Source organism: Callorhinus ursinus, unplaced genomic scaffold (assembly GCF_003265705.2).
Source record: "Callorhinus ursinus isolate GAN/ISIS: 27379988/994484 unplaced genomic scaffold, GSC_fseal_2.0 scaffold6, whole genome shotgun sequence".
In the NCBI taxonomy this organism is placed as follows: Eukaryota; Metazoa; Chordata; class Mammalia; order Carnivora; family Otariidae; genus Callorhinus; species Callorhinus ursinus.
The window spans coordinates 30,344,257-30,416,345 of NW_027397068.1; the positions used below are offsets into that span (position 1 = coordinate 30,344,257).

General features: G+C 41.0%; 1 protein-coding gene across 1 annotated transcript; it reads left to right on the top strand.

The window, feature by feature from the left end:
• The first annotated feature begins 5,266 nt into the window (after positions 1–5,266).
• RPF2 (ribosome production factor 2 homolog) lies at positions 5,267–42,820 on the top strand. The gene is made up of 10 exons (XM_025864146.2): positions 5,267–5,388; positions 7,378–7,510; positions 10,464–10,501; positions 15,986–16,025; positions 20,289–20,370; positions 21,388–21,464; positions 27,304–27,403; positions 33,425–33,527; positions 41,591–41,735; positions 42,500–42,820. Exons 1-10 carry the CDS (start codon positions 5,366–5,368, stop codon positions 42,677–42,679), a joined length of 921 nt encoding a protein of 306 aa, XP_025719931.1. The 5' UTR covers positions 5,267–5,365; the 3' UTR covers positions 42,680–42,820.
• Positions 42,821–72,089: the final 29,269 nt, after the last annotated feature.

Below are 72,089 nucleotides of genomic sequence, written 5' to 3' on the forward strand. Positions count from 1 at the left end.
CCTTCCTCCATATTCAAAACCAGCAATATAACATCTTCAAATCTCTCTCTCACCTGCTTCTGTAATCACATCTCTGATTCTTACATTCCTGTGTCCCTCTTAAAAGGTCTTTTGTAACTCAAAAGTTTCCTTGTAACTAGATTGGGCTCATACAGAAAATCCAGGATAACCTTCCTATCTAAAGATCCTGAACTTAATTACATCTGCAAAACACCCTTTATATATAACATTCACAGGTTCTGGGGATTAGGATCTCAGCATTTTAGGGAGACATTATTCTGTCTGCTACACTGTCATTCTCACTTTGGTGCATAAATTGTCCCATCCCAGGAAACAAGTGAGGTAGCCTTATGATTTCCTTAGAATACTGCCTTGAGAAAATTTCCAGGTTACAGTGTAAGAAGGAGAAGCCCAGATGAATATCAGAAGTCTTTCTGAGATGAGGAGATGGAACTGGAACCCCTAGAAGACCAAGAGAGCTGGAACTTGCAAAGCAGAATATCAGAAAGGGAGTACAGAGAGAAAGCTTCAATGATCTACAGAGAATCCTCCTGGAGTCTTCAGTAGAATACTGATCACATCTATGCCAGAAAACCACTGGAGGCAGGGAAAAGAGCCATCTGAACAATCCCTGGGTTTGCAGTTCTCACCCAGTGTAGAAAAACCTCATATTTCATGGAGCATGGATAGAGTACTCAAAACGGTTTTGCCTCAGAGCATAATTAGCCTAAATAAGGCTTTTGCCTCACCTAACAAAACTTAAAAGCAAGACCTGAAAGGATCAAACTATTTCCAAGTAACTGCATCTCAGGCAACACCATATATATATATATATATATATAAAATTTTATTTTATTTATTTGGCAGAGAGAGACACAGCAAGAGAGGGAACACAAGCAAGGGGAGTGGGAGAGGGAGAAGCAGGCTTCCCGCTGAGCAGGGAGCCCGAAGGAGGGCTTGATCCCAGGACGCTGGGATCATGACCTGAGCCGAAGGCAGACGCTTAATAACTGAGCCACTTAGTTGCCCCAAGAATATATATTTTTAAAGATTTTATGTATTTCTTTATTAGAGAACTCATGAGTTAGGGGAGAGGCTGAGGGGGAGAGAGAGGGACAAGTAGACTTTGAGCTGAGTGTGGAACCCAATGTGGGCCTTGATCCCATGACCCTGAGATCATGACCTGAGCTGAAACCAAGAGTTGGACGCCCAACTGACTGAACCACCCAGGCACCCCAACACTGAAGAATCTTTTTAACATATCCAACATCCAACAAAGTAAAATTCACAATATCTGGCATTCAATAAAATATTATCAGAGACATTTCTCATTTCTGGTCTAGCACTGAGAAGCTGGAAGTTGCCACTCCAATTTAACAATAAATAAAAAGCTGAACTTTGAAGCAATAATGACTAAGAATTTCCCCAAATTAATTTCAGACACCAAACCACAGATCCCGTAAGCGCAGAGAACACCAACTAGGATAAATGCCCCAAAAAACCCCTAAACCTAGGGATACCATTTTCATACTACAGAAAATTAACAATAAATTTAAAATCCTGAAAGAAGTCAGATGGGGGAAAACCCCTTACCTATAGAGGAGCAAAGATAAGAATTACATCTGACTTCTCAATAACTGTGCAGTCAAGAAGACAGTTGGAATGAAATACTTTAAATGTTGAAAGAAAAAACCCACCAAGCTAGAATTCAGTACTCTGCAAAATTATCCTTTAAATGTGAGAGAGAGGGCGCCTGGGTGGCTCAGTTGGTTAAGCGACTGCCTTCGGCTCAGGTCATGCTCCTGGAGTCCCAGGATCGAGTCCCATGTCGGGCTCCCTGCTTAGCAGGGAGTCTGCTTCTCCCTCTGACCCTCCCCCTTCTCATGCACTCTCTCTCTCTCTCTCTCAAATAAAAAAAAAACTTAAAAAAATAAATGTGAGAGAGAAAGACTTTCAAAAACATAAAGACAAACAAAAATTGAGGGAATTTGCTGGGTGCCTGGGTGGCTCAGTCAGTTAAGTGTCTGCCTTCGGCTCAGGTCATGATCCCAGGGTTCTGGGATCAAGTCCCACATTGGGCTCCCAGCTCAGTGGGGTGTCTGCTTCTCTCTCTGTCTATGCCCCTCACCCCACTCATGCTCTCTCAAATAAATAAATAAAACCTTTAAAAAAAAATCAAGGGAATGTGTTGCCAGTAGACCTTCCTTGCAAGAAACGTTAGAAGTTATTTTTTTTAAAGATTTTATTTATTTACTTGAGAGAGCACATGAGAGGGGGGAGGGTCAGAGGGAGAAACAGACTCCCCGCTGAGCAGGGAGCCTGACGCGGGACTCGATCCTGGGACTCCAGGATCATGACCTGAGCCAAAGGCAGTCGCTTAACCAACTGAGCCACCCAGGCACCCAAAGTTAGAAGTTATTTAGAGAGAAGTAAAATGAGATGAGTCAGAAACTTGGATTTGCATAAAGAAAAGATGATTATCAGAGAAGGAATAAGTGAAGATAAAATAAAAATTTTATTTTTATTCTTAATTGATTTACCAGATAAATTTGTTCAAATAATAATATATTTGACTATGAATGCTTCTGTGTATATGGATTGCTATAGACAGAACGTGTCCCCCCAAAATTCTTGTGTTGAAATCCTAAGCCCCAATGTGATGGTATTGCAAGGTGGGGCCTTTGGGAGGTGATTAGGTCATGAGGGTGAAGCCTTCCTAGATAGTATTAGTGCCCTTATAAAAGAGACCCTAGAGCTCCTTTGTTCCTTGTTCCATGTGACAACACAGTGAAAAGATGGCTGTCTGTGAATCAGGAAATGGGCCCTCATCAGACACCAAATCTGCCGATGGCTTGATCCTAGACTTTCCAGCTATCATCCAGAACTGTGGCTGATACATTTCTGTTCCTTATAAGCCACGCAGTATACGATATTCTCTGATAACGCCTCAAATGGCCTAAGGCATGTGTGCTTATGTCTAAGTGAAGTGAATGACAGAAATGATACAAGGGACAGGAAGGAGGAATTAGGAGTATCTTTGTATTATAAGGTACCTGTGCACTCCATGAAGTAGTTATTTGAAATGGATGTGGATTAATTGTAAATGTATATTGCAAACTCTAGGGCAACCACTAAAAAGTGTATGTATGTATTTGTTTATTTATGGGAGAGATCAAGGTGGGGGAGCAGAGAGAGAGAATCTTAAGCAGGTTTCACACCCTTTGTAGAGCCCGACTCGGGGCTCAATCTCACCACCCTGAGATCATGACCTGAGCCAAAATCAAGAGTTGGATGCTTAGACAACTAAGCCACCCAGGTGCCCCTAAAAAGTTTATAAAGAAGTTTAGGGGCTCCAGGCTGGCTCAGTAGGTAGGTCATACGACTCTTGATCTCAGGGTGGTGAGTTTGAGTCCCACGTTGGGTGCAGAGATTACTTAAAATTAAATCTTTTTTCCTAAAAAGATTAAAAAAATTTATTTGTTATTTATTTGACAGAGAGAGAACACAAGCAGGGGGAGCGGCAGGCAGAGGAAGAGGGAGAAGCAGGCTCCCTGTTGAGCAAGGAGCTGGATGCGGGACTCAGTCCCAAGACCCTGAGATCATGACCTGAGCAGAAGACAGACACTTGACCGACTGAGCCACACAGGGGCCCCTGTGACATCTTAACTTTTTTTTTTAAAGATTTATTTATTTATTTGAGAGAGAAAGAATGAAAGACAGAGCATGAGAGGGAGGAGGATCAGAGGGAGAAGCAGACTCCCTGCTGAGCCTGATGCGGGACTCGATCCCGGGACTCCAGGATCATGACCCGAGCCGAAGGCAGTTGCTTAACCAACTGAGCCACCCAGGTGCCCCACATCTTAACTTTAGAACTGCAAAACTAATTTCAGACTTCAGACTCCTAGAACCCTAACATAACTTTGTGTTATTTACACCAGTAAATTTATGGTAATAGAATACAGAAATAGAATAGAAATACTGGTGCCAAACCCTCTTTCATTGCTAGTGGGAATGTAAAATGGTACAGGCAGAAACTAGTTTGGCAGTTCTTCAAAATGTCAAACATAGAGTTACCATATGATCCAGCAATTCTACTTCCTAGAGAATTGAAACTTCTACAAAAAAACTTGTATGTGAATGTTCAAACAAGCATAATTCATAATAGTAAAAAAGTGGAAAAAACCCAAATGTCCATAAATTTTTGAAGGAAAAAAAATGTGGCATATCCATACAATGGAATATTATTCAGTCCTAAAAAAGAAATGAATGTACTGATGAAGTACTGATACATGCTATACATTTGAATCTTAAACACGAACATGTATGAACATAGTGAAAGAAGCCAGACACGAAAGGGCACATACTGTATGATTCCATTTACATGTTATGTTCAGAATAGACGTATCTATAGTGACATAGATCATTGGTTGACAGGGATCGGCAAGAGGGGAAAATGGGTAGTGATGGCTACGGGGTTGAGAGGGTGGGTGTTTCCCTTTGGGGTGATAAAGATGTTCTGAAATTAGATAGTGGTGATAGTTTTACCTTTGCGAATATACTAAAAACCACTGACATGTACACTTTACAGGGGTAAAATTTATGGTATATGAAGTATATGGCAACTCAAAAATTGGGGGAAAAATAAGGATCAGCACTGTTATTTTCTTTCTTTTTTTTCATCTCTGCTGTTACCTCTGTCAGACATGCTTTCCCACGCCCTTTTCTTTTTTTTTTTTTAAAGATTTTATTTATTTATTTGGCAGCCACACAGCGAGAGAGGGAACACAAGCAGGGGGAGTGGGAGAGGGAGAAGCAGGCCTCCCGCCGAGCAAGGAGCCCGATGCGGGGCTCGATCCCAGGACCCCGGGACCATGACCTGAGCCGAAGGCAGGCGCCCAACGACTGAGCCACCCAGGCTCCCCAGCAGGGTTATTTTCTGCACACCTTTTATGAGCCACTGTGGTAGTTTTAAATTTTGCCTCACTGATCTTACAGTTCAGTCAATAGTGCACATTTCCCATTGACATTTTTAGCCACTACGTGAATACCTATCATGTCATCAACCTTTTTAGCATTTTGGGAGATTCCCAGAAGAATAACATCTGGTCCCTGAATATCTTATTCCGAGTGTACACACAGGCGTGTACATCATGCGGCTACAGGCGGTGTTACCTAGAGTGTTTATTTCCGGCTAAAAGACAATCTGTAACCAAGGGAACGCAGCACTAGCCCAAGCGTCCACGACCGGGCGGTCCCAGGAAGTGGCGTTACCCGCAAGTTCCGGTTCCGCCTGTTCCGGAACACTGGCCTATCTCGCGGAAGCGCGCCGTGCACGTGCGTTCCCGGGATTCGCGTTGCGGTAGCCATGGACGCTTTGGATCGAGTTGTGTAAGTGCGCTGGGTCCCTTCTCTGGGGGACGTTAGAGAGTGGGACTCCTGTGGTGGGAAGGAGTGAAAAAGTGTCTGCTCCGCCTGGCTGCCACTCGTTCCTCCCGCTCTTTGTCAGTTGGGCCTGCGGTGGGCCGATCTATCCAACTAGCCTGGGTCTCCCTCTGTTGGTGCCGCCCGCGGGGAGACGGAGAGCCTTCCTGCCCACTAGTGGGAGCTGCCAGGCGGTAGCACGGAGATGGCCGCTTTTATCTTGTCCAGTTAGAAACGTCCTGGGCTTCCCAAGAAGTGTGAGGGAATGAGTGGTCACCAGCACAAGGCCTCGGAATTTGACAGCTGTAGGTGACAGTTCGGGCGCGTTCTCAAAGCTTTGTGACTTTGGGCGATATAATACCCCTAAACCTCGGTTTACTTTGTAAAATAGCGTTCGTAATAATCGTACTTAGTAGAACTGTGAGGCTTATTGGCGAGAATGTATGTAAAGCCTTTTTGCTACAGCACGTAGACATGTTGATTAGCTTTTTCTTTCTCTTCTTGAGTTGATGTTTGTTTTAAATGCGTTCAGAAAATATTTATTGATCTCCTAAATAGTTCTACTCTTACTTCTTGAGATTTGCCTGGGTTAACATCCAACCAAAACAAGTTCTTTTTTTAGTCATTAATTCAGAGATTTTTGCGCATCTGCTATATATTCCTCCATGTATGGGGATGGCAAAGATGAGTAAGACTACGATCTGATTGGGGCACAAACAGATGATAAAATATATAAGATGTTATTTGCATTAGTTGCTGGCTAGTGAGAAGTAACAAACCACATGGAATGTAGAGTATAGAGCACTTTTATTTTTTTTAGTTTAGACGTACTAAATATTTCTTGATTTGATTTAACAAACGCATATCTTTATCAAACAGCAAATGACTGGAAGCTTTATATTGCTTGACATTTTTTCTGGAGGAGAATTTTTAAACTCTGCGTGATAAATTGAGTGTGTGTATATTCTGTTTTTCTTTTGCTGTCCAAAGTGTCCATAGGACTGAAAGGAGGATGGAGGGTCATAGTTACTTAAGAGAGGAGGAATTCTTTCAGTAGATGGCAGAGAACTGTTGGAAAAGCAAGATATAGTGGAAGCAGAAGTGAAGCCCGTTTTCTGAACAGAAATGTATAAAAACATTCTACTCCTGCTGTCACATCGTAAGATCAGAATAATGAATTTGTTTTCCCTTCATATTTTGCTGTGATTGGTCTAGATGAGTTTTTAAATCTCGCTCATTTTGAAGATTGCCTACTTGTAAGATGTGTGACCTTGGCTGCGTTACCTCCCTAGCCTCAGTTGCCTCATCTGTAAAATGAAGATAATAATTTTACCTGTGTTGTGGAATCTGGGTGAAGATAAACCTTAATAGAGTGACTCTATGAAGTTGTCAGTCATTATTATCCCCCATTGGTAGCAATAATATTTGACTTTCTCAGCTGTGATGTTGGAGTGGAATTGTGTATACTTCCTACTAGGCATTGTGGTCTTAAACCTGGATGAAAGAGAGGCATTTAGTAGCCTCTCTCTGTTTAGTAACTGCCCACAGATTGGTCACTAGTTGGTGTGCAATTCTTTGTGTTAGGGTAAGTACTATTTGCTTTATTTAGACTGAAGAAAAAATAATGGAGTAAAAATAGCAACAGTATATGCATTGAGTCTTTTTTTTTTAAATAAAGGTTTTGAAAAAAAGCGGTAATGAAAGAATGTTGGGGGTATAAAAAAATGAAAGCATTTTTAAAAAAAATCAAAAGCTAATTAACACTTCACAGTAATAACTGAATACCTTGTACTATTATCTCCCTAAAAAGTGAGATTTTGTTTAGTGGTAGAATCCTGACTGATAAATGTTCTGTAATATCTGTTGGTTTTTAAGAATTTGCATGTTAGTCAAGTCATGGTTTTGTACTCTGAGGAAAACGTTTTAAGTTGTTATGAATTGTGATTTTCTGAACAGAAAGCCCAAAACGAAAAGAGCCAAGAGATTCCTTGAGAAGAGAGAACCGAAACTCAGTGAAAATATTAAAAATGCTATGCTGATTAAAGGGGGAAATGCAAATTCCATGGTGACACAAGTACTTAAAGATGTGGTATGTATATATATACACTTAGTTTTTAATTTTTTTTTTTTAAGATTTTATTTATTTGACAGAGAAAGAGACGGTGAGAGAGGGAACACAAGCAGGGAGAACGGCAGGCAGAGGGAGAAGCAGGCTCCCCGCTGAGCAGGGAGCCCGACGCCGGGCTCGATCCCAGAACCCTGGGACCATGACCTGAGCCGAACGCAGATGCTCAACGACTGAGCCACCCAGGCACCCCTATTTTTTAATTTTTTAAAGATTTTTAAGTAATCTCTACACCCACCGTGGGGCTCGAACTTAACAACCCTGAGATCGCAAGTTGCATGCTCTTCCTACTGAACCAGCCAGGCGTCCCTGCACACTTATTTTTCAGATGGTATTGAAATTATTTTAGGAAACTTTCAGCATACTAGTTTAGGCTGCTGGAGAAATACATGGATAAGTTTGCCTTGCCTTAAGAACGGCTAGCCTTAGAGAAAGGCTCAAGTTGGAGGTTATTTGCCTTGGCAAGACACTAACCACTGGTTTTCCTTAAAGCAACTACTGTAGTTCCCTTAGTAAAATTCAGCTGGTTTCAATTACTAGAATTTGGTTTACTCGCATTTAAAGAACATATCTAGTTTATAAAGTGAAATAACTGCATATTACTGTCTATTCCTTCAGCAATACCAAGTACTGTGCTAGGTGCTGAGGATTAATAGTTATATAAGACACATCTATCCCTTCAGTGAGCTTAATGAGGGAGACCGGCAAGTAAGAAATTATAGCACTGTGAATTAAGTGCTGTGCTGGAGGCATGTACAGGGTAGGATGGGAGGCAGAGTTAAAATCCCATAAGGGTAGCCACACACAGTGGGCTTCCCAGAGAAGATACTTACACTTCGTTTCGAAGGAGGAGTTGGAGCAAGTAGGAGGAGAGGAAGAGGAGGAGAAAGTCTTCCAAGGCTGAGGGACATACCTGTGCAAAAAACGAACAAACAAAAAACAATAACAACAAAAGGGAATGTGAGGGAGCACGATGCATTTGGGGAACTGCAAGTAATTGGGGATGGCTGAAGGGAAAATGGGCTCCATGGAGCTAGAAGAACAGACAGGGATCAGATAACATGGAGTTTGAGCTTTGTTCTGAAAGCTCTAAGGAACCATTGAAAGATTGGAGGTGACAGATATGATCAGCTCCTTTAATCGGTTTGACCAGAGAAAATTGAGAGCAGGGCGCCTGGGTGGCTTAGTCGTTAAGCGTCTGCCTTCGGCTCAGGTCACGATCCCGGGGTCCTGGGATCGAGCCCCACATCGGGCTCCCTGCTCTGCGGGAAGCCTGCTTCTCCCTCTCCCACTCCCCCTGCTTGTGTTCCCTCTCTCACTGTGTCTCTCTCTGTCAAATAAATAAATAAAATCTTTAAGAAAAAAAAGAAAAAATTGAGAGCAAATGTGGGAAACTAATTCAGCCATTGCTGTCAGGCAGGTAATGAGTATCTGGAGTGTGGTATTGCCAGTGAAAATGAGAGATGATCGGAGAGACTAGATGTTGAGGGTAGAAGAGTTTGGGCATGGTGTCTGGGTTGGGTTCTTGATGAGTGATAATGCCAATTAGAGAATACACCAGGTGGAGCAGGTTTGGAGAGAGAAGTGGTATGTTCAGTTCAGGACCTGTAATGTAAGTGATGAAGATAAAAACTATGTTTTTTTCTACCTCTGTAGCCTGATGTTTAGCCCAGTGTGTGGCACATGGTAGATGCCCAGTAAATGTCTAATCAATGATTAGAAAGCATAGTCTATGGAGATACCTAGTTGGTGGTTGAATATTTAGGCCTTGAATACAGCCAATAGGTTCTTTGACTTAAATCAACCAAGTAATTGAATAGACTTTTAAACTTGACTAAACTTTCTGTGCTTGTTAAACACAATAGTTCAGATATCTGAATGTCTAATACATGTTCATCTTTCTGTCTCAGTGTCATTGTGTTGGTAGGATACTGGCCCTGTATTTAAGTAAGCTCTAAGAATAGCACACTATTACATGTTACTGCGGTAGTTAACATTCATATTTATGATTCTTGAGTTGTCACTGTGGTAATGGTGCGTTACACCAAGGCAGGGAAACATTTGGTCAAGAATTATTTAAAAGTTTTAGTATTGAAGGGGTTCCTGGCTGGCTCTGTCGGAAGAGCATGTGACTCTTGATCTTGGAGTTGAAAGTTTGAGTCCCACGTTGGCTGTTGAGATTACTAAAACAAATAAAAAAAGAAAAAAAAGTTTAGTACTTAAAAAGATAGGCTTTACTGCTGAATTTCCTTTGTTCATCAGCTCTGATTGTTGATGAATGATCATTTTTCGTTTCATTGTTTCCCTCACTTACCCATTTCCCTAATGCAAGGGAATGCCTTAGGTCTTTGTTATTCCTTATGGTAGAGCAGAACTGACCATACCGGTAATAAGTGATTATTAGTGAATGAGTGGAAAGAAGTAAGAAAAAAATGAAAAGAGGGTTGAATGACAGGAGTTTTTAAAGGGCTGTGTTTAAACTCCTGAGTAGTATTCTGATTGTCATCACCGGGACTCTTTCTCCGTTCTCTTATCTCCAGACAACGTTATTTCAACTCCGTCAGCCTTTTCTGATAGGATTTATTTTTTTGTTCTCGTCTGCTTTTCTTTCTACTCTCAAATAAATAGTTTGTCTGGAAAGAATGGAATAGGTAGAATGTAAAGAAATGAAAGGAATCATTTAAGTTGGATAGATTTTTGAAAGAGCATAGAAACTTTAGATTAAGGAAGTGCAGTCTAAGTTAGGTTATTAAGCTTATGTTGCAGGTTTATATAAGTGATTAAAAGGGAGCCAAGCAGAAGACATCAGAATAGGATTCAGGGACCAGTGTATAGTGACTGATACAATGCAATTTAATCTTTGCTTCCGCTTTTCAGAATGTAATTTGTTTTGAAAGCTATAAATTATGTTTTACAGTATGCACTGAAAAAACCGTATGGAGTTCTGTATAAAAAGTAAGTAATGACTTATTTTATTTTAACTTACGTTGTTCTGTTATAAAAGTAGCAAACAGTTACTTTATGGGAGATTTAGAAAAGTACTTTGTTTAAAAAACACGACGGTTCCTTACATATAGCTATTAGTATTTTTAAAATTTATTTCTTTCCAGTTTGTGTTTTCATTTGTATTGAATACTCACATAGTTGTAATCTTAGCATATATATATTATTTTGAAATAATGATGGGCATACAGAAAAGTTGCAGCAATTAGTAGATTTCTCATAACCTTCACCCAGCTTCTCTTAATGTTGCATCTTACATAGCCATAGTATAGTTATCAAAAGTAAGAAATTAACATTGGTACAATAATGTTAACTAAACTGTAGACTTGATTTGGTTGTACCAGTTTTTCCAGCCTTTTTCTCTTCCAGGATCCTACATTGCATTTAGTTGTCATGTCTCCTTACTCTGCCATTTGTGACAGTTCCCCCAGTCTTTCCTTTTTTGATGACTTTGACACTTTCAATGAATACTTGTTAATTATTTTGTAAAATGTCCGTCAGTTTGGATTTGTCTTAAGTTTCTCATGAACAGATTGAGCCTTATGCATTTTTGCATAAGTGGCAAGAATACCGCTAAAGTGATGTGCTTTTCTCCATAAATCATACCAGGGAGTACAGGATGTGTTACGTTGGTAGCATTAACCTCAGTTAAAGTGAGTCTGCTTGGTTTCTCCACGATAAATTTACTATTTTTCCCTTTGTAATTAATAAATGTTTGGAGGAAATACTTTGAGACTCTGCAAAGACTATGCAAATAATCCTCTTTCTCCTCACACTTTTTCTTATTCATTTTAGCATCCATGAATGGATCTTGTCTACAGAGGTGATTACTCTGGTGTTCTGATGGTGGTTTTCTATCTCCCTCATTCCTTCTACATTTATTAATTGGAATTTTGTAAGGAAAATCTCTCCCTTCTCCTCTGTTGAATTACTCATTTATATTACTGTGGACTTATGGATGTTTATTATATTCTTTGGAGTTATAATCCAATGCTATCATTATTTTGTTGCTCAAATTCTACCTTTGGCCATTGGGATCTTTTTCATGTTGGCACCTGTGCTTTTTCAACACGCTCCTTGTATTTGAGTACTTCCTTTCTGGTACCACACGATGCTCTACACTCATCTTTTATTTTTCCTTGCAACAGCCCCGGAATCAACCCCTTCTCTGTGGAGCCCTGTTCCCATATATTGGAGACTGATAATTTAGAAACAAAGATCTGGGCACTAAGTATACTAAGTATGCTCTGTTGCTATGGGAGTGTCATTGTCTCTAGATGCCCTCAGCAGACAGAGCTTGAAAATATGTGTTATGCATATTAACCTGTGCATACATGCACATCTAAATTTATATTTATGTATTTTAAAGACTGAGTTCATATCGATACTTCCTAAAAAATCATGCGTTCATACTAATACTTCCAATTCCAGCCCAATGCCACAGACTTCTTTCCAGCCTTTCTTCTTTCCTTGGAACTTTTTTCTTCTGACAGCAAGAAACCTGGCTTTCATTATTGATAATATACATATTTATTTATTTGTATAATTCTAGTACATACATAGTGTTAGAATTTCCAACCCTATAAACAACGGATTTACTGGAGTATAGAATGTGTGTATAGTTCTTTGTGTCTATAGCTTTAGAGTATTCAGTTCAAATACTGTTTCCCAATGGAACATAGGTTTTTTCTGCCTCTGTAATGTGATTGTGTTATTCCTTTAAACTACAATTGGGGTTGTTTATTACAGTTTGTATTCTGTTTTGGGTTTTTCTCCACATCCTGGTTGTTGTTTTAATTTACGTATGTAAAATTTACTCTTTGTGGTGTACAGTTTTATGGGTTTTGAAAAATGCATTGAACTATGTCTGCCACTACAGTTCATGATACAGAAACAGTTCCATCATCCTGAAAATTTCTTTGTGCAGTGTGCTCTTGTAGTCCATCCCTCCCCCACGCCTTTAACCATTGAACTGTTTTCCATCCTTATAGTTTTTCCTTTTTCCGAATGTCACATAAATGGAATCATACAACAGGCAGCCTTTGGAGTCTGTTTTCTTTCATTAACAAAATGTCTAAAAATTATCTGTGTTGTTGCCATACATTAAATTTTATATCAAGCCTTTTTCATTTATATTGTAAACATTTTTCTATTGATAGGTGATCCTTTAGGTATTATTTTCATTGCCAGTATAATGCTTATTAAATGGTTATACTAAAATTTTTCATTGTTAATCACCATACATTACATCATTAGTTTTTTTTTTTTTAAAGATTTTATTTATTTATTTGTGAGAGAGAGAATGAGAGACAGAGAGCATGAGAGGGAAGAGGGTCAGAGGGAGAAGCAGACCCCCTGCTGAGCAGGGAGCCCGATGTGGGACTCGATCCCAGGACTCCAGGATCATGACCTGAGCCGAAGGCAGTCGCTTAACCAACTGAGCCACCCAGGCGCCCCATCATTAGTTTTTGATGTAGTGTTCCTGCTTATACTAAAATTTACTTGTAACTTAATTTGGGGGAATTTAGGTTTTTCTGTTTTGCCATTCTTATAAATAATGCTAAAATGGCTATTTTTACACAAATGAGTTATTCTTTTGAATTAGTTCCTATGTGAGACTCCTAGATATGAGATTACTGGGTACAGCTTCATGCCCAATTGGGCAAATTAATTCTATTACTTTTTGAAAAGATTTTCCTTTTGACAGAGTGTAATATATAAGTTCCATGGGCCATTACCTACTTTTGGTTTATATTTTTAAGCTAAGAAGTGAAAAACATACTTTGTTTAATTTGCATTTTCTGTGTTTCCAACAGGTCATATTTGCTTATTGTGAATTACAGCTAGCTGTTAATCATAAATGCTGCAATAATTTTTCTTGGTTTGTTTGCCTTGCATCATTAAAAATAATACTCTTTTTTTACTGATTATAAAAATAATACATATTTCTCTTAGATAATCGGGATAATGGAATAAGTAATCACTCATAGCACTATGTACATTCTGACATATCTTTTTCCCTGTATATTTTCATTCTTTCTTTTTTTATTTGAGTATAGTTGACACACAATGTTACATTAGTTTCAAGTGTAAAACATAGTGATTTGATAAGTCTATACATTATGGTATGCTCACTAAAAGTGTAGCTATCATCTGTCACTATTTTTTTTAAAGATTTTATTTATTTATTTGACAGAGGGGGACACAGCGAGAGAGGGAACACAAGCAGGGGGAGTGGGAGAGGGAGAAGCAGGCTTCCCGCTGAGCAGGGAGCCCGATGCGGGGCTCGATCCCAGGACCCTGGGATCATGACCTGAGCGGAAGGCAGACGCTTAACGACTGAGCCACCCGGGCGCCCCTCATCTGTCACTATTATGATATTGACTAAATTCTTTATACTGTATCTTTTATTCCCATGACTTACTGATTCCATAACTGGGAGCCTGTATCTCCCACTCCCCTTCACCCATTTTCATATCTGAACAGATATTTTCATATCTGTACATTTATTTTATTCTTTTTTTAAAGATTTATTTACAGAGAGCACGTGTGTGAACGGGGGAGGGGCAGAGGGCGAGAGAGAGAGAGAATCCTCAAGCAGACTCCCCACTAATTACAGAGCCCAAGGTGGGGATTAATCCCAGGACCCTGAGATTATGACCTGAGCTGAAATCAAGAGTTGGCTGTTCAACCAACTGAGCCACCCGGGAGTCGCTATTTTATGCTTTAAGCAAAACTGAGATCATGTTCTGTATAGATTTTGCTTCATAAAAATCATGAACTATTTTATAGAAACTTCATTTACATAATTAGAAATCAGAAAGTATAAGTGAAAATATAAACACTCTTCCCAGAACAACCACCTCTCATTAGTTTCTTACATATTTTACCAGAATTTGTCTATGCATTTTTTTTTAAAGATTTTATTTATTTATTTGGCTGAGAGACACAGCGAGAGAGAGAACGCAAGCAGTGGGAGTGGCAGAGGGAGAAGCAGGCTCCTCACTGAGCAGGGAGCCCAATGCAGGGGCTTGATCCCAGGACCCTGGGATGGAGCCTGATGTGGGGCTCGATCCCAGGACCCTGGGATCATGACCTGAGCCAAAGGCAAATGCTTAACAACTGAGCCACCTAGGTGCCCCTCTATGCATGTTTAAGCAAAGAAAAATATTTATTTGTATTTCTTTCCTTTTTGCATGAAAGATAGCATGTTTTACCCACTGCTTCTCCAGCTCTACTACTAATTTTCCTGGTCCAATGCACCATTTTTTTCTTTCCCTTCTGGATTACTGCAATAGCTTCTTACTCTCTTCATTCTTGCCATACTACATTGCATTCTCACATAGTAGACAGACAGTCCTTTAAAAAGAAAATTTTAGGGGCGCCTGGGTGGCTCAGTCGGTTAAACATCTGCCTTCGGCTCAGGTCATGATCTCAGGGTCCTGGGATCGAGCCCCACATCGGGCTCCCTCCTCAGTGGGGAGTCTGCTTCTCCCTCTCCCTCTGCCTGCCGCTCTCCCTGCTTGTGCTCACTCTCTCTCTCTGTCAAATAAATAAATAAATCTTAAAAAATATATTAAAAAATAAAAGAAAAAGAAAATTTTAGGGGCACCTGGTTGGTTTAGTTGGTGAAGCAGCTGCCTTCAGCTCAGGTCATGATCCCAGGGTCCTGGGATCGAGCCCCACATTGGGCTCCTTGCTCAATGTGGAGTCTGCTTCTCCCTTGCCCCTCCCCCTGCTTGTGCTCTCTTTCTCTCTCAAATAAATAAATAAAATCTTTAAAAATAAATAAAAAGAAAATTTCAGTCTGATCTTATCACTCCTGCCTGAAACTCTTCAGTGCTTCCCATTACTTTATTAATATCTACATTCCTTACCTTGATCAACAAGGCCCTACATAATCTGGGCCATGTCTTCATCTTTGGCCTCATGCCCCACCGTTTTCCCTTTGCACACTAAGTTCAGTGACACTTGCCTTCTTTCCATTTCTTGAATAGTCTAAGCTTGTTTCCATCTCAGGATCTTTGCTTATTCTGTTCCTTCTTCCTAGAATACTCTTAGCCTCAAAACTTTTCAGTGACTTATTGCTTATCTATCAGATCTCAGCTCAAGTAGTCATTTTCTTCTCTTCATACTAATAGAATACCCTATTTTATTTTTGTCACTACAGTTACTTTTGAAATTTTTATTTTTTCACTAGAATGTAGTCTCCATGAAAGCAAGGGTCTGATTTGTTTTCCAGGATCCTTAGCTCTTAAAACAGTGCCTGGTACATAACAGGCACTAAATACATATTTGAATGAATGAATATCTCTCCAGCTTTACTTTTGATCATCTGAATATAAAATTGTCTTTATTTAATATATTACTTAATTGTTATGGGTGAATTGCTATTAAGATTATTAAAATTAAGGCCACCTTTTAAAATATTCTTAGGAAAAACATTACAAGACCATTTGAGGATCAGACATCATTGGTGAGTACAAGAATTTTATTTTATTTTTAAAAAATTTTTTATTGTTATGTTAATCACCCTACATTACATCATTAGTTCTTGATGTAGTGTTCCATGATTCATTGTTTGTGCATAACACCCAGTGCTCCACGCAGAATGTGAAGAATTTTTTTTTTTAAAGATTTTATTTATTTGACAGAGAGCGAGAGAGCACAAGCAGGGGGAGCAGCAGAGGGGAAGGGAGAAGCAGACTTCCCGCTGAGCAGGGAGCCCTACGTGGGGCTCGATCTCAGGACCCTAGGACCACAACCCAAGCTGAAGGCAGACACTCACTGACTGAGCCACCCAGGCACCCTGAATCTTTTTTTTTTTTTAAGTTTATTTATTTTAGAGAAAGCATGCATGTGCTGAGGGGAGGGGCAATGGAAGAGGCAGAGAGAATCTCAAGCAGACTCTGTGCTGAGTGTGGAACCCAACATGGGGCTTGATCCCAGGACCCTGAGATCACTACCTGAGCTGAAACTAAGAGTCGGTCGCTTAACTGACTTTGTCATCCAGGCACCCCAAGCATCTTTCTGATTTAAGAGAGCATGTAAATGATTATTCAGACTAATCACTGCTCCTTTAGTACTCCTAATTTGTGATGTTTCTGAACTAGAAATCATCCTATATGAGGGAATTTTAATGTAAATTGGAGGGGAAATAAGACTTTCACACTTTCAAAAATATGACTATAGATCTCATATTTTACTTTGACCAGTATTCACTGCTTGTAAGTATATCGACAGAATTTTTAAAAGTTGAATTATATTTTATGTGCATAATTAATAGATTATCAAAAGGAAGCTTGTTACAGGTCTGTTCTTATAAAGCAAGTTTGATTTTTAAAAATCTGACTTCTTTCTTTGGATATTTTTAGAACAAGGACTGCGACCTGAATTACTGCTAACAATTGTCAGTTGCTTTACTAAAATTCCTATTTGAGTGTATTGGCAACCAAACTAAATGAAAAAGGCTAGTGAATAAAATCAAAAGATAAAGGATGGTATATAATAAATGGTGAATGATGAATGGACTTTGGGTATGTGATGATACTGCTTTCTTTCTAAAGAAAACCTTAAAAGAATAAGTGGTTTAAACTAAATTGACTTAAAAAAAGTCAGAATGGGGGACACCTGGCTGGCTCAGTCAGAGCGTTTGACTCTTAATCTCTGGGTTATGAGTTCAAGCCCCACATGGGGCATAGAGCTTACTTAAATAAAAAAAAGATTAAAAGATATTGAAAAAAAGAATGGGATCATGTTCTCTTGAGGGGAACACCATTACTTGTTTTTCCTTTTAGTTAGTGAATTCATTTATTTTTTAAAGATTTATTTATTTTAGAGAGTGAAAGGGAACATGCACATGCATGCACATGAGCAGGGGGGAAGAGCAGAGGGAGAGGGAGAGGGAGAGAAACCTTAAGCAGACTCCCCACTCAGTGCGTGGATCCTGACATGGGGCTCGATCCCAGGACCCTCAGATCATGATCTGAGCTGAAATCAAGACTCAGATGTTTAACTGACTGAGCCATCCAGGCGCCCCTAGTTAGTGAATTTAAAAGAAAGAACTTTTGAATAGAATCTCATTAATTAATTAGAAGACTAAAATTGAACATCTTCTCCTAATGTAGCAACTGACTGCATTGAAAATTATAACATATTAAGAAAAATCAATATTCAGGGTTTAAAAAAATTTTTTTTTTTAAAGATTTTATTTATTTATTTGAGAGAGAGAGAGAGAAACAGCATGAGAGGGGAGAAGGTCAGAGGGAGAAGCAGGCTCCCCGCTGAGCCGGGAGCCTGATGTGGGACTCGATCCCAGGACCCTGGGATCATGACCTGAGCCGAAGGCAGTCGCTTAACCAACTGAGCCACCCAGGCGCCCTAAAAAATTTTTTTTAAAGATTTTATTTATTTGAGAGAGAGAGGGAGGGAGAGAGAGAGAGAGAGCATGAGCAGGGGGAGGGGCAGGTGGAGAAGCAGGCTCCCCACTGAGCAAGAAGCCTGATGTGGGGCTTGATCCCAGGATTCCGGGATCATGACCTGAGCTGAAGGCAGATGCTTAACCAACTGAGCCACGCAGGTGCCCTTTTAAAAAATTTTTTTAAAAAGATTCTATTTGAGAGGGAGAGAGAGAACGAGGAGTGGGGTGGGGAGAGGAGCTGAGGGAGAAGCAGGTTCCCCACTGAGCAGGGAGCCTGATGCGGAGCCCGACCCCAGGACCCTGGGACCGTGACCTGAGCCAAAGGCAGATGCTCAACCAACTGAGCCACCTAGGCATCCCAATATTCAGTTTTTTACAAAATTACTTTCATTATAGTCTTGGGTTTTTCACAGTCATTGTTGAAGAGATTATGAAATTGAAAATAAGGGCTCTAACCCAACATTGTCTCTTTCATATACTGCTTATCAAGGGCTTGCTTTGTTTTGGCACCATGGTGCTTTTAGTTGAGTGACCACTTTGTAGCAGTGTTGTGATGTAGAATCTGTAGCATTCTGTACTTTTTCTTTTTTAAAGATTTTGTTCATTTGATAGAGCACAAGCAAGGGGAGGGCGGCAGAGGGTGAGGGAGAACTCCCCGCTGGGCGGAGAGCCTGATGCAGGGCCCCATTCCAGGACCCTGAGCCCAAGGCAGATGCTTAACTGACTGAGCCACCAGGAGCCCCTCTGTACTTTTTTTTCAGTCTCGTTTTGATATGACAGTTTTTCTTACACTTGAAATTGTGACTTTCCTCTTTTTGATATCCCACCTCCAGAGATAGGAGATATTTCACTGGATGGAGAAAATCTCAGACTACTAAAGCTCACAATAGTTGTGGAAACAGTGGTCATGTTTGAAATGTGGTTGAATTCCTTCTCCTGACCATGTATCCCTCCAGTAGCACTTCTTTTTTTTTTTTTTTTTTTTTTCAGTAGCACATTTCTTATACTACAATTTTGGAACTGTGCTTTAGAACAAGAGTTGGCAAATATACCTCCTATGGGTCAAATCCCTGTTTCTGTGAGAACCATAAACTAAGAATGGTTTTTGTATTTTTAAAGGGTTTCTTTATAGAAGCATGTAAGAGGCCTAAAAATATTTACTATTTGGCCTTTTGCAGATAATTTGACTATGCTTGCTCTAGAATTATAACAAAAAGTGGACTTTTTATGGAGAAGAACAATAGAGATGAGTACTATATATATATGTGAAAGGTAGTTCATGAATAGCTTTGGGGTGTTAGTCATAGTAAGAGAATGTAAAAAGAAAAACATTTTAAGAAAGCATTTTCATTTATTTGGAATTTATTTGGACACTTAAGAAACTTTTTTTTTTTTTAAAGTAGTCTCCATACTCACACTCTGCTGAGCGCAGAGCTTGACACGAGATCATGACCTGAGCTGAAATCAAGAGTTGGAGGCTTAGGGGCTCCTGGGTGGCTCAGTTGGTTAAGCAGCTGCTGCCTTTGGCTCAGGTCATGATCTCGGAGTCCTGGGATTGAGCCCTGCGTTGGGCTTTGCTCTTAGCAGGGAGTCTGCTTCTCCCTCTCCTTCTGCCCCTGCCCTCTGCTTGTGCATGTGCTCTCACTCGCTCGCTCTCTCTCAAATAAATAAATAAATCTTAAAAAAACAACAGTTGTAGGCTTAACCGACTGAGCCACCCAGGTGCCCCTATTCATGTGTATTTTATTTATTTTATTTTTTTTAAGATTTTATTTATTTATTTGAGAGAGAGAATGAGAGAGAGAGAGAGCATGAGAGGGGGTTGGGTCAGAGGGAGAAGCAGACTCCCTACAGAGCAGGGAGCCCGATGCGGGACTCGATCCCGGGACTCGGGGATCATGACCTGAGCCGAAGGCGTCGCCCAACCAACTAAGCCACCCAGGTGCCCTTCATGTGTATTTTAAATGCATGGTAAGATGTACCATTGATGGTAGCAGTAATGTCTAATGAATAAAGGCATTTGTTCAGCAAATGAAATACTTAGTGTGCTGTTTCAAAACTGCATCGGTGAGAATAAATAGTCTCGTTTTATTTATTAATTTAAACTTTTCAACATATTTTTAGTCTTAAACTTACTTCTTTTCCCTAGGGTACCCCAGAATCAGAAAAATTGAAATAAAAAGCTTGAAATAAAGTCCCTTTCCTCTGCTTATTCCTGTCTAGTTCATTAAGTATTCATTACTTTTTTTTAAAGTTCGGAGGTATGATTCTTAAAGTTCTTATATTAATGCACTAATTAGAGTTTTTTTGGTTTTACAGGAATTCTTTTCAAAGAAGTCAGATTGTTCTTTATTTATGTTTGGCTCCCATAATAAGAAGCGGCCAAATAATCTAGTAATAGGTAAATATCATTTACTTTCTTTTTTTTTTTAGATTTTTTTATTTATTTGACAGAGAGACAGCGAGAGAGGGAACACAAGCAGGGGGAGTGGGAGAGGGAGAAGCAGGCCTCCGGTGGAGCAGGGAGCCCCATGTGGGGCTCGATCCCAGGACCCTGGGATCATGACCTGAGCCGAAGACAGACACTTAACAACTGACCCACCCAGGTGCCCCTTTTTTAAAGATCTTATTTATTTGAGTGAGAGAGTGAGCGAGCGAGAGAGAGAAGGAGCAGGGGGAGGGGCAAAGGGAGAGAGAGAAGCAGACTTCCCACTGAGCAGGGACCCTGATGTGGGGCTCAATCCTGGGACTCCGGGATCATGACCCGAGCCAAAGGCAGATTTTTAACCAGCTGAGCCACCCACATGCCCCTATCACTTACTTTCTAATATTGTTATTTACAGAGTCAGTTTTGTGACTCAGATTAATTGATGGTGTTGAGGATTCAGGAGTAACAAGTAAGCTCTAAGCTAGTTTTTTAAAATTTTCCTTGTGACTTTGAATAAAAGTTTTTATCTATCAGATTGCAAGTAAACAATGGGCATGTAAATATTACTTTACCTAAAGTTGCAGATACTTTCCTGATATAAAATATATGTACCTTAAATCTGTGTTAGAGAAAAAAACACAAAGTAACATACCTACCCACATAAATGAACCCTTCCCTGGTAAGTATTGCACTTGGTCTGGCATGGTCACTGGTGTAAGCAAGCCCTTTTCCTTCTGTGGGCCTTTATTTACTCTTATATAAAATCAGGGAGTTTGGCTCAGTAATTTCCAAGATTCTTTCAGGGCCAAGATTGTAACAGTCTATTCTAGATAGAGTTGAAAGTTTAAGAAAGAGGGGACGTGTTTGGTGGGGTGTGAGGGGAAAAAAGAGGCAGAGACTAACATTTTGAACATGCAGATTAAGTGGGTACATATAAGGTGGCTGTTTGGGAAAAATAAATGTTTAAAAGAAAATGTGTTTTCCTTCTAGGTCGTATGTATGACTACCACGTGCTGGATATGATTGAGTTGGGTATCGAGAAGTTTGTCTCTCTAAAAGATATTAAGGTAAGATACTCAGCATAAAAATACAAGGCATTTTGTTATATTGCTCTTTGGCAATAGTGACATCTTGTGGTGAAGAGTACTGTTACAGTTTTATACCTTAAATAAAGAACTTTATTTTTTATCCTAGTGTGCTGAGATAAAAGCAAATTTCATTTTATCTTTATTTTTTTTTAAGATTTTATTTATTTATTTGACAGAGAGAGACACAGCGAGAGAGGGAACACAAGCAGTGGGAGAGGGAGAAGCAGGCTTCCCGCTGAGCAGGGAGCCTGATGTGGGGCTCGATCCCAGGACCCTGGGATCATGACCTGAGCCAAAGGCAGACGTTTAATGACTGAGCCACCCAGGCGCCCCTTTATCTTTACTTTAAAAAGTATTTATTTACAGCATATAACACGTGGATCTTCTGGCAGTTAGACTTCAGAGCGATTATTAGCTCTTGTCTGGGCCCATCCCTCTGAATTGGCACAGTACCTATTTTATAGAACCTCATAAATACCAGAGTTTTCTTGTCTTTTTAAATTTTATTTATTTAGGGGCACCTGGGTGGCTCAGTCGGTTAAGCGTGTACCTTCAGCTCAGGTCATGATCCCAGAACCCTGGTATCGAGCCCCACATCGGGTTCCCTGCTCAGCGGGAAGCCTGCTTCTCCCTCTCCCACTCCCCCTGCTTGTGTTCCCTCTCTCTGTGTCTCTCTCTGTCAAATGAATAAATAAAATCTTTAAAAAAAAATTGTATTTATTTACTTGAGAGAGAGAGTGAGTGAGAGAGAGAGAGCACAACCGGTGGTGGGGGGTGAGGGGAGAGGCAGAGGGAGAAGCAGACTCCTTGCTGAGCAGGGAGCCCAACACGGGGTTCGATCCCAGGACCCTGTGATCATTATCTGAGCCGAAGGCAGACACTTAACCAACTGAGCCACCCAGGTGCCCCAATACCAGAGTTTTCAAAGTGAACCCTGTTTGTTTTTTTTTTAAGATTTTATTTATTTATTTGACAGAGAGACAGCGAGAGAGGGAACACAAGCAGGGGGATTGGGAGAGGGCGAAGCAGGCTTCCCGCTGAGCAGGGAGCCCGATGTGGGGCTTGATCCCAGGACGCTGGGATCATGACCTGAGCCGAAGGCAGATGCTTAACGACTACGCCACCCAGGCTTAGTGAACCTGTTCCCTGAGCTACCCCAAAGTGAACCCTGTTCTAAACCTAGGATGCTTTAGCTGATCCTACAGTATTTAGGCTGCTGGCCACCAAAATGCTAGTTTAGTCCTTTCCTTTAGGACTTGCATCTTTGAGTCTCCTTTGTTTAAATGGTATTATAAAATAGTGGTAAATAGTCTTAGAAAGGCAAGGAAACTGCTAATTCAGTTCTTGGGTCCAAATTGGGCTTCTACTCCTTCAGAATTCTGCTTCTGGCTTAATCTGTCCCATCAAATATTCCATCAAATAGTTATTTTATTTAGACTTCATAGCTCCCCTGTGTAAGGCTGAAATTACTTTCTCTGTTATGTAGAGTTGGAGATCAAGGCCCAGAGGAATTCTGTTGGTGACCTGGAGTCATACATATAGTAAATGGTATAACCATGAACATTGAAAGAATGAATATTGAAGTTTATAATGGAAAGTTACATAATTGTTCTTAGTTTATGGGTCTTTGAGGGTCATGGTGTAGTTGAAAGAATTGTAAAATATATAATGACTCCTTTCCCTAGTCTCCCCTAAAAAGAGAACATGCATTCCAAGTTTTCTGTGGGTTTGAAAAAGCCACTTACCAGATCCGGACTTAGCTATAGCAGCTTCTTCAGGTACAAGGTAGAACAGTGGCCTGAGATTGGATTTAGAGGCAGAACATTTGGGTTGAAGGCCTGTGTTGGCCATTTAGATGACTTGTGACATGACAAGTCAGTTACTCCCTTGACCCTCAATTGCAATCAAGTATTAAAAAGGTATAATAATACCAGGGGTGCCTGGGTGGCCTAGTTGGTCAGCATCTGACTCTTGATCTCTCCTCAGGTCATGATCTGAGGATTGTGAGATCAAGCCTTGTTGGGCTCTGTGCTCAGCAAGCAGTCTGCTTGAGATCCTCTCCCTCTGCCTCTCCCCCTGCTCTCACTCTCCCCCTCTCTCAAATACATAAATAAATCTTTAAGAAAAATAAATAAGTATTCAAAAGAGATAATATATGTGGAAATACTAGTTAGTGAAGATAATATTTTAGAAGGTGTTTGGGAAAGTGTATAAACTGTGATGTTTTATTGTGGTGGAAGCTCATCTATTACAGTTTGTCTTTAGGACAGTGCATGAATTCTTGGAGATGAGCCCCATATCCCCATTTTACCTTCACCACTGCTGCTACTTGGTCAGCAGTTAGTGGGTGTGAACACTGGCGGATGGGAGCATGCCAACCCCTCCACTCTTTGTATTTCACTTCCTAAGCAAAGGAGTACTTTCGTTACTTTGTAGCTTCTGTACCAGACCACAAAACCATTATTGTCAGATCTCATTCTAAACAAGAACCATTTAAATTGAATACTAAATTTTCACTCATGGAGCATAACCATTAACTCTTAAAGTCACTAATTGATGATGGTATGCTTACATTGGCAATTCCTACATAGACTATTTTTTTTTAAGTTTAAAAAAAAATTTTATTTATTAATTTATTTGAGAGAGTGAGAACGTGAGCAGTGGGGAGAGGGAGAAGCAGGCTTCCTGCTGAGCAGGGAGCTGGACTTGGGGCTCAAACCCAGGACCCTGGGATCATGACCTCCTTCAAAGGCAGACGCTCAACTGACTGAGCCACCCAGGCGCCCCCCCTCCCCCCCACCCATAGACTATTAACCGGACCTTCACTTTTACTTCATTATTCCATTATAACCTTCTATTTTTAGTTTGTTTTGGGAATTGCATGTTTGTTATCTTTTCATATTTATTTCCTTTTTACATCTACCTCTTTTTTTTTTTTTAAGATTTTATTTATTTATTTGACAGAGAGAGACACAGCAAGAGAGGGAACTCAAGCAGGGGGAGTGGGAGAGGGAGAAGCAGGCTTCCTGCGGAGCAAGGAGCCCGACGCGGGGCTCGATCCCTGGACCCTGGGATCATGACCTGAGCCGAAGGCAGACACTTAACAACTGAGCCACCCAGGCGCCCCTACCTCTTTATTTTTAAGACTTTTTCACCAGTATTTCTTTTCTCACTTGCCTACTTTTATTACCAAGCCAAGCCTCATCCTTTTGTTTACTCTCAAGCAACAGGTGATTCGATTCTACCAGGAAATTGAGTGATTATTGTAGGAGTCTATTTTCTAAGATGTGGCCAAACTTCTAGGGATGGTTATTTTACATAAAATGAGCCTTAATGAATGAGATGATTAAAATTTAAGGCTAGTTGGTTTTATTTTAGATAGGATAAGATACATTGCAATTGCCTGGAGATATTTTATTTGGAAAGTTTGTGTATGATTTGTAAGAATTTTTTCCCTTTGTTTAAAAACAAAACTTAATTCAGGGGCCCCTGAGTAGTGCAGTAGGTTAAGCATCCAACTCTTGGTTTCAGCTCAGGTCATAATCTCTGAGGGTCATAAGATTGAGCCCCGCCTCAGGCTCTGTACTCAGTGCAGAGTCTGCTAAAGTTTCTCTCTCCCTTTGCCCCTCCCTGGGCTCACGCTCTTTCTCAAATAAATAAATCTTAAAAAAGAAAAAAAATTCAGAAGATTAGTTCAAGGATGTCACATAATTATGATGTTTTTAGTATACTATAATCACAGTACTTATATAGTATTTGAATTTTTAGTGTCTTTTATACTATTCAAATAAAGCTCATCTGTTGTATTTTCTTCTAGTTCTGGGTTTTCACATTGTGAAAAATATCAGTGATCTAAATGTTAAGTACTGTTTCATATAACTTGTTCAGTTACATATTTTTTTAAAGGTTTTATTTATTTATTTATTGAGATATAGAGCTAGAGTGAGCGAGTGAGAGACAGAGAGCATGAGTGGGAGGGGGAAGGGGCAGAGGGAGAGGGAAAAGCAGGCCCTCTGCTGAGTGGAGAGCTCTACGTGGGGCTCGATCCCAGGACCCTAGGATCATAACCTGAACAGAAGGCAGACGCTTGACCTACTGAGCTCCCCAGGTGCCCCCTCGTATTTTTATGATGTGTATACCAGGTCATGACTAAACGTGATTTTTTTTTTTATTACTATGCATTGTAGTCAGGATGTCGCATCACTTTCTCCTACCTTCTGTATACTTAAACCCCATAGACATAGGGGTAGAAGTAGCAGGGTCAGGTCGGCACAGACAGTAAGTGGAAGAGTCATTGGGTCTGGTAGGTTCCTTCAGGCCCTAGAGCACGCAGACGATCTTAGGCACACCTCCTAAATATAGACAGTTAAGGTTCAGAGTTTGGAAGCAGAGAGTGTCAACAAAAGTGGTCATGATGAACAGGGAAGCAACGTGACCTCTGGTCCTAGGGCAGAGGATGTTTGTTTTCTTGTCCAGTTTTTGTTTATTTCTAGATTTGTGCAGTCCTTGATTGGAACCAGAGTAGAGGTGCTAGAATCAACGGAAAGCTCAGACTAACACCCGTTTGCCTTCAGAAATTAATCATTCAGTTAAAGAATTTTTTTCTTCTTTTATTTTTGTGGCTTTTAAAGATTCTTATTATTCACATCATGTTATTCTTTGTATAAAAAAAAAACCCAAAACGGGACAAAGTACTTTTATAGTAAGAGTTTCAATCATGCTGAGTAAGGTTTGCTCATACTTTCTATAGCTTGTATAAAATTCTGTTGCTTCTCATGTGAATGTTTAGTTGGTAGTTTTTTTTTTTTTTTAAGATTTTTTATTTATTTGATAGAGACACAGCGAGAGAAGGAACACAAGCGGGGGGGGGGGGGGAGAGGGAGAAGCAGGCTTCCCACTGAGCAGGGAGCACGATGCGGGGCCTGATCCTCAGGACCTGATCCTCAGGACCTGAGCCGAAGGCAGACGCTTAACGACTGAGCCACCCAGGCGCCCCTGTTTAGTTGGTAGTTTCAATTAGCTTTCATTTAAAAATACTGTTTATTAAAAATTTTTAAAAATTTGAGAGAGCAAGTGAGAGAGAGAGAGAGAGGAGCATGCACGCATGCACCAAGAGGGAGGAGGGGCAGAGAGAGAGGGAGAAGCAGACTCCCCGCTGAGCCTGATGTGGGACTCAATCCCAGGACCCCAGGATCATGACCTCAGCTGCTTAACAGACTGAGCCACCCAAGTGCCCCTAAAATACTGTTTATGTGATATAGTAGGTAAAGGTACAGTGGTAGTAAATAATTCAAAGAAATTAACTTTGTTTAGACTCTGAGATGCTGGCTGTTAAAGGGCTATGTATGTTTTGCAGCAATTTTAGCTTTTTATTTTATTCTTTGAGTCATTCTTTGACCACTTATTTGACAATGTGAGGGAATGAAACAACTATTTTAGTTTAAAAGTTGCAACTGTAGTTTTAAGTCTTAATTTTTTTTTTTAAAGATTTTATTTGAGAGACAGAGAGAGAGAGAGAGATCATGAACAGTGGATACGGGTAGAGGGAGAAGCAGACTCCCCACCGAGTAGGGAGCCCAATGCGGGACTCGATCCCAGGACCCTGGGATCATGACCTGAGCTGAAGGCAGATGATTAACCGACTGAGCCACCCAGGCGCCCCAAGTCTTTAGATTTTAATCAATATTCATAAACATAGTTTTAGGACAGTCAAAATATGAGAACTAATCACTGTATGTAAGTATTGACTACTTTAAAACCAGCTTATAAACAGTTTAATTGATAATTATATCATTATAATTTTTTTTCCATTTCATAGAATAGTAAATGTCCCGAGGGAACAAAACCCATGTTAATATTTGCTGGTGATGATTTTGATGTAACAGAAGACTACAGAAGGCTAAAAAGTCTTCTTATTGGTAAGCATTTTAATACTTATTATCCCCAGGATAGGTGAGGTAGGCAATCTAGGACTGTCATTGGTGACACTTTGCCACTTCACTGTAGGTACACAGCTTTTTCTTTTTGATTTCATTTTTCCCCCTTTTCATTTTTTGTTTTATTCCGCACTAGCAGGGGAGAGGTTAAGGGATGCTATATTGCATAGACCATTATTATTTTTTGATGCTATAGTAACTTCAGTATCAAGCTATTTATAAAGCATTTTATAAAACCCATTTCCTGTCATTGGCATCATTAAATTTAGAAAATTGGAAAGTTTAATTTTCAAGATTGTTATACATCATCAGCTTCGAACTCAAAAACCTCTATTAATTTTTCTTAGGCTGATGTGCAAGGCTTTTTACACTATAACCCCTTATAACTTGTTTTGTTTTGTTTTTTCTCTCTCCCACTTTCCTCCCTCTTTTCCATTAAAAAAGTGGTTTATTGAAAATATATCATGCACTTTCCTATTGTCTTTTCTGATTTCATTCTTACTTACCTAGTTTCTTTTATTCTTGCAAGTTTTAGATCAAGTTTCTTCCCCAGGAAACCTTCAGTGACTTCCCAGCTCCTTTTATCTCATTATCATTGTCATCCTAAGTGCCAAGCATGTACTAAGTACTTTATATGTATTGCTTTATTCTCATGACCTTGTAAAATTGTCTTACAGATGACTTATTCTTAGTGAACTACATTAGTTCCTAATGATTTATGTAATGACTACATCTTTTCTTTTGTGTTCACAAGTCACCTTCTTAAAGTCCAGTATACAGTTATTGTCATTATCTGGGATTGACGTTAAATTTACCTATTTTAAATCACTTTTTCTCCTGTTTTTTGAAAAGCTGGCATTATTGTTCTCTGTAATTTCTTAAAGGTTGCTAATATTAATCCTACTAAATATTTTGTGATCACTTTTGCCAGCTCTTTTCTAACTCTGGAAAGTAATTTAGTTCGTCCCTAGAGATATAAACTCTTCTGTTATACAGCAGCAGTTTTTCAAGTTTAAGTAATTTATTCCATCTGAGCTTTCCTTGCACCATTCTTTTTTTTTTTTTTTTTAAGATTTTATTTATTTATTCGACAGACAGAGCACAAACAGGGGAGCATCAGAGGGAGAGGGAGAAGCAGGCTCCCAGCTGATCAAGGAGCCCGATGTGGCGCTCAATCCTGGGACCCTGGGATCATGACCTGAGCCGAAGGCAGATGCCCAGCTGACTGAGCCACCTAGGCGCCCCTCTTTTTTTTTTTTTTTTTAAGATTTTGTTTATTTATTTGTCAGCGAGAGAGAGAGGAAAGAGAGCACAAGCAGGGGGAGCGGCAGGCAGAGGAAGAAGTAGACTCCCCACTGAGCAGGGAGCCTGATGTAGGACTCGATCCCCGAACTCTGGGATCATGACCTGAGCCAAAGGCAGACGCTTAACCAACTGAGCCACCCAGGTGTCCCTTCTTGACCATTCTTACAAGCTTTGCTACAGTTTTTTGGTTGTCCTTCTTTTGGATTTTGATATACTTTGCCCTAGATCACTTTTGGAAAGTTGATGGAGTATATGTTATAAATAAGTTGTTCTATTTTTTTTTTTTCGGTGCAAAAGTGTTTTTGTTAAAGCACAGGGACAGAACCCATGGGCAGGAAGAGCTGCCTGTTATAAGTAAATTAAATTGTATACATGCTCTTTACAAACCTGAACCAACTGGGGGGTGCCTGTGTGGCTCAGTCAGTTAAGCAGCTGACTCTCAATTTTGGCTCAGGTCATGATCTCAGGGTCCTGGTTTTGAGCCCTGTGTTGGGCTCTGTGCTCAGTGGGGAGTCTGCTTGAGGATTCTCTCTCCCTATGCCCTTTTCCCCGCTTGTGTTCTCTTTCTTTCTAAAATAAATAAATAAGTCTTAAAAAAAAAACCAAAAAACAAATCTGGGCCAACTGAAAAACATTTGTGGGCAGACACATTGCTTTCATTTTTCCTTGTTGTGATTATTTATGGTCTTATTGTTGGGATTGCAATTTCCAAAACTTTTCATTTCTCTTACTAATAATGGCTATTTTGGGAGCACCTGGCTGGGTCAGTTGGTAAAGCATCAGACTCTTGATCTCGGGGTCACTTCAAGCCCCATGTTGGGTGTAGAAGTTACTTTAAAAAAATGGCTGTGTTTTAAAGAACTGAGTACTGCTCAGTTGAGTCCTTACTAAAGCTCTTGAGTTTAGCGATACTCCATTTTACAGATGGAAAAATGGAAGGTTAGAGACACGCAGAGCTATTAAGTAGGTGGGCCAAAATGAAAACCAAAGGCTGAGCTTTTCCGCCTCTGCCGCCCGTCTCGCCATGCTTAACAACTGACTCGTTGCAGTCTTTGCTGTAGGTTCTGACCTGAATTTTTCATGAACTAAAACAAACAAACAAACAAACACCATTAATGAAAGACAATGACCAACATTTCCTTTTTTCAATATCACACGCCCCAGAATATCAAGGGTGGTTTTTAGCCTGAATTTCTTGTTCTTGTACTCCATTGGCTCAGATTTTCTGCCTTTTTTCCCCTAGTTCTTATGTATAATTATCAACTGTCAATATATATTTATTAAAACAGAGAAGGCTTTTGTTTGCTTTTAAGTAGTTTTTATGAGAACTTTATTATTTCGTGCTTCCACTAGATGGCAGGAATAACCACATAATGCAGTGGTGAAGGGGAGGGAGTGAAAACCCAAAAGGAATTTGGGGAAGAAGAAAGGTAGAGGAATGAAGTGAGATTGTTAGGTCCTAAGGGAAGTTGAGTTTTTAATATAAATATGAAGTAAGACCAGCTGTAGACTCCTTGGTGTATGTTTATGTTCATATAAAATAAAGTAGAACAGCAGGGAAAGAGGATTTTATCAAGGGCTTGCTTCCTTTTAGGAAGTTTTTTTTTTTTTTTTGTAGTTGGCCAGAAAGAAAAGTTAACTTATTAACGTCAGTGTTTCTATGCCAGGTACCCATTTTGTTCATTCTGAATTTTGCTTCTGTTTGCTTTCTTATGCAGTGTATAAATTTGTAGTTAATCTTAGTGGTCTTGCTTTGCTTTATAGAAAATCAGTAAATATCTATTTTTAGATTCAGTGTATCCTAATTTTTATGGTTACTATTTAATATTACTATTTCTTATATACAAAGATGTAGTAAATCAAGTAGTAGGTTAGTTTTATTAAATGTTCCTTTAAAGCCTATCTTAAAATTTAACTGCCTAACTGGGTTACTTTTTTCTTATTGCCTTTCTTTATATCAGTGGTCATTTTAATTTTTTTAACCTTTTTCATTTCCTAATTCTTAACTCCACATGAAAAATATATAGTGATGAAAATAGCTGCCATAGTTTAGGTCAGGTAATCTGCAGCTTTGCAAAGGTAATCATATTAGTCTGCTTGGGCTGCTAAAAAAATACCATACACTGGGTGGCTTAAAAAACAGAATTTTTTTTTTCCCCCAATTCTGGTGGCTGAAGGACAGTCCAAGATCTGATTTTTCTGATGAGGACTCTTACTGCCTTCTTGCTATGTGCTCACCTGGCTTTTCCTTCATGTCTGTGTGTGGCAGGGAGGGAGGGAGAGAGAGGAGGGAAGGTGTCGGCTTTGTAGGGTCTCTCTCTCTTTTTTTTTTTAAGATTTATTTATTTGACAGAGAGAGACACAGCGAGAGAGGGAACACAAGCAGGGGGAGTGGGAGAGGGAGAAGCAGGCTTCCCGCGGAACAGGGAGCCTGATGTGGGCTGGATCCCAGGACCCTGGGACCATGACCTGAGCCGAAGGCAGATGCTTAACGGACTGAGCCACCCAGGCGCCCCTGTAGGGTCTCTTATAAGGATACTGTCCTATGGGACCAGAACCCCAACCTTATGACATGCCTCATTTAACCTTAATTTCTTCCTTAGAGGCCCAAATATAGCTTCATTAAGGGTTAGGACTTTAACATGTGAATTTGGTAGGGATTGGGAGGAGTAGTGGGGGCAAATATTCAGTTTATTATGGTAATATTGTAGATGAAGAAATTGAGATCAGTTAACTTACTTATCCAGAGTAAAGAGCTAGTAAGTGGCAGAATCAGGATCTGATCTATTCTCTAACTCTGGATCCCCTGGTCTTTCCCATCAAAACCCTGGTTAGCCTTCTATGCCCTTTCTCAGTATATTTACTCCTGGACACAGGCACGCTTGAGGCCTTATTTTTACCTGGAATTGATCCATTGAGAAAAGGTCCAAGCTAGGGCTTTCCTTCTGACCATAACCAATTTTTCTTCTGCCTCTTCACCCCCTTACTTGTATTTAGCCAGGTTTTTATTTTTATCTTACTCATTAATCTCTCTCTTTATCTCAGCCATCATTCCTGCCCATTTTAGGGTCAGTCTTTTTGGCAATGTTCTGAGACACATTTTAATTCATTGCCCCTTTGATGTTTCAGACTCCTCTTATACTTTCATTGCTCCATTCCTGGAATCAGCTGTTTCTCTAAGGAGCCCTGAACTTTTTTAAAATTGAAAAATTATTTTGGAAATCACAGTCTGGGTGATAGGAATTGTTTCATGGTTGGTCATTGTTTGTAGTTTTTTTTTAAGATTTTTAATTTATTTGACAGAGAGAGAGCACAGCAGGGGGAGCGGCAGACAGAGGGAGAAGCAGGCCTCCCTCTGAGCAGGGAGCCGGATGTGGGGCTTGATCCCAGGACCCTGGGATCATGACCCGAGCCGAAGGCAGATGCTTAACTGACTGAGCCACCCAGGCGCCCCTAGTGAACAGGACTTTGAAATTTGTTTGTTTGTTAAGATAAAATGATTGTTGTTTTTCAAACTTTTTTCATTCACATGCTACCTTCATAACTTTAGCCGAGTCCATAGTCCATGTAGTATTCCTAGTGTTGTTCACTGGAGATGTTTCTTTATCCTGACTCCTTTTTTTACAAGGAAACTTTATGTCTCTACCATGAATGGAAAATGGTATCTGATAAAATAAATAATACATAGTAAATTATATCTGCCTGTGTATCATTTAAGATCATCTCATGTGCCACCAGTGATATGACTACCACACTGTGGGAAAACAGCCTACTCATGGATCTCAGTGGTTCTTTTCTGGCTTTAACACTTTAGTTTATTATCTCTGCTCATGTAATTGAGATTTCTTCTTAGAATTGCTTCCGTGTTGGCCTCTACCATAAAACAAAGGCTAATTTGATTTAATAGTCAAAGTTTGAACAGCTGTTTTGTGTGTGTGTGTGTGTGTGTTTAAGATTTATTTATTTGAGAGAATGCAGGGGGAGGAGCAGAGAGAGAGGACAAGCAGACTATGTTGAGTGTGGAGCCCTATGCAGGGTTGGATCTCATGACCCCAAGATCATGACCTGAGCTGAAATCAAGAGTTGGATGCTTAACTGACTGAGCCACCCAGGCGCCCCATAGAAATTTGCCATCTTAACCTACCTGTCTCATAGATAAAAAATTTTATGCTTTGATTTACATTTTTTTGTGTGTGTGTGTGTGGGGTTGTTTAAAGAGTTTATTTATTTGAGAGAGAGAGAATGAGAGATAGAGAGCACGAGAGGGAAGAGGGTCAGAGGGAGAAGCAGACTCCCTGCCGAGCAGGGAGCCCGATGCGGGACTCCAGGATCATGACCTGAGCCGAAGGCAGTCGCTTAACGACTGAGCCACCCAGGCGCCCCTGATTTACATTTTTAAAAAAGTTAATATGCATGATAAATACGATATACTCATATGTTAAGCATTGGCTTAGAGTGAGAACTTCCCAAAACTGACAAATTACGTGACTCAGTGAACTAAACACACAAAGTCATGAGCTTAAATGGTAGAGGAGTGAGACTCTCAGACATTCTTCAGGGATCAGTTTTTGTGCCACCTTTTTATCTTTTTAGGTACGTATTGATACAACATGGAGCATTTTGCAATCTGGCTTTCTGTAACTGAATTTAAAAGCATGTTAGTCTTTTTTTTTTAAACAATCTCAAATTTGTTTTCAGATTTCTTCAGAGGCCCCACAGTACCAAATATCCGCCTGGCTGGTTTAGAGTATGTTCTGCACTTCACTGCATTGAATGGGAAGATTTATTTTCGAAGCTATAAGTAAGTACATTTTGTAGCATATTTTTGAATCCAGGGTTAGCATTTTAGTGTGACCTTTGTAGAGCTCAGACTTAGAATTGGTGTTTGGTCAAAAGTTTGTTTGGAGAGTCTGCAAACTAGCAGTGGCACAGCAGGTCTGTGTTTTTCCCCAAATCTGTCATTCCCTTGCTCACTTCTTCCTCTGAAACCCTGCTTTTCTAGGGCCCCAGAGCATCTGATGCTACACTTCTCTGACCTTAGAACACTAATTCAGTCTTGACCCTACTTTATGCAATATCTCCTTTTCTTTTTCTTTTTCTTTTTCTTTTTTTTTTTTTTAAGGTCTTTTATTTATTTGAGAAGTGGAGAGGAGGGCAGAGGGAGAAGGAGAGAAGGTCCCAAGCAGACACCTTGCAGAGCCCAGTATGGGGCTTGATCCCATGACCCATGAAATCATGACCTGAGCCGAAACCAAGAGTTGGACACTTAACCACTGAGCCACCCAGGTGCCCCTCCTTCTTTTTCTTGACTGGATTTAGAGCACCAAGCCACAAGTCTTAGGCCAAAGCAAATCTCAAAACTGAACCTAAAAACTGGAGTCTGAAAGGAATAAGATTCAGTGGCTAGGGCGTCTGGGTGGCTCAGTCGTTAAGCGTCTGCCTTCAGCTCAGGTCATGATCCCAGGATCCTGGGATCGAGTCCCACATCGGGCTCCCTGCTCAGTGGGAAGCCTGCTTCTCCCTCTCCCACTCCCCCTGCTTGTGTTCCCTCTCTCACTGTCTCTCTCTCTCTGTTGAAAAATAAATAAAAAATTAAAAAAAAAAAGATTCAGTGGCTAGATTCATTTTACCCTGTTTCTCCAGCCTAGACTGTCTAGCCCTACCTCTACCACAATATAAATATAAATCCTAACACTGATTTTGTTTTCATTAAAAAGCTTAGTGACATGCTACAATCGTGCCTTGTGAGGTAATCATGATATACATATATTTTTTTTTTCTTCTTTAAAATAAAGCGTTGGCACTGGCTGATCAAGCCCACACTTTTCCTGGAGAATATGTCAACTCCCACAAACTGCCTTCCTTTGTACATTGAATTCAGACTGATGTCCATTTTTGAGTTATGGCATGCCAGTGCAGCCTGAGAGCCACTGACCATTCAATGTTGACAGTGCCTTCTGTATGTTAGTGGAATATGTGCAACCATTTGTGGACTTCAGCATTTCATCCATGGTTTACATTTTTTAAATTATTTTTTTAAGAGAGAGAATGAGTGTGTATGTGCCCATGTGCAGAGGGGGAAGAGGCAGAGGGAGACGGGGAGAGAGGAAATCTCAAGCAGGCTCCATGGTCAGTGCAGCGGAGTCTGACATGGAGCCCAATCTCACAACCCCAGATCATGATCCAAGTTGAAATCAAGAGTCAGATGCATAACCAGTGGAGCCACCCGGGTGCCCCTACATTTTTTTTTTTTTTTTTTAAGTAAACTCTACCAACAATGTGTGGCTCGAACCTATGATCCTGAGATCAAGAGTCACATGCTCTACCTACTGATCCAGCCAGGCCCCTAATTTTGTTTTTTTCTTCACAATGAATATCTGGTTGACCAGCTTATGTTAGTGAATGTCCAAATGAAACTAAATATTCACCTCTTGTCAATAATTCGCATCTTTGTTTCAACTGTATTGAGTCAGAGATACTTTGTTCTTTTCACCATGATTGGTATCATCACTTCTGTTTTTCTATTTTCCTTTTGTTTAGATAATAACAATAGTAAGCAAAATGCAATAAAATATCCACATGATATTTAGATATTTAGGTAGTTAGAGATTTTTATAATACTTTTTATTTATTTTTTTAAAACGAGGGATTTTATAATCATTTTGAGCTTGTTGAGATTGAAAGCCTTATGTCTGTTTGAGTTTCCAAACTACGGTGCTATGAAGAATATATTACAAAGCAGATGACTCCAATTTATAGAATAAGAAAGATGAAAAATCACTAACATTAAAAAAAATCTTTTTGAAAACTTGTTGTGTCTTGGGGCACCTGGGTGGCTCAGTTGTTGGGCGTCTGCCTTCAGCTCAGGTCATGATCCCAGAGTCCTGGGATCGAGCCCCGCATCAGGCTCCCTGCTCCGTGGGAGGCCTGCTTCTCCCTCTCCCTCTCCCACTGCCCGCTGCTTGTGTTCCCTCTCTCGCTGTGTCTCTCTCTCTCTGTCAAATAAATAAAATATTAAAAAAAAAAAACCAAAAACTTGTGTCAGCCCACCCTGGGAATACAAAGGAGCTAAAAATATACAGATCAAAATCTTTGAGAATAAGAAGTGAATAATAACAGTAATCTAAAACTCTTTTATTGTAAACAGTTTCAAAGAAGATACTCACTTAGGGCGCCTGAGTGGCTCAATCAGTTAAGCGTCTGCATTCGGCTCAGGTCATGATCCCAGGGTCCTGGGATTAAGTCCCGCATCAGGGAGACTCTGCTCGTCAGGGAGTCTGCTACTCCCTCTGCCCCGCTCGTGCTTGCTGTCTGTCTCTCTCCCAAAAATAAATAAATAAAATCTTAAAAAAGAAAGAAAGAATTCACTTACATCAGAACTTGTATTTAGTGAAAAGAAAGATTAATTTGTAAAGAAAGAAATGCAGAGAAAATAAAACGGACAGAAAATTAGTAAATCAGATTTCAGAACATGGATAAATTAGCAGTAATTACACATATCCACTCATCCACTTACTTTAAGAAGAATTGCTGGAATCACCATTAGGTTAGCATGGCATGTCCCATAATGAAAAAAAAAGTTTGAACTTTTGAGGTCAGACACCCTAGTGTAATTTTAATCCCAGATGTTTTATATGGGTCCCATAATAACCTGCTAGCTATTGATTTATAATAGAAAATGGACTGTGTGAGTGAGAGCAAGCTGCTAGTGGGAAAAAAAAAATCATTCGATGTAGATTAGCTTAGTCTGCAGAGGCCGTGCTGCCCTTGGGAGAGGAAGGAAGTGGTCTGAGGAATGAGCATCACCTCTGAGCCCAGGGAGCTGGCTCTGGGCCAGGCTTAGCCACATGATCTAGGCAGGTCACTGCTTAGGGCCTCCATTTTTCCTTTGCAAAAGGTAGTGATACCATGTAGGTAATTCTGTGGTCCCTCTAAGATCAATAATAATTCATTTATAAGAGGGAGAGGGTTGTGGATAGAGGTGGGAATATACTGGAGAGGTGTGTCTGACAGTGTGGCTCCTTAGGCACTCTTGCAGGCTACTCTTCGGTGTCCTGCCCCCTTTCTTTTACTTGGAACCAGCACTTAAGCAATTGGTAAAAGGTAATAGTTAACATTGATACACATTATTTGTGAAGTTAATAAGGTTAATCTTAGAAAATGGCTTCGAGTTTCTTGGATGAAAAGTGTAAACATGAAATTATATTAATATAACTTCGATCTGACCTTTTGGGGGGAATAAGTCATTGTTACTGACCTCTTCCCATGTATCATATAATAATTCCTCCTATATGAGTGACCATTTATATTCCTTGGAGACTTTTATTCACTATAAAGTCAAAGCCAAGAATATAAAACAGGAAATTTTTAGTAACTGCCACATTTGCCTTTGCCATGACATTGGTTAGGTTTTATGGGGAGAAACATGCAAAACGAAGTATTAGTGTACCTTAACAAGCAAACAGCATTGTAGGCAAGGAGAGAGGGATATGGGAAGGAGAAAAATAGGGAAATTACAACTTGAACAAGAGTGGTAATGGCAGTCTTTCTCAAGAAATAGGCAAATAAGGTTTTAAAATATATGAAAATTACCCATCAACATATCTAATAGCCTGAGCTCATTTGAGAAGGAAGGAGTTGGGTTGTCTTTGCGTCCCTGCATCTTGTACCATAGAACCTTGCAGAATTGAATGTCACTTTTGATTTAGAGCTTACAGGGAGACAAAACAAAACAAAACTTGAAGTTAGGATCTGAGACGGAGATTAATAGGCATATGATGTAACAGTTTTGGGCGTAGGTATTTGGCTGGAGACATGATGGCCTGGAAATGAAATGTCTTATCTTTAAAAAACAGTGTGGTGTGTATGATGGGATGAGTGTAAAGGAAAAGGTTTTAATTTTATTTTTAATGAGTCAATGTCAGTTTCTTTGCTTAGTGTGATCACAAAAATCATTTGTAAGTTCTTTATTAATGCATTCCCTCTGAGAAAAAGTAAACAAGTTGGTTTTTTTTAAAGATTAACAATTTTAGATTCTAAAATAATAATTTTAGATTCTAGATTTCACTGCTAAAAGTTTTGTTTTTAAGATTTTATTTATTTAACTGACAGAGATAGAGACAGCGAGAGAGGGAACACAAGCAGGGGGAGTGGGAGAGGGAGAAGCAGGCTTCCTGCCGAGCAGGGAGTCCCATGCGGGGCTTGATCCCAGGATCCTGGGATCATGACCCAAGCCGAAGGCAGACACTTAACGACTGAGCCACCCAGGCGCCCCTTCACTGTTAAAAGTTTGATAAAGAAAAAGAATTTATAGATCTATCACCAGAAACCATACATAGATAACTGAAAATTGGAGAAAGTTTTCTTCTGATTCCGTCAGTTTGATCCGCCAATAAACATGCCCATTGAAGTAATTCAGATGAGATCGTTTACACAGGGGCGCCTGGGTGGCTCAGTTAAGCGTCTGCTTTCGGGTCAGGTTATGATCTTGGGGTCCTGGGATTGAGTCCCATGTTGGGCTCCCTGCTTAGTGGGGAGTCTGCTTCTCCCTCTCCCTCTGCCCTGCTCCCCTGGCTTATGCCGTCTTTCTCAAATAAATAAATAAAATCTTTAAAAAAGAAAGATTACCTACATAGACATATGGCACTGTAACTTAATTCTTTGGTAAATAACAGCATACGTAGATTGTGTGTGTGTGTGTGTGTGTGTATGTAGTTATTTGGAAATAATCTTAATTATATACACTCAAAAAATTACTTTGGTAGGAGGATACTTGCATAGATAAAAAGGTACTTGGGTGAGGGCGCCTGGGCGGCTCAGTTGGTTAAGCGACTGCCTTTGGCTCAGGTCATGATCCTGGAGTCCCGGGATCGAGTCCCGCGTCGGGCTCCCTGCTCGGCAGGGAGTCTGCTTCTCCCTCTGACCCTCTTCCCTCTCATGCTCTCTATCTCTCATTTTCTCTCTCTCAAATAAATAAATAAAATCTTTAAAAAAAAAAAAAAAAAGGTACTTGGGTGATATGAATCCATCAGGCATGCAATGAGCTGTTCTAGATCTACAACTTTTCTATTTAGCTGAAAATTATTCTAAGTGGTAGAAACACTTTTAGTTTGCCATTTTTATATATACAATTTCCCTGATTTCTTAAGTAGTCTACTGAACACAAGATGTTAATCAAGATACTTATCTTGTTATGAGTTCAGCTTTATATTTATTATCATTTATCTGGAGGTATTGAAAATGTGGATGCAGAAGCAGAAATACATGAGTTATGAGTTAAAACAGTCACTGCCACCATATGCTTGCTTGCTTGCTTGCTTGCTTGCTTTATTTATTTATTTATTTATTTATTTATTTAAAGATTTTATTTATTTATTTGACAGAGACACAGCCAGAAAGGGAACACAAGCAGGGGGAGTGGGAGAGGGAGAAGCAGGCTACCCGCTGAGCAGGGAGCCTGATACGGGGCTCGATCCCAGGACTCTGGGATCATGACCTGAGCCGAAGGCAGCCGCTTAACGACTGAGCCACCCAGGCGCCCCCACCATATGCTTTAAATCAGCTTTTAGGGAAGATGCCCTGAATACCACCAACTTCCACCATGGGCCTGAGACAGGTGTACCCTCAACTCTCTTTTCCTGGAACCACAATGAAGAGAGTTACCTAAGCACTCTTGTTTTGGCTTTTTTCCCCTCTGCTTTTCCCCTCTGCTCCCTTTAAGTCCCATACTAATATTCATGTTATCTTTTATTGTTAGTGAGCTTTTTTTATTGTTTAACACTTTTGCTGTTTATGTATCCTGGGTTGGTGTTTGTTTTGTTTTTGTCTTGTTCAGTTTGGTGTAAATAACTGTGTCTGATACAGCGTATCTATCATTAAGACTCTTCTTAACAGCCAGTAGGTGCACCTCCCATGGGTGGACTGTCTGCATGTGACGCTTTTGGGGCCCGAAAAGCTATTAATGAGCTTGTGCACACTCTGTTCTGCTTCCTGGAGTTGGTTGATTGTGGGTTTTCCTTACTGAGCTTTTACTCATGTTCTGTCTCTTCTCTCGTGTCATTGGTTGCCTCTCTCACTTTCCACCTTTGGTGTGAAAAGTTTGATCATTTTTTTCTCAAAGTTTGATCTTTTATAAACATTGTTATTCATTTAATTCTCTTATTCCATGTAGAGATCTGGCCACTAGAACAAATTGAGTCAGCTCAAATAATCTTCAGGTCTTTGAGCTGTTCTTGTGGTATCATTCACAAAAAGAGATTGTTAGTCTCCTCTTCTCCTGCCTGCGTCCCTCATCTGTTTCCAGATCCAGAGCTATTTGGACATATAGAATCTAGAAAGTTGTGGTTTTATTATATTAGGATTTTATTATTTTTTACTTAAAAAAATTTTTTTAAAGACTTTATTTATTTATTTGAGAGAGAGAGAGTGAGCAAAAGAGAGAGAGATAGCACAAGCCAGGGAGGGGCAGAGAAACATGCTCCCCACTGAGCAGGGAGCCTAATGTGGGACTCGATCCCAGGACCCTGGGATCATGACCTGAGCCGAAGGCAGACGCTTAACCGACTGAGCCATCCAGGCACCCCGTTATATGAGGATTTTAAAGTTCATTCCAAGCTATAGAGATCAGTAAGTGTCTGTACTATGCACAAAAGTGGATTCTGAATGGGTCTTAGAGAAATAAGAATGTGTTAATCATGTAAACGTAACATTTCAAAGGCACAGTTGAAATTGTTTTTATAATTATGTAAATCTGTAAGTAAGATGAAGAAGTCAAATCAAAGGATTCCATTTCTGGGGCTCAGTCAGTTAAGTGGCTGCCTTCGGCTCAGGTTGTGATCTCAAGGTTCTGGGATCAAGCTCTGCATCATCATCAGCAGGGACCCTGCTTCCCTGCCTCCCCACCCCCCAACTTGTACTCTTTCTCAAATAAATAAAATCTTTTATTTTTATTATTTATTTGTTTAAAGATTTTATTTATTCATTTGACACACACACACACACACACACACACACACACACACTGAGAAAGCACAAGTAGGACGTAGTGGCAGAGGGAGAAGGAGAAGCAGGCTCCCTGCCGAGCAGGGAACCCGATGCAGGGCTCAATCCCAGGACCCTGGGATCATGACTTGAGCCAAAAGCCGACTCTTAACTGACTGAACCACCAGGCGTCCCAAATAAAATCTTTGGAAAAAAAAAAAAAGATTTAATTTCTTAGAAGAATGGTCTGTCTCACTTGCTGTTTCTCAACAATATTGTCTTTTTTTTTTTTTAAGATTTTATTTAGTTGAAAGAGAGCACGAGTAGGGCGAGGGTCAGAGGGAGAAAGACTCCCCACTGAGCAGGGAGCCAGATGCAGGGCTTGATCCCAGGACCCTGAGATCATGACCTGAGCTGAAGGCAGTTGCTTAACTGACTGAGCCACCCAGGCGCCCAACAGTATTGTATTCTTTGTGTTCGATTTTTAAAACTTTTTTTTTTTTAAGATTTTATTTATTTATTTGACAGGGAAAGACATGGAGAGAGAGGGAACACAAGCAGGGGAAGTGGGAGAGGGAGAAGCAGGCTTCCCGCGGAGCAGTGAGCCCGATGCGGGGCTCGATCCCAGGACCCTGGGATCATGACCTGTGCCGAAGGCAGACGCTTAACCGACTGAGCCACCCAGGCGCCCCGTTGTGTTCGATTTTTAAAAAGCAGCAAACCAAAGAATATACTTGGCCTAAATGCAGACAGTATTTAAGAAGCTTAGCCTCCTAAAGACAGTGTCATTTTATGGAACTGTAATTCTCTTACAGAAAAATGTTTGAGGGAATAGGACTTCCATCAAAGTCAAAGCAATATTTCTTTTTTTTCTACTTCATAAAGGTTGCTGTTGAAGAAATCTGGTTGTAGAACACCAAGGATTGAATTGGAAGAGATAGGGCCCTCATTGGATCTGGTTCTGAGGAGGACACATCTGGCATCAGATGATCTTTATAAATTATCTATGAAAATGCCAAAAGCGCTCAAGGTTTGTAACTTGCAGATTGGTGCCATATTTATTTGTATATTCCACTCTTCTTTCCAAAAAAGATTTGCAGCATAGGACACTAAACATACAGAAAGAGCTCAATAATTTAGATAAAATTAGACTCTCAGAACAAAGAAGAGGAGGAAGAAGCAAATAAGCCACCATAAAGGATAATAAAAGAGTTGTAGAAACCATGCATCAGCTGTGGCTAAGAGCTTTCTGGTAGCCAAGACTGCCAGTTTTAAGCAAGAAAGAAAATTGGGGCATTGTGGAGATTGGGGATTTAGAGTACAGGATGTATATATAACCCATACTTGCATAAAATGTATTTTGACTTTTGAATGGTTTTAAAAAACAAGTAGAAATGGCATCTCTGGAATGCCAATAAAGATTGAAATGATAGTCACAATTCCTTAAGCTAAACACAGGAAATTCTCTCAATGCATGACAATGGTTAGCATAGTTTATAGTGTTGCTTTTCAAAGTGTGGTCTGACAGTTTACCTGGGAATTGTTAGAAATGCTGAATCTCAGGTCCTACCCTAGACCTGTTGATTTATAATAGCGTTTTAACAAGATCCTCAAGGGATTTGTATGTACTTAAGTTTGAGAAGAAAGGTCTATAGGGTTAGAGACTATATTATTCAATTGGTGCTCTGAGTTATTAGTAAGATAGTTGTATACTAGATTTTTACCAGTTTATGACGATACTATTACATACATAATAAATACATATTTATTTATATATATATTCTTGTTTCATAGCCAAAGAAGAAGAAAAATGTCTCCCATGATACTTTTGGTACAACTTATGGAAGGATTCATATGCAGAAGCAAGACCTAAGCAAACTACAAACCAGGAAAATGAAGGGGTTGAAGAAGCGACCTGCAGAAAGGATAACAGAAGACCAAGAGAAAAAATCAAAGAGAATTAAAAAAAACTGATGGAACTTAGCCAGTGACTATAATGTTATTGTAGTCTGTTTACTTAAGAGAATTATCAATCATCAGTCATTTCTAAGTTTCTTAAAGATTTTATTAAATATTTTTGTAGCATGGTAATTTACCTAAAGTATGTATTATTTATTTATTTATTTATTTATTTAAAGATTTTATTTATTTATTTGAGAGAGAGAGAATGAGAGATAGAGAGCACGAGAGGGAAGAGGGTCAGAGGGAGAAGCAGATTCCCCGGCGAGCAGGGAGCCCGATGTGGGACTCGATCCCGGGACTCCAGGATCATGACCTGAGCCAAAGGCAGTCGCTTAACCAACTGAGCCACCAGGCGCCCTATGTATTATTTATATTATGAACACTAATCTACTAGTATGAGGTTGAAAATAAGCCTCTTTGGGATATATCCTGGTGGGCCATTTTCTCTCTGTGTTAATGGTATTCCTTCTGTCCCCTCCCCTCCAGAGTTGGTAGGTGAGGGGGGATCTCCCGAACAGCCATTGGTATTTTAAAGAATTTCTGGGTTAAGCTTTCAATAATGGGAGAAAGCCATGGAAAGTAGAAATGGCCCAAAGGAACTGTATACACACTTAGTAGTATGCGTTACCTGGAAAGTTAACCCCATCTCCCAACACATACCTACAACCTGACTTTTGTTTTTTACTCTTCTGTTATTTTGCCTGAAATTTTGCCAGTTAGAGATTCATTTGAGTTTTTTAACTTTGTGTCTTAAAACATTTCTCTTAAGAGCATGTCCACTAATTTTCTACCATCTCCACCCGCCACCCCCCACCCCCGCAAAAGAACCACTGATCTTCACGGTTATACACTAAACTAAAGGAAGTGCCTGTGAGGAAGTCCAGCAGAGAAGACCCAGCACACTGTGGAGCAAAACAAATCTGAGATTGGATAGATTGAGGAGGGCACAAAGAACAATTTAACTTTAACCTCATCAGCCCTGCCCATGTGACACAGCTCCCCACCAAGAGAAACCTTCCAGCCTGTGATTTCCCCATGGAGGGGAGGGAGAACATGTGAGTGAGCAATGGCTCCCCCAGCTCTGCAGGATGCTGCCAAAGAGAGAACCCTCTTTCTAGCCCCACCCAGAATACTGAGATACACTGCTCAACGGGGGAATGGGGTGCACCTAGGAGAACTGCACCCAGGGCTCTTGGAGGGCAGTAAACCAACATGGACCGTACAAACCACGGCACAGCCTCCATTAGGAATCTGCCCATGAGCCACTGGAGATGGCCTGCCTGCAGACCCCCACAAATGGTCCACGACACACACAATACTCAGTCCCTTGCCCATATATCATCCCACCCTGTGGCCTGCCACCAGCGCACACAGGAGGGCAACACGAGGGAGCTTCTGGAAGGGGTTAGTGAGCGTGTGCAGAAAGCAGCCCTACTCTCCCAGATTGGGAGAAATCTCATAGATTCAGTCAGCAGCGTCCTAGAGAAAGTAAACAAAAGGGAGACTCTCAGCACCCAGTCTGGCTTCACAGGATGAAGAGAAGGCCTTAAAGTTTGTACTACACTGTCCCAGGCAGTAGGAGACAAATACGCCAACCATGGTGAAGATTTAAAGCCTGAATGTGTCTGGATCTGAGCTATGTATGCACTGCACACTCTGGCTAAAGCACTTTTTTTCTTTCACTGCATCAATTCTCACCCAAGTATGATCAAGCATTCAAACCTGTAGGAACTGCATCCTCTGTCTTGCTTCTAACTTAAGAAGAAATAAACTAATAATATGGAAGCATGCTTTCTTCTGACTCCCATTATCAGGCGTGGAGGAAATGGACCAGTCAAGAGTCGCCTTCCTTTTACACAGGAGCTGGCGGTGTTACTACAAGGGAGGCAAAGAATCAAGGCCATTGACATGTTGGGCTACAATACTAACTGTCTTTGTTCAGATGTTTTAAACCGAATTTAATCCGAGGACTTTCCCAGTAAGAAAAAGCCAGTTAGCAAATAGCTAATTGCTGTAACTCAGCTAAAAGGAACCACTGTCACCGTACCAGTTGCCAGTTGGTATATCCATCATTAGTTAGGAAGACTTGGAGGGACCTTGCAAGGAGCCTACCCTTGAGCAAGGGTGGGAGAAGGAGGGAATTAAGCATTTACTCCATTTGTTTCATTCCACTGATTGCTCTACAACACTGGAGAATAACTTTGTTAAAAAGAAGATTGTGGTTAGTAATGTTTAATTCAGTCATATGTGAACAAGTGGCAGGGAGGTTGGTAGCACATCATCGCTTCATTAGCCATTAGTCCAAATGCCTTTGTGCAGTCTACTAATCATAGTAAGGTGGCTGATACATGCATATAAAAGTTTTACCATCTGTATCTCAGAAAGAAAGGTTTTCATTATAATGATAAAAAATCTCAAGTCCAAGAATAAATTGAATTACCTTCAAACAACAGTATTATTAAGAGAGACATATAAATGGAAAGAAACAGTATGTTCTAAAACAATCAGATATACACTTTAAGGACTTTTTATTTTTCACAAATCAATTTATAAATTTAATTTATAAATCCTAAAGCTTAAAATTATGAGTAAGTAGCAAAAAGAAAAATGTCCACCATCTGATCACTGACATATTACCTACCATACTATTGGTTATCTTAAGAGATTCTGCCACTAAGCTCTGTCCCCCCTCTTCTGTGAGAGAAAAGCAGTTTTGGTAGGGCTAGAAGTGAGAAAGGAGGGACTGGGTAAGGTTTGAGACAATGGGCACTTAGGGTACTGAGTAGCTCTGGGTAGCTAAAGGTCACATGAAGGCCCTGGGTGTTTTCATACCAAGTAGGAGTGAGCCAAAGTGAAACAGCTTATTTTGAAATTTTCTTAAAAATGGACCTTGTGCCTAGGAAAATGGGAAGAGACTTTCTACTTCCTCTTCCTGGTGTTGCATACTTGTTTTCCCTAATGTTCAAATTTAGGTTCCTGGTAAAGAAGCTCCTTTATACAAGTGCAAACCAACCATGTTGCAAAAATACAAATATACATCAACTATAATTTGTTATATGAAGTGGAAATGCTTTTGTTTTCAATTCCATGTCAAGGAGCTCCCTTATGCCTGTGTGTGCGTACACTTAACATGAGTTTGCTGACACTAAGCAAAAGCTAGAGCCTCAATTTTAAATTTCTCTTCTCCAATAAACCCATTCCTTAGCCCTCCCTCTCCCCATCCCTTTCCAGATGGTTAATACCTCTCCTCATAAAAAGGGAGCTGGTATTATTCATTTGCACTTGTTGCTTGATTATACGTTTACCCAAAGACCACAGAGTTTTAGATCTGAAGCAGGCATTTTATGTCTAGATGTGGAGAAAAGGCTAAAATAATTCATATCCAGCCATCTAAATGTAAATGGACAATAGTTGGGGAGAAGAGGAGCCATGAAAGGGGCATCAGAAACAATGAATGCAGAGTTCTTATCCAATGCTTGATCCCCTACTTCCAGCTAACACGGAAATAATGATTCAGCCAAGCAATGGGTCTAACTAGCCACCTACAGGAAAGACCCTGCCATACTTTGACCTCTCTACCAGGAAGACCTCTCCCAGCAATTCAACTGATAGAGATGGTCACATTTTTGGTATGTGGGACATTGTCTTAGGGTGTGTGTTTGTTTTAAAATTTATTTTTAGGTAATCTCTACATCTGGTGTGGGGTTCAAACTTAATAGCTCCAGGGGTCAAGAGTTGCATGCTCAGCTAACTGAGCCAGTGAGGTGCCCCTTAGGGTGTTTTATTTATTTTTAAGATTTTATTTATTTGAGAGAGAGAACAAACAGGGAGAGGGACAGAGGGAGAAGCAGGCTCCCCAGTGAGCAGGGAGCCTGACGTGGGGCTAGATCCCAGGACCCTGGGATCATAACTTCAGCCAAAGGCAGATACTTAACTGACTGAACCACCAGGCACCCCAGGTTGTTTGTTTTAATCAATCCTCTTGAGATTTGGTAATGCATCCCTTTGTTTCCTATGAAATTCTTATCTCAAGATTATAGAGTAATAAGTATTTTTTTTAAGATTTTATTTACTTATTTATTTGAGAGAGAGAGAGAGAAACAGCATGAGAGGGGACAGGGTCAGAGGGAGAAGCAGGCTCCCCACTGAGGCGGGAGCCCAATGCAGGATTCGATCCCAGGACTCTGGGACCATGACCTGAGCTGAAGGCAGTCGCTTAACCAACTGAGTTGCTTAACCAACTGAGCAGGCGCCCTCTAATAAGTATTTGAATGCATCCTCTTCAGTAAGAAAAGTACTATTTAGGATTTATTACTGAGATCTAGTTGGAAGCCTATTTTTTGGGGGGGGAAGAAATCTTTGTTGGAGTTGTTGAGGCATCTGGAAACTTTGATCCGCCATTTATATCACCCACTGGTTTTGTGGGAAGTGCGTTTTAATTTCCACTGATACAAAGCTATATATAATTTAATGAAATTTGGTTTCTTTTTATAACCTAAAGCCTATTTGTTTTCTTGGTATTGAACATAATCCAAAGTAGAATTGTCATTACTCAAGAAAGGAAGGGGGAGGGGCTCCTGGGTGGCCCAGTCATTGAGCTCTGCCTTCGGCTTGGGTCATGATCCCAGGGTCCTGGGATCTTGCCCCGCGTCAGGCTCCCTGCTCCACGGAAGCCTGCTTCTCCCTCTCCCACTCCCCTGCTTGTGTTTCCTCTCTCTTCTCGCTGTGTCTCTCTCTGTCAAATAAATAAATCTTTAAAAAAAAGAAAGGAAGGGGGAGAAAAGAACTAACCCCAAGTCAGTTTTCAGTTACATTCTAGCTTCTGATCTCTCCTTCCTTTTGTTTATATTTTTAGCCATTTCATATCCCCCCCTTCCCCAGGAGGGGCCAGGAAAGAAACTTTACAATGGAAGTTCAAACCACTGCTAACATTTGACCAACAAGGGAAGGCTTGTTTTTTTAAAGATTTTTATTTATTTGACAGCAGAAGCAGGGGGAGCTGAAGAGGGAGAACCAGGCTCCCCACTGAGCAAGGATCCCGATGTGGGACTCAATTCCAGGACCTGGGATCATGACCTGAGTCGAAGGCAGACGCTTAACTAACTGAGCCACCCAGGCGCCCAGGAAGCCTTGTTTTTTAATTGAATTTCAGTTGTTGGTTGCTTTGTCCATCATAAAATTAAGAGCCTGCAAATATACAGGGTCTTCATTACGTCTTTAGAGCACTTTTAACAGATCATCAACATGGTCACAATATCCTGTAACTGCATTAAAGGTGCATATATCCCAATGCACATATATATATATCTCCACTGAAATAAGCTACTATGAACAAGAAGGTAAAATAGGCTAGCTGGCTTGAGGTTTATGCTAGCTGTGACAAGAAAGTCAACCTGCTTTTATTTATTTTTTAAGGATTGTATTTATTTAAGGGAGAGGGAGAGTGAGCTGAGCAGAGAGCCCATCCCAGGAACCTGAGATCATGACCTGAGCCGAAAGCAGAGCTTAACCGACTGAGCCACCCAGGTGCCCCAGTCAACTTGCTTTTAAATATATATTGTTTGGGGGGGAAACTGGAGGGGGAGACGAACCATGAGAGACAATGGACTCTGAAAAACAAACTGAGGGTTCTAGAGGGGAAGGGGTGGGGGGATGGGTTAGCCTGGTGATGGGTATTAAAGAGGGCATGTTCTGCGTGGAGCACTGAGTGTTATTCCCAAACAATGAATCATGGGACACTACATCAAAAACTAAGGATGTAATGTATGGTGATTAACATAACAATAAAAAATTTAAAGAAAAAATATATATTGTTTTTCTCTCAAGCTGACAACTTGAGTTGTTCAAGTTTAACACAGGAAAGCTATTGCTGTGTGTTTCTTGTATCACCCAGAGGGGCCCACGTTAGGAATTTTAACTGCCTTGGTTAGAGTGGAGCCATTTGCCACTTTTCCATTTCAAAGCCCTTTGGGAAAAAGTTTTAAAATAAGGGATAAATAAAGTAGACCTTTTTTTTTAAGATTATTTATTTATTTATTTATTTATTTATTTGACAGAGCAGAGAGGGAGAGTGAGAGGGTGAAGCAGACTCTTCACTGAGCAGAGGGCCCGATGGGGGACTCGATCCCAGGACCCTGAGATCATGACCCGAGCCAAAGGCAGACGCTTAACCGACTGAGCCACTCAGGCACCTTTTTTTTTTTTTTTTTTAAAGATAACCAACATGCATTTTATATCTGTTCTTGTTCTGCTTCTTTCTTTAAACAACTTTCTCTCCTCCCACCCATTTCACCCCCACCTCCACCCTTCACACACACTCTGGGCATCAGAAAATAGGTTCCGAACCCAGGGAGAAAAGTCCAACATTGCAAGTCCCTGCTGAGCGGGGCTGGGACTAGTATGCAAAAAGGCAGATAATGGGGAAATAACAAAACTAGAACTTTGCATTTAGGACTTTTGCCAAGCAAAGATCAAAGCCCCTGAACTTTAAGTACTCTACTGGGTTTGGATTGATTCTTCAAACTCAAAACTGGGTTTCTGAGGGCTCAGCAAGAAGCAGAGTGGCAGATGTTGGCTCTGTGAGGCATGCCCTCCCACTCAGCTGTAACCCAGGGCTTCAGGGGACCACCTCTGGATTCCAGATCAGGGTAAGGGACTTGGAAGCAGAGTTAGGGCTGTGCAAAAGTTGCGGCTGTATTCAGGTAACACTTCTGTCCCTCTCAAAACACTGCAAGTGAGCTCAGGGGTTCCTGGAGGTAAAGTACAAACTATTTAATTGGTGCATTTGATATAGACTTGGAAGATTCACATTCATCAACATGAGAAGCTTATTACCTCCATCCCTTAGCTGATTCTCCCGAGTCACCTGACAAAGCAAATGGCAAGGTGACCCAACAGATTAGAGACATCACTTTAGATGACAAGTGTGACAGCACCTGCAGTTCAGCCTCTCAGAGGCAGCTCTGGGGTTTGGGGCACTGGGGGAAGAGCATGAGAATTCACTGCTGTCTCCATTAGGCCCCATTTCTTTTCATTTGACTCATCACTTAAATCTAGTCCAGGTCACAAATGGTTTGAGTTTTACTCCCAGCACATTCCTCCATACAGGGAGACCTTAGGGAAGGATTAGACGGAATCTTGAAAAATCGATAAACAAAGCTCAAGTGGCATGGGAGCTCCTCGCAAGAATTCTGGCTGCGGAAAATATGGGAGGGAAGGACAGCAGGCGGTGCGGTGGGGGTGGGGGTGGGGGTTGTGGCATTAAAAGAAACTGACATCCTCTGCTGTTGCTCTCTGAGAGCTCAGCTGAGATTTTAAAGGACAAGGATCTAATTAAGGACAGCAAAAAAACATGGTCATCCCCAATTAGTGGTGTGGTTCTCTAACAGTAGTGTGAGAGTGTTAGTTCCCAGCATTTCCCCCACAAATGCAGAGGAAACAAATGAGGTCTTGTTTTGTGGTGGTGGTAGGATGACAAGGTATGACTATTTATTTATTTATTTGTGCAAAAAGGCGATTTTATTAAAGCTCAGGGACAGGACCTGTGGGCAGAAAGAGCTGCTGCCAAAGTATGACTTTTTAAAATGCCTAATAAGGCAGGTGGTATGATACTAACTGACAGATTTCTTATGTTATTTCCATGCTTAGAATATGAGAAATGTAGAGCCATCATGGTTGAGAAGAAGGGTTCCAGAGAGTAATCCTCCTACCGTCAAGGTGGGTGAGATGTGGTATGGTAAGTACCTGGCTAATTGAAATGACTTGGAGTCTCAATCCCAGACAAGGACAGAAATATTTTTAGAAAGCATTCTCATATGTTCATTTTATTTGCCATTGAAAATATCCTGTAAGATGTATAGTGCAGTTGGTATTATATATAATTTCCAGTTGAGGAAACAGGCTCAGAGAGACTAAGTTACTTGTCTGAAGTCACACACCTGAAAGAAGTGAAGCTGGTCCTAGATAGATCCCCTGTCTTCTCATCTCTAGTCTAGGGGATTCTCAACAAGACATCTAAGTCTCTCAAAGTATTCTTGTGAATCAGATGGAGAAATGTGATATAACTAAAACACTTAGGCCACTTCATGGCAGTTTGAAGGACTACTGTACCCAAAGAATGTTGATGAATGATGAATAAATCTGTGACATCTGCAAAGGAAATCTTCATTGGCAAGCCACAGGGCTCTGTCCTTGGCATTTGTCTCCTAAACAATTTTATCTCCCACTTGAATGAAGACAAAGATGACACACTTATTAAATTTGTGGATGACATAAAGCAATGAGAATATTAGATGACATATAAATAAAGTATCTTGGGATATAAAATATCTTGGCAGGGTGGGCAGGTGGACTGAAGCCAAAAGGAGACATTTAGTAAGGCAAGTGAGAAGCTCGGTATCTAGAGGGGGAACTATAAACATAGTTAGGATAGGGGCACCTGGCTGGCTCCGTAGGTAGATCATGTGACTCTTGATCTTGGGGTTGTGAGTTCAAGTCCCATGTTGGGCGTAGAAATTACTTAAACAAACATAGGATAAGGAAGACATGGTGCTACAGTTGGGAAATGACCAACTTTGGGGACAAACCCATTGTCAGTCATCATTGTGAGCAGACTTCAGAAAGGTCCATAGAAATAGAAACTGCACTGACAGAACATTCAGGTTGACTGAAGATAAACAAGGAAGTCTGAAAATGGCACTGCCTGATATGAAAATTAGTAAAAGGGTAGAGGTAACAGAGCCCCAGTGTCTCGAAATTGCCCAAACCACATCTACAGTATTGGTTCCAGTTCTGGGCACCACCCTTGGAGGAACCTGAGCTACCTGGATTGTGTTCAGAAGATGGTGATGAGGGTGATGAAGACCTCTAAACCTTGCCAGATGTGGAAATAATTTCCCAGGGGAAGAAAGGCATTCACTGAACAAAATTTGTTTTTATCAGCTTAATTGGAATATAATTTATGTATAATAAAGTACATTCCTTTAGGGGCACCTGTGTGGTGCAGTGGATTGAGTGTCTGACTTTGTTTCAGGTCAGGTCATGAGATTGAGCCCTGTGTCAGGCTCCATGCTCAGTGAGGAGTCTGCTTGAGATTCTCACTCACCCTCTCCCTCTGTTCCTCCCCACCACCACCGCTCCCGCTCCCTCTCTCTCTTTAAAATAACTAAATAAAGCTTTTTTTTTTTTAAAAGGTACCTGGGATACCTGGGTGGCTCAATCGGTTAAGCGTCTGCCTTTGGCTCAGGGTCCTGAGATTGAGTCCCACTTTGGGCTCCCTGCTCAGTGGGAAGCCTGCTTCTCCCTGTGCCTGCCGCTCCCCCCTGCTTTGTGTTCTCTCTTTCTGATAAATAAATAAATAAATAAATAAATAAATAAATAAATAAATAAATAAAATCTTTAAAAGAGTACCTTCATTTAAAGTGTATGATTTGGTGAGTTTTAACATTTGTATATACCCATGAAAGCACTAGTACATTAAAGACGAGAACATTTTCATTACCCCAAAAAGATTCTTCATGCGTCTTTGTAGTTCATTATCTCTTTACCTCAAGTCCAGGCAACCACTGGTCTGCTTTCAGTCCTACAGATTGATGAAGACTTTCTGGAATTTTGTAGAGTAAATGGAATAGAAAGGGACAACTCCTGTGACTGGCTTCTTTAACTCAGCATGAAGATTTTGAGGTTCATACATCTTGCTCATCTATCAGTAGTTCATTGCTGAGTAGTATTCCCTTGTGTGGACGTATATTTTGCTTCCTATCCATCTGTTTGTGGACATGTGGGTTGTTTCCAGTTCTTAGCTATTATGAACAAAGCTGCTATGAACATTCATGTTGCAAATTTCTGTGGACAAATGTTTTCATTTCTTTTGGGTAGATACCTAGGAGTGGAATGGCTGGGTTATGTTGGATATACAGTTCCATCAGAACAAGAGAGAGGTCCCCAGATGCCACGAGGCTCATATTCTAGTCAAGGGAAGCAGGCAGTAAAACATGTGAACGTATAGGATAAAATTATTTTTTTAAAGATTTTATGTATTTATTTGACAGAGAGATAGCAAGAGCAGGAACACAAGCAGGGGGAGCAGGTGAGGGAGAAGCAGACCCCCCGCGGAGCAGGGAGCCCGATGTGGGGCTCAATGCGGGGCTCGATCCCAGGACCCTGGGATCAAGACCTGAGCTGAAGGCAGATGCTTAACTGACTGAGCCACCCAGGTGCCCCCAGATAGGATAAATTTAGAAAGTGATAAATGATAAAAGGACAATAAAATAGAACAGGTGAAGAGTGACTCAGAAGCATCTCCTTTAACTAGAATGACAAGGAAAGATTTCTCTGTAAAGGTGGACATAGGAGTTGAACTGAGTCCTGAATGTTAAGGAGAAAGCAGTGTATGAAGATTTGGGCGAGCGCAAAGTCTTTGTGAAATGAAAGATGGATGGATGGATGAAGGGTATAATAGTTGTCTCCAGGGATCTGAAAAATAATCAGGAAGAAAGGGGATTGCATTTATTCTATGAAATGTCAGAGTCATCAATATAACCAATGAGTGGAAGTTAGATGGAGAAAAGTTTTGGTTTAGTCTAACCTTTTAACAGTGGGACATTGAGGGATAGGAGAATGACCAAGTTCTAAGTTCTTTGTTGTTGTTGTTGAGCTTTTTTTTTTCTTTTTCCTTTTTTAATAAACACATTTCCTACTGATGTGAATAACAGCTACAACTAGATGGAACTGAAACTGAACTTGTGACTTTGGTCTCTCAAAGTGAGTTATTGAGCAAATACAAATCCAGCTTGTAAACCAACTGCAGTAGTTTGCAATAATTTGTAAGGCAATTGATTTCTTTTCCCCATTAAGTCTGGGTTTAACAATAGGCACTGAGAAATCCTTCAAGTATTCCTTGAAAGGCTGGGAAAGGAATGTTGCCTCCCTTCAGTCAAATGACATCTTCTGTAGTCAGTGTATACGAAGTGTGAGCACGTGTTAATAATAAGCATGAGGGGGATCCTTCAGCATTTCTTGGCATCTGTCGATTTAAAAGTAATAACAGTGATTTCAAATGATACTTACCAAGGTTTTAACCCAGAAAACAGATGCAATTATACAACTGGGAAATGTGTTAGAGGACTAAGTTATATCATTAATTATAAGTATTGTGCAAACTTAAGAACAATAAAGGAACAGAAGGAGGAGGAGGAAGAGGAGGAGAGAGAGGAGAAGGAATAAACCTCCCACTGTCAGGAAGCTGCTGCTTTCATTCTTCCATGATCTCCTTCAGCCCTTGCCTATAAGCTTCTGGAATTGTCAGGTAAGATGGCAGGCATCATTTTCATATTATATAACTTTGTGGCATTTTAATTCAGTGAAGCGTATCATTAATTATTAGTTTATTACAGAAAAGAGCAGTATAGGTAGGGTCTTTAGCAGAGGAACTTACTGGCAGTTTCTACACCATGCATGGGAGGGGCACAAAATGGGCAGGAGTAAGATACACCTCCCCAAGAGGGGTCCTCCAGCTGTTGTCTGTGGTTCCCTGTCACCTCCAGGGGATGATATGGGCTGCTTTCTAGCCCTTGTCATCCTCAAGGTCCTCAATTTGTGCATGAATTCGGGTCATTTACTCGGAGCAGAGCACGGATCTTCTCCGCGCAGTTATCAGGGAGTATAATCTTTATTGCGGTATAACTCACCTAGCATCCAAATGTGCACCTCCGTGGTTTTGGTGCAGAGAGCCGTGCAGCTGCCACCGCTGTGTCTAATTCCAGAAAACTGTAACGACCTCGAGAAGAAATCCCTTACCCGTTAACAGTCACTCCTCATTCTTTCCTTCTGGGACTAACCTACCCTCTGTCTCTATGGCCATGCCTATTCTGGAAATTTCAGGTAAGCACGATGATACAGCATGTGGTCTTCTGTGATTGGCCTTTCACTTCTCACGAGGTTTTCAAGGTTTGTTCGTGTTGTAGCATGTCCGTGCTTTGCTGCTATTTATGGCTGAATAATATTCCATTGCATGGCTGTATCAGTGGATGTAATCTTGAGCTCACTGACGCTCTGTATTTAGCAAAGATAAGCTTGGCCCTTGGAAAATGGGTGAAATACTCAAATATATTTGTAAGAACAACATTCTTTATGGAATTGTACTGTAAGGGCAAGGATTGAAATAAGGCTATCCACTCAGGCTCTCAAACAAATATAGTTATAAAATCACACATCTCTGAAAGTTTGATTCACTCGCACTTGCAAAAACAGTATAAATTGTATACGTTTTCATAATTTTTAGTTTTATTTTCCCAGACAGAATCCAAGTCAAACTTTTTCCTCCCCACCCCAAACACTATTTACTATGACATACTGGGTCTTGTTTTGAGTGGATTTCCTTTAAAAATAGGCTTTTTTCCCCAATACTAGTTATCTCCAGTTTCAAGGACCCAAATGCTAACAGTGGTAGTTTCTAGGTGGTGAGATTATGGGTGATTTTAATTTCCTCTTTTCATTTATGTCTATTTCTCTGAACAGACATGCTTTGTATTTGTAAATAAGAGGGGGAGGAAAGAAAAAGAAATAGGCTGAGAGAAACAATTAGGAAAGTTCTTCTGCAAGGTGTGCAATCTATTTCCCCAGAGTGCATTCTTTGATTAAGCCAGAGGGTGGGTTTGCATTTATTTATTCCTAACCTGTGTTAAAGAGTATTCTAAGAATATCCTCATTTAAGTGTTGCTGCATTTATTGAAGGATATCATTGGGACTGTCATTTACTACGTTTTACAGGATCCTCTTTATAAACATCTGTAGGATAAACATCTCTCTCTCTTTTAAAGATTTTATTTATTGGAGAGAGAAAGTGAACGCGAGAGAGAGAGGGGGAGAGAGAGAGAGAGAGAACATGAGTGGGGGGAGGGGCAGAGGGAGAAACAGGCTCCCTGCTCAGCAGGGACTCGACCCTAGGACCCTGGGATCATGACCTGAGCCAAAGGCAGATGCTTAACTGAGCCATCCAGGTGTCCCTATCATTAAAAGTGTCTTATGGGGGCACCTGGGTGGCTCAGTGGGTTAAGTCTCTAACTCTTGATTTCAGCTCAGGTCATAATATCAGCGTCGCGGGATCGAGCCCTGTGTCAGGCTCCATGCTCAGTGCAGAGTCTGCTTGTCCCTCTCCCTCTGCCCTTCCTTGCTCTCTCTATCAAAGAAATAAATAAAATCTTAAAAAAAAAGTCTCTTATGGTTTGCTTCCCCCTCTCTCTTTCTCTCTTTTTTCCCCTTCCCGCACGTCATCTGTTTTGTTCCCTAAATTCCACATATGGGTGAAATTATATGGTATTTGTCTTTCTCTGATTAACTTATTTTGCTTAGAATAATACTCTCTAGCTCCATCCATATTGTTGCAAATGGTAAGATTTCACTCTTTTTGATGGCTGAATAATAATCCAATGCATATACATGCAATGGGATATTATATATACATGCAATGGGATATTATATATATTATGCAATGGGATATTATATATATGTGATATATATACATATATATATCTATACTACAACTTTATCCATTCATCTGTCGATGGACACTTGGGCTCTTTCCATAGCTTGGTTATTGTTGATAATGCTGCTATAAACATTGGGGTGCATGTACCCCCTCGAATCTGTATATTTGTGTCCTTTGGGTAAATACCTAGTAGTGCAATTGCTAGACCATAGGGTAGCTCTATTTTTAACTTTCTAAGGAACCTCCATACTCTTCTCCAGAGCAGCTGCTCCAGTTTGCATTCCCACCAACAGTGTAAGAGGGTTCCCTTTTCTCTGCATCCTTGCCAGCATCTGTTGTTTCCTGTGTTGTTAATTTTAGCCCTTTTGACAGGTGTGAGGTGGTATCTCATCACGGTTTTGATTTGTATTTCCCTGATGTTGAGCGATGGGGAGCATGTTTTCATGTGTCTATTAGCCATCTGGATGTCTTCTTTGGAAAAATGTCTATTCATGTCTTCTGCCCATTTCTTAACTGGATTATTTGTTTTTGGGTATTGAGTTTGATAAGTTCTTTATAAATTTTAGATACTAACACTGTATCAGATATGCAGTTTACAAATATCTTCTCCCATTCCACAGGCTGCCTTTTAGTTTTGTTGATTGTTTCCTTTGCTGTGCAGAAGCTTTTTATCTTGATGAAGACCCAATAGTTCATTTTGCTTTTGTTTCCTTTGCCTCTGGTGGTATGTCTGGTAAGAAGTTTCTACGGCCGAGGTCAAAGAGGTTGCTGCCTGTGTTCTCCTCTAGGATTTTGATGGTTTCTTATCTCACATTTAGGTCTTTCAACCATTTTGAATTTATTTTTGTGTATGGTGTAAGAAAGTGGTCCACTTTCATTCTTCTGCATGTTGCTGTCCAGTTTTTCCAACACCATTTGTTGAAAAGGCTGTCTTTTTTTCCAGTGGACATTTTTTCCTGCTTTGTTGAAGATTAGTTGACCACAGAGTTGTGAGTTCATTTCTGGGTTTTCTATTCTGTTCCATTGATCTGTGTGTCTGTTTTTGTGCCAATATCATACTGCCTTGATGACTTCAGCATTGTAATAAAACGTGAAGTCCAGAATTGTGATGCCTCCAGCTTTGCTTTTCTTTTTCAGGATTGCTTTGGCTATTTGGGGTCAGTTCACACATTTAAAGTGTATGATTTAATGGCTCTTAGAACATTCACAGAGTTGTGCAACTATGACTACAATCAATTTTATAACATTTTCATTATCCCAAAAGAAACCACCTCCCCGGAGCCATCATCCTCCAGCTTCTCTCTCCTTTGCTAGTTCTAGACAACTATTAATCACTTTGCTTTCTATGGATTTGCCTAATCTGGATATTTCATTTAAACAATGATACAACATGTGATGCTTTGTGACTGCCTCTTTCACGTAGCATGTTTTTGAGTTTCATCCATTATGTGCAATGTATCTGCACTTCATTAATTTTTGGTGTCAAATGACATTCCATTATATGGATTAACTCCATTTTATTTATTCATCTGTTGATGAATATTGGGATTGTTTTCACCATTCAGCTATTGTGAACAATGTGGCTATGAACATTCATGTACATGTATTTGTTTGAATACCCGTTTTTAATTCTTTGGGGTATATACATAGGAGTGGACAAATGAATGCTGATCACATGGTTAATTCTGTGTTTAACTTTTTGAGACATCTCCCAACTATTTACACAGCAGTTGTACTATTTTACAGTCCCATCAGCAATGTACAAGTGTTCTAATTTCCCACATTCTCACCAACAGTTGTTATCTTCTGTTTTTTAAAAAGATTTATTTATTTATTTCATTTATTTATTTCAGGGGAGAGGGTCAGTGGGAGAGGGAGAGAAACTCAAGTAGATTCTCTGCTGATCCCATGACCCCAAGATCATGACCTGAGCCAAAACCAAGAGCCCGATGCTCAATGGACTGAGCCACCCAGGCACCCCCTGTTTTTATCATAGCCATTCTAACAGATATGAAATGATACTTCTTTGTGTATTTTTGGGATGCTTTTTATTTCTTTTTTTTTTTTTAAGATTTTTTTTATTCATTTGAGATACAGAGAGACAGAGTGCATGAGCAGCGAGAGAGGCAGAGGGAGAGGGAAAAGCAGGCTCCTCACCAAGCCAGGAGCCTGATGTGGGGCTCAATCCCAGGACCCTGGGATCATGACCCAAGCCGAAGGCAGACGCTCAACCATCTGAGCCACCCAGGTGCCCCTGGGATGCTTTTTATTTCATATGCCAACAAAAAAGGGTACTTCTTTATCAGTAAATAAGAGGTTGTCATAATGCTGTTTTCAGGCAGATTTACTTTTCATTGTGATTTTGTTAAGCATCTTTTCATGCCTTTATTGGTATTTGTCTATCTTCCTTGGAGAAATGTCTATTCAGATCCCTTCCTCATTTTTAAATTGGGTTGTCTTTTTTTACTTAGTTGTAACGTTTTTTTTTTAATACATTCTAGATACACAAGTCCCTTATTAGATATATGACTTGCAAATATTTTCTTGTATTCTGTGAGCTGCCTTTTCAGTTTCTTGATGATGTCCTTTGAAGTACTAAAACTATATTTTGAGGAAGTCCAATTTATCAATTTTTTTCTTTTGTTAGGTTTTGGTGTCTTATCTAAGAAACCATTGCCTATTCCAATGTCACAAAGACCTACTCTTGTGTTTTTCTTTGAAAACGTTCAGAGTTTTAGCTCTTAAACTTAGGTCTTTGATCCAGTTGAATTAATTTTGTATGGTGTAAGGTAGGGGATCCAATTTCATTCTTTTGCACATAGATATCCACTGCCCCAGCACCATTTGTTGAAAAGACTATTCTTTTCCAATTGAATGGTCTTTCATCCTAGTCAAAAATCAATTGGCAGTAAATATGAAGGTTTAGTTCTACACTCTGGATCCATTGACCTATATGTCTTTCCTTATGCAAGTACCACAATGTCTTGATTACTGTAGCTCTGTAATGAGTTTTGAAATGGAGAAATGTGAGTCTTCCAACTTTGTTCTTTTTCAGGATTATTTTGGCCATTCTGGGTCTTTTGAATTTCCACATGAATTTTTAGGAGCAGCTTGCCAAAGAGGTCAGCTGTGATTTTGACTGGGATTGTGTTGAAACTGTAGATCAATTTGAAAAGTATTTCCATCTTAACAATTTTAAGGGCTTTTTTTCCTCCAAGATTTTATTTAAATTCCAAGTAGTTAATATACAGTGTTATATTAGTTATTAGTTTCAGGTGTAGAATTTAATGATTCATCATTTCCATACAATACTCAGTGCTCATCACAAGTGCCCTCCTTAATTCCCATCACCCCTTTAACCCGTTGCACCCCCACCCCACCCCCCTGTAACCATCAATTTGTTCTCTGTAGTAGAGTCTGTTTCTTGGTTTTTCTCTCTTTCTTTTCCCCCTATATTCCTTTGTTTTGTTTCTTAAATTCCACATAAGAGGGAAATCATGTGGTATTTGTCTTTCTCTGACTGACTTATTTCATTTAGTGTAATACTCCCTAGATCCATCCATGTCTTTGCAAATGGCAATTATTTCAACAATTTTAAGTTTTTTAATCCATGAACATATGAGGTCTTTCCATTTACACAGGCCTTAATCTTCTTCTTTTTAAAAATATTTTATTTATTTATTTGAGAGAGAGAGAGAGAGAGAGAGAGCATGAGTGGGAGAGGGGCAGAAGGAGAGAAGAGAATCTCAAGCAGACTCCTAGCTGAGCTTGGTGCCCAACATGGGGCTTGATCCCATGACCCTGGGATCATGACCGGAGCTGAAATCAAAAGTTGGACGCTCAACCAACTGAGCTACCAGGTACCACTATGTAGGTCTTTAATTTCTTTCAAAGATGTTTGTAGTTTTCAGTGTACAAGTCTTGTACTTCTTTTGTTAAGGTTAGTCCTAATTATTTTATTCTTTTGGTGCTCTTCTAAGTAGAATTCTTTTCTTTATTTCATTTTTGGTTGCTTATGGTAACTATTGTATAGAAATACCATTATATTTGTGTTTTTTTGTGGTATTTTAAAAGATTTATTTATTTATTTGAGAGAGAGAGAGAGAGTGTGTGTGCAAGTGGGGGAGAGGCAGTGGGAGAGGGAGGGGGGAGAGAAGCAGACTCCCTGCTGAGTGTGGAGCCCAAGGCAGGGCTCAATCTCATGACCTGAGATCATGACCTGAACCGAAATCAAGAGTCAGACGCTTAACCAACTAAGCCACCCGGTGCCCCACAATTTGTATTATATTGACCTTGTATTCTGCAAACTAGCTGAACCTGTTTATTAGTTCTAATAGATTTTTTAGCATGCAAGTTCACATCATCAGTTAATAGGATAGTTTTACTTCTTCCTTTCTAATCTGGATGCCTTCTATTTCTTATTCTGGCTGAATTGCCTTGGTTATAATGTCCTGCACTATGTTGAATAGAGTAGGGTCTTGTTCCTTATCTTAGGGGAAAAGCACCCAGTTTTTTACTTTAAGGATGATGTTAGCTGTGGGTTTTTTGTAGATGCACTCTATCTGGTTGTGTAAATTCCCTTCTGTTCCTAGTTTGTTGAGTGTTTTTATCATGAAGGGGTCTTGAATTTTGTCAAATGCTTTTCTGCGTCTATTGAGAGGATCCTGTGGGGTCTGACTTTTATTCTATCAGTGTGATGTATTTTGGATGTTTTGTATGTTAAGCCAATCTTGCATTCGTGGGATAAATCCTACTTGGTCATTGTGTATAATCCCACAAGACAAATCTGACTCTGTAAATTCTGCTTTTCAAAGATGGAAGAATTAAAAAGTGAATATTTTCATTATAAACATAGTTATTAATATTACAAGCAAAATTCAGTATGAGGATCCCTAAAATAGTTGGCATCTTTAGATATTAGATCATTTTATTTCCAAAAATGTTATTTATACATAACCTTCCAGGAACACAATGATCCTTTCAAATAAGGCTCACCTATGGTTATAAAATGAGAAAAATGGAAAAGCTAATATTTGGATTTCTTTTAGAGGTAAAACCCTGACCTAATTCTTGACGATTAACTAACTCTGTCCATATTTGATTCATTTAGCCAAAACATGCAAATGTAATATTTTTGCTTCCCTCAAACCTGTTTAAAGGAACAGAAACCTTTGGGTTAGAAACTACGAACACTTTTTTTTTTTTTTTTTTTAAGATTTATTTATTCATGAGAGAGAGAGAGAGGCAGAGGGAGAACAGGCTCCCCATGAAGCAGGGAACCTGATGCTGGACTCGATCCCAGGACCCCGGAATCATTACCTGAGCCGAAGGCAGATGCTTAACCAACTGAGCCACCCAGACACCATACAAACACCTTTTGAGGGGCGCCTGGGTGGCTCAGTTGTTAAGCGTCTGCCTTCGGCTCAGGTCATGATCCCAGGGTCCTAGGATCGAGCCCCACATCGGGCTCCCTGCTCAGCAGGAAGCCTCCTTCTCCCTCTCCCACTCCCACTGCTTGTGTTCCCTCTCTTGCTGTGTCTCTCTCTGTCAAATAAATAAATAAAATCTTTTAATAAAAAACAAACAGACAAACACCTTTTGAAATAAATTTTATTAATGGAACTCCAGTGACTTTTATCATATCCTTATTTTTGGTTAGTTAGTACCTCTGCTTTTGCACAAACTTAGATGTTTTGAAATAATATTGCATTGTTCCAACAATCTGGCAGGCATGGAGTTTTCAGACAAGGAGACATTTATGGCCAGCTGAGGCAGGACAATCGCTGTTCTGAATCTTGAGGTTTCAAGTTAGATGTAGAGACTCTTTTTACTCCTGGCTCAGTGTTAAAGACTTGGAGCAGATTCCAGTTTGCTCTGGTAGTCTTTTGTTGAACAGTTCAATTCTTATGATACGTGATGGTTGGAATAATCCTCCCTTTATACAAAACTTTAAAATAGCTTGGGTTTTGTTTTTTGTTGTTAGATTGTTGCAAAGGGAACATATAAGGGTTTGAATATATTTGGATGTCTTCCTTTAATGAGCTAGGTAGAGTTTAGAGCAGAATTAAAGGAGGATTTGCTACAGTTCACAAAATTCTGACCAGTTTTAAGTCACACAATTACTTCCAAACTTCTCCTTCACCAAACTTACTAGAATCACTAACAAGCAAAATGTTTGGAAGATCAGCTTTACTCCATGCCAGTGAGGTCAGCAAAAAGCATTGAATGGCTCAAAGGAAGCAGGAGAGTGGGGCGCTTGGGTGACTCAGGTGGTTAAGCATCTGCCTTCGGCTCAGGTCATGATCCCAGGGTCCTGGGACCGAGTCCCACATTGGAGCTCCCTGCTTGGTGAGGACCCAGCTTCTCCCTCTATCCCTCTCCCTTGCTCGTGATCTCTCTCTCTCTCTAATAAATAAATAAAAATCCTTTTATTTATTTATTTGACAGAGAGAGAGAGACAGTGAGAGAGGGAACACAAGCAGGGGGAGTGGGAGAGGGAGAAGCAGGCTTCCCGCCGAGCAGGGAGCCCGATGTGGGGCTCGATCCCAGGACCCTGGGATCATGACCTGAGCCGAAGGCAGACGCTTAACGGCTGAGCCACCCAGGCGCCCCCATGGTAATCTTTCATAAGATCTATGAAAGAAATATACCATGGTCTGGGATAGAGAATATCAAGGAACCACCTTCATTGTATGAGGTGGCCAAGGAGGCATCTCTGAGGAAGTTGTATGTTAGCTGAGATCTGTGGGAAAAAGAGTTAGTCATTTAAAAAGCAGGGTAAACAGAGCTCTAGAGAGAGGGAACAGTGCATGTAAAGGCCCAGAGCCTGGGACAAGGCTCACCTGTCGTAGTAACTAGAGAAGGCCAGCCTGGCTGGAAGGCGGTGAGCAAGGGAGAATGGCATCAGAAGGAGTCTAAGGTTAGTGGGAATCCAGATTATGCTCAGTTCTTTTAAGCAACTGTTTTAGTTGCTAGGACAGTAGGTTATGTGTTTTGTTCCCTATACCACTAAGCAATGAACTCAGTTCTGACACTATTTACCTGGAGGCAGCACCAGATCCTATAGGTTAAGGGCTCAGTCCTATAAGACTGCCCCATCCCTTCATCCTCCAGGTGCCAATTGCCAAGTCTAAGTTGTCACCTGTGCTTCTGACCAACTTGGCTATAGATCGGAGGTTCGAATGACCCCGTCCTTAGGTTCAGTTAATTTAGAGTGTCTAGAATGGCTCATAGAACTCATAGAAACATTTCACTGACTAGACCACGGTTTACTATAAAAGTATGTAAGTCAGGAACAGCCAGATGGAAGAGATGTGTAGGGCAAGGTATGGGGAGAGGGCACAGAGAGTCCCTGCTGTCTGGTGCACCACTCTTCCCAAATCTCCATGTGTTCATCAACCTGGAAGTTCTCCGAACGTGGTCCTTTTGAGGTTTTATATAGGCTTCATTACTTAGGCATGATTGATTGAACTGTTGGCTGTTGGCATCATTTTAACTTAACTACCTCTTTAAAGGCCTACCTCTAAATAGAGTTATGTTCTGAAATACTGGGGTATTAAAATACAAGACAGCAGGCCCAAAATGGAATTGCTTGTGCTAAGCCTCACATCACCAAACCAAGACTTAACTCAATTACAGTTTCATCTCTCCCAGAAATGGAAATTTAAACCAATCAGGAATTGCCTGATCAGCACTAGTTAGGTGATTTGCCTGGTAAGTCCCTGACATGCCCTAAAGGAAAGTAACCTTGTAACAACCATCTGCCTTTATGCCTAGTATAAACTCCTTGTTCCTGTTCCCTTATGTCTATGAAAGTCATTTTGTGCAGCAACGCAGAATTCCTTTCTATCTGCTAGATTAGATGCTGCTCAATTTGAGTTGATTTTTGCTTAAATAAATTCTTAGAATTCTTAATATGCCTCAGTTTATCTTTTAACAGGGGGTTAGGGCTTCAACATATGAATCTGGGGGGGGTACAATTCAGTCCATAACAGCATAACTGTAAGGATTTCAAATTTGCTCTTAAGAGCAGTGGAAAACCGTTGAAGAGTTTGAGGCAGGGGCTACACTGAAGGGGATGTAGCAGATGCTTCTAGATATTAATTTTTTGCCAACAAAACCTTGTTTTTTGCTCAAGGCATCGATGTGTTCAGACAAAAATGCAAACTAACTGGCTCTCCTGGCACAAGGTGTGGCCATGTGACAGTGTTACAAGTGCTAATGGATATAATTTGGAGGTCTACTGAGTGGAATTCAATAGTCTCAGGAAAGGCTATTGTTTTGCTGATGAAAAGGCATGTTCCTTTGCGCTATGCTCTTTCTTCTTTTTCCTATCTGGGAAAAGGATACAATGCCTGGAGATGCAGCAGCCATTTTGCAGCCATGAGGATGAAGGTTTTATGCTGAGAATATAGAGCAGGCACATAGAAGGAGCTTGGTTTTTAGGTGACAGCTTTGAGCAACTGTGTAAGCTCTGGTCAGACCCCCCGTGAGAACAATCCCCTGCATGTTTAAACCACTGTGGTAGGGATTCCTATTACAGCTGAATGCACTCCTAACTGCTACAGAGGGCTGGATCATAAGAAGGAATGCCAGTGTGGAGACATTGACCAGAGTCCAGACCAGAGATAACAAGGACCTGGATTAGAATGGCAGACTTGGAGCAAAGTGGACGAATTCCAGATACAAGGTCCATTGCCTGAGCAGGCCCCATGTGGACACCAAGAATTTTCCCTTATTTATTCAGGGCCACTGAGCCCAAACTTGCTTTATTTGGCCTTCTCTTAAAGTCTTGTAGTATGTGCAGCCTCAGTAAACATTTTTGGTGCACCTACTTTGTGCTGCTCTTGTACTTTTGAGGAATTTTTCCCGGGCTACTCAAACATACGTTGATCAATTCTTCCTGGGAAGTCAGTTGTATTCTATAATCCACAGTAATAAATATATTTTCTATCATTGCCAGAACACATGTAACTGGAAAAAAAGATATTTATACAGATAAATAAATAGCTAGAGATAGATATGTGAGAGAGACGCAGATGTGTAGAGATATCTACACAAACATACAGATAGACAGACAGCGGAAAAAGAAGCTTTACAAAGCAGTAATCAATCACATTCTACTCTACTCCATTTTAAAAAAAGATTCTGGTCACATACACCACCCACTAAATTTGTTTTCATGATCCGGTGAGGAGTCAAGAACCATAGTTTGAAAACTTGATCTAAATTATTGTTTTGACATTCATTCTTTACCGCCTGGTAATATCTCTTGCATGGATATTTGACTTCTCATGCCAATGTCTTGTCTTACCATCTGGCCCATGATCTTCTCCCCACCTTGCTTTTGTATCTGTCCATAGTGTCTAGCACTGCGCTAGGATTGTACACTCTTTGAGATCAAGGGCCATGTGATACAGAATTTTGGATCTCCTTGATATTATAAACACAATAAACCATTCTTTCCATTTGTCTGGGGTTGGGTAGGGCATAGAAGTTAAGGAAAAGAGGGAAGTCTTGTTCCCAGCAAATGCTTCAGTCTGCTCTCCACATTTCTCTTCGTTAATCTCCCTCCTTATAGGACTCAATATTGTTATTATATCAAACCTTAGATTTTTGGTGCCTGAGTATTTAATGCATGGATTAGTTGATTTGGTAAGGTAACGCACCCTAAAAGGCTAGTAGGGTAAAGCTGGGGCAGAAGGCTATTCCTCTAACTGGGAGATTTCAAGAAAACTACGAGAAAAGGGCCATGGCGGGGGGTGGGGGAGGGGACACGTCTGTGGGCAAGGTTGTCAAGCTACCATCGGAGCGGCCCATCTGTGTTTGAAGCATTGGAGCGACAGAAGGCTGGGGAGGTCTGGGGAGGTTTCCTGGAAAACGTGTACTCACACAAGGTAGTGACTGCAAGACAGAAAACAACCTCGTTTCTTGAGCAAAATTCACTCTTCCTGCCTCATTTTCTCTGCATTTGCTGTTTTCCTTTATTAATAGGAGACATGACTGTCTCCTTGGCTTCTGAGCACCCCCACTCTGTGGGTGGGGGATGGAAATCTCAGACTTGACTTTCCTGGCTCACATGAGCAAGACCTGGCAGGCAGGCTATTTCATCCTGTCACTTTGGCTCAAGGGAGGGTCCGGCTGCTCTTGGGAGAGCCACCATCTGTTGCCTGCTAAGAAATTGCTTTTCCAATAAAAAGAACAGGGCAGTTTTAATTTGGCGATCTAGAAAAGGCTCCAAGATACCCTGATGAGTGAAAAAAACAAAGTGTAGATGGTGTGTATAATATGCTAGCTAACCTCAGGGGGAGAAAATGGAAGGATATTTATTTGTAAATGCATATTTGCATATATGTAGAATATCTCCAGAAGAACACACAACAGACTAGAACTGGTATTATGTTTGAGGAGAACTGGGTGACTGGGACATAGGCATGGGAGAGACTAGTTTTTCATGTATATCCTTTCTGCATTTTGAATTTTTTACCACGTACATGTTTTAACCTATTCAAATAATTTATTTCCAATCAAAGCAATCTATGCAGCCCCTGAAAGTGATATTTATGAAACATGTTTGAAAACATGTTTAAAATATCATTTTAAGTGAACCATTATAGGTATGTATAAAACAAACAAAAGTAACAATAAGCAAAATCCCTGTGTATACAGAAAAAGACTGGAAGGAGATACACCATAAGTTTAATAGGGGTTTCTGGAACTATAGGTATTCTCTCTTTTTTCCATTATTTCCAAATTTTCTTGTATCTTTTATTTCATAATGGCAAAAAAATGAACAGATCTGTAACTGAGAAAATAAATTTCTTTTCCTTGCCAGGTTGTAGCAACTGAGCTGTCTGAGGGCTGACCTGTCCACATGGTCTTGACTCCCCTTGTGGAGTGAAGGGTTCGACGCAGGCTAGAGAAACTCTAGACTGCAGAGGGCAGGGTCAAGCAAAGAAAGACAGGAAGATTTCAGCTGCCTTCCATCTGAGGAATTTTCTTCACCTTCATCACCCTCATCCAGTGTGGGAGACTCAGGTGTTCCTGGCTAGATACACGTACTCCTTAAAGCTCTCTCCATCGACGATGCTCTCACTCCTTGGATCACTGACTCTTCTAAGTTCTTTGTAGTTAGTAGCTCATGATTTCATGCGTAACTCCTATACTGTCTAGCAGTGTCCATTTTGATTCTCCACCTCTAGGTGGGTCTCCACCTGTAGGTCTGTCCCTGCCTGTGCTAAAAGTCCTTACCTCGGTGGTCTCATATGGCCACCTGCCTCCTAGAGCACTTAGTGCATTCAATGGGTTTGAACTGTACATGCCGCCCCCCCCCCCCCCCACCCCCCTACCCCCCGCCGTCTCCCCCTGGTAATGGCCCTCCCACCCACCCAGGGGTCTCACGGCTCACCAGCCTTTAAGTCTCCCAGCCTTTAGTCCAATCCATCATTTTATTTTTTATTCATTTTTAATTTTTAAGTAGGCTCTATGCCCAATGTGGGGCTTGAACTCACAACCCTGAGATCAAGAGTTTCATGTTCTAAACGACTGAGCCAGCCAGGCATTCCATCCTATCTATCATTTCAAAACGAAAGCCTCACCTTAAATACTCCTACTTAAATACTCCTAGTAGAGCTCCACTCACATAAAATCCAAATTTCTTGTGTGGTAGAACAGGTTCTTCAGAGTATGTTCCCAGTTTGCCTCTCTGGCCACATCCCCTACCACTGCCTAAATTATCTCAGCCTTCAGCTTCTTAATGTTCCTTGAACAAAATATGTTCTCTACAACTCTGTACTTTAGTACATGCTGTTTCTAATACTTAGTGATCGCCTACTCAACCTCACAGAATTACCCGATTATCACCTCCTCCCTGAAGCCTTCCCAACTTCCTCAGCAGGTATCTGCAACTCTCTTCTCTGTGTGCTTTGTCTAGGCCTTAGTCCTTAATCCTCTCCACCACACGAGAACAAGGATCGTGTAGTATCATTCTTCATATCCCCTGGGCCTTCCTTGCGTAATGCCCAGCACACAGTAGGTGCTCAAAACCTTGAATGGATTAATAAAAGGTTTGCATTTCTTCAGGATCCCTAGTATGTTATTCTGGCCCTCGCACGTTGTCGAATCACTGGGTGAGAGGGAGCTGTGGCCTGGAGGAGCCATTAGTAAAGAAAAGTTTCCTTCGGCAGTTTCTCTAGCTAGTCCCCTTCAGCCCTTTCCCTCCTTATCTTTTCATCAGCAGACTGGTCAGTGTGGGTGGTGGTATGCATAATAAAACACCTATGCCTTTGATTTGATTCTGTTCTTAATTTCCATCCTACTCAACTCTGTCAAGTTTTAATAAATAAGTGTGAATTCCCCTTGGCATCAAGACTGCAAGTGGAGCAAGAGAACTATATTATAGTGAGGAATCATCTGAGCAAACAGAGGAAAGGGGAGTGTGAAAATTGTGCTGGAAGGGAGATGCCTATCAGGCTCTTGGAAGAGAGCTGCCCACCCCCATCCTCTGGCTTTGATCTCCAGGGCTCCATTAGAACAAGGTATTAGCTTTAACCAGCTCTTTGTTTCTATGCCAGGAATATATGCCAAGGAGTCCTACTTAGAAGTAATAAAGAATAACAACAACAAATTGCTGTCAGAGTCAGACATATCACAACTTTAGGAGATGGGCCCTTATCTCGCAGAGATAAGAGGCAGGAGCAACCTTGGCTGTGATCTGGAAACAGGCGAGGAGGTAATCCCTGAGCTTCCCCTGGAGCTGCAGCCCCTGCTGACCGGAGAAGACCCAGGCCCAGGACTTCTCAAAGGCAGCCATTTCACCACTCCTCCAGAGGGAGAGCATCATACTACACAATGATACTACACGATCCTTGTTCTCGTGTAGTGGAGAGGATTAAGGATTAAGGCCTAGACAAAGCACACAGAGAAGAGAGTTGCAGATACCTCCTGAGGAAGTTGGGAAGGCTTCAGGGATAGTAGGCAGGGGTGGGGCACAGAGGGTGGGAGCCCCCAGCTCAGAAGTGGACAACACCAGTGTCCCAAAGGGCACTCACTGTCTCTAATCACTCCCTGCGTCCTCACCACCACCCTCCACCCCCCAACACACACACTCGTGGTCACAGGCGTGTAGGTTTTGAGTCTCCTTCTAATTCTGTTTCACTGTCGGTGGCTGACTCAGGAAGCAGGTTGTAATGGCTGGGACTGTATCCAATGTAACATATATTCCATACCTATATCTATGCCATATATGGGGTGGGAGAGAAAAAAGGAGAGTAGTATCAATTTTTCTTAACCCAAGATAACCCTTTAGCAGACCAACCACACCAATGTCCAAAGAACATGTCTCTTCTAGCCCAGCAAAGACCAGTGCTACTTGAGCTTCCTCTTTCATTCCTAAACATCTGACGATTCATCCCTTCTGAGCACCTCCATTTCCTCATCACAAACCTACTCAACACTTTGTAGTGTGGCCCGTCCCCCACATCTTTCCTGAGAAGACACCAAGACTCCTGAATCTTCTCAGACTGTATCCTGTTTTCCTCTGGGAGAAGAGTAGTGCCAGTCACAGAACAAGGAGATCAGAGAAGATGGTCTCTTGTTTACTGGCTGTGAAACTTTGGTCACCTTTGCTCCTTTTGTGCACAACCCCTCCCCCTCCCCTGCCGGTCTTCTAATGAATTGCCAAGGTCACACTGAGTCCCCCTCCACAGGATCTTTGGAGCATCCACCAACCCTCTTCATCCTCACTCTCCTGACAGAGCACGAAAGTGGGAGTGCTGAGGCAGTTATCTGTCAATCCCAGCTTTTAAACCGTGACCTTCTTCCTGTCTGCATTAACATAGCATGGAGTTGCTATGACAATGATCACAAGCTGAGTGCCTTAAAACAACAGAAACGTATTGTCTCAGAGTTCTGGAGGCTAGAAGTCCAAAATCAAGGTGTTGGCAGGGTAGTTTCCTTTAGAGGCTCTTAAGGAGGATCTGTTCCATGCGGTTCTCCCAGCTTCTGGTAGTTGCCAGCAGTCCTGGGCGCTCCTTGGTCTGTAGACGCAACCCTCCAGTGTCTGCCTCTGTCTTTACAGGGCAGTCTCCTCTGTGCCTGTGGATAGCTCTGTGTCTTTGTTTTCTCCTAAAGACAACAGTTATTGGATTTAGGGCCCACCCTCCTGCAGTATGACTTCATCTTAACTAATTACATCTGCAAAGAGCCTATTTTCAAATAAGGTCACATTCTTTTTTTTTTTTTAAAGAATTTATTTATTTATTTATTTATTTATTTATTTATTTATTTGACAGAGAGAGAGAGAGACAGCGAGAGAGGGAACACAAGCAGGGGGAGTGCGAGAGGGAGAAGCAGGCTTCCCGCTGAGCAGGGAGCCCGATGCGGGGCTCGATCCCAGGACCCCGGGATCATGACCTGAGCCGAAGGCAGACACTTAGCGACTGAGCCACCGAGGTGCCCCATAAGGTCACATTCTGAAGTTCCAGCGGACATGGACTTTTGAGGACACTGTCATCCCACTACACGGTTTTTCCAGCTATTCCGTGTTACTCCACCAACACTTTCTCTTTGTCCCCCCAGGGACCTCCAGTTTCACTGTCTCCTGACTTTATTCGACCAAGTGTGTCAGACTTCTGTTGACCTCTGACTTTTCTATCATAATTTGACCACACAGTTGACCGCCTGAAACTTACAGCCCCTTCTTGCAACTTTCTGTTGCTTGTTCCGTAGTCTGCCTACACGGGGACACACAGACTTCTCTCACTTGCTGAAGGAAATGGCGCCCCTGTGAGGACCCTGGTTGCAGCCGGGTCTTCCATACCAAGCAGCAGTCTTCAGCGACTCTTGCAAAACCTCGCCTCTCTCCCCAAGCCCTACCTAACCCACCCTCCTTCGGTTTCAGGAATTGACTCCCTACTTTGTCGAGAAAATCGAACCACGGAGCTTCAAGGACCTGAACAACCTGCTCCCTCTCTGTTTTACCTACATTTACAACTAATCTCACCTCTGCTCCTCATGTCACAGGGTGATCTGCCCCTTCTGCTCAGGCCAGTCCAGGCCCCTTACAGCCCCTTTGGGAGCTTGCTCCTTCAGCCGTCCTGGCTCTCTCCCTCAGCCTACACCCCTGCTCAAGTCATGTGGCTCTAAGAACATGCACCCTCCTCTCTCTGATCCTCTTTCTCTCTAGTTAATGCCTTCTCTCTCTCTTCTCTGTATACCTCCCCCCACTCCCGGAGTCTCTCTCTCTCTCTCTCATTAGTTAAGCTGCTTGAATAATAGTGTCTGTGATCCACACACACCCTCCCCTTCCATTCCCTCAGAAGCCATTTGTTTCATGGAGCATCCCCAGGCCCCTCAGCAGGACGCGATCACTCCTCCCTCCCTCCTTCCTCTAAAACCCAAAAGCTCTGTCTGTCCCTGTCCTGTTTGGTGCCATCCTATCTTCCAGATTCCAAGGTGAATGTTCCAGGCTTTGGATAACTCTCTGTGGCACATGTAAAGGCTATGAAGGCAGCTGGTTCTGGGCCACATCGTGTTCCTCTAGGCCCAGTTAACGTGTTCGTCTTCCTCTGCACGGCGGGAGGAATGGAGTGGGCCTCACGGGCTGAGGGAGACAGGAGCTTAACACAACAAGTAAACATACCCCGTTTCCCAGGATCTCCTCCCTGGGGCTGCTGCCGCCGCCTTCCATGTGATTACTTGGGCCGGGAAAGGGGTAAGGGGGCCGAGAAGGCAGCACTCCCATTGGTGCCAATACCCTGCTTACCTCCCCTCTGACCTAATGTACATGTGTGCAAGCTGGTATAGGAAGCGTGCATTTCCCTTCGTGTGTGGCTCTGTGGGCCCAGTCTTTGCCAGCCCACCTGCAGAGCACAGCAGTGGGACAACCTCTTCTCTCCACATCCAGGTCTCTGCAGTGTTCTCTGGGGCCACCTTCCC

What these genes read in the sequence shown, in the direction of transcription:
- RPF2 (XM_025864146.2), top strand. Translation starts at nt 5,366, where the DNA reads ATGGACGCTTTGGATCGAGTTGT. An exon ending in TTGAGGATCAGACATCATTG is followed by an intron (nt 16,026 to 20,288) that starts GTGAGTACAAGA and finishes TTGGTTTTACAG; the next exon opens with GAATTCTTTTCAAAGAAGTC. An exon ending in ATTTATTTTCGAAGCTATAA is followed by an intron (nt 33,528 to 41,590) that starts GTAAGTACATTT and finishes TACTTCATAAAG; the next exon opens with GTTGCTGTTGAAGAAATCTG.